The sequence below is a fragment of the Pinus tabuliformis genome, chromosome 7 (genome assembly GCF_031772625.1).
Source record: "Pinus tabuliformis cultivar Carrire ecotype Pingquan chromosome 7, CPIR1, whole genome shotgun sequence".
Lineage (NCBI taxonomy): Eukaryota > Viridiplantae > Streptophyta > Pinopsida > Pinales > Pinaceae > Pinus > Pinus tabuliformis.
In genome coordinates, this window is record NC_142293.1 from 1,233,793,730 (window position 1) to 1,233,865,818 (window position 72,089).

At 36.7% G+C, this 72,089-nt stretch overlaps 3 pseudogenes; 2 read left to right on the plus strand and 1 right to left on the minus strand.

Annotated features, from left to right (window-relative positions):
- Nucleotides 1-13,366: 13,366 nt before the first annotated feature.
- On the plus strand, nt 13,367-29,042 carry LOC149251839 (pre-mRNA-splicing factor ATP-dependent RNA helicase DEAH1 pseudogene; annotated as a pseudogene).
- Nucleotides 29,043-54,177: 25,135 nt separating this feature from the next.
- Nucleotides 54,178-55,834, minus strand: LOC149251840 (uncharacterized; annotated as a pseudogene).
- On the plus strand, nt 55,821-57,486 carry LOC149251841 (uncharacterized; annotated as a pseudogene).
- The last annotated feature ends 14,603 nt before the right edge of the window (nt 57,487-72,089 follow it).

The window sequence follows — 72,089 nt, forward strand, 5'->3', positions numbered from 1 at the left end:
TACTATTGCGGAATACATACACAATACATAAGCTCCTCTACGTTGATCATCAATATAGCAGCATCAATAACAATAAAACATCAAGAGCATTCACACATTAACACAGTATGTATCCTGGGGAAAGCATCTCGCTAAAAACCCCAACTATCTGTATATTAATGACTGAGTCATGTAACATTACACAGCATAATACTTCTCACAAGTATCTCCACCTCTGTTACACACAATACAGCTCAGATCTGATCTCCAAATCTCTTCCACTGCTTGCCTGCCTCCACTGCTCAATACCTGCTCAAGAACTGATGAGAATGGCTCACCAAACTCGTTTTTCACCTGCAAAATAGTCACTCACTCTTTTTTGGACATGAGCACAAGCTATAATGTGGGCAAATACGTGAGCAAACTCATTGGCATACTCAATCCCTTGATTGTGCAAGATCTGGTGCACAACTATAGTCACAACTGATAGCAATCTGATTCTCTACCACCTGTCCCTGTTGAACTGAACATGCACTGACATGCAACTGAGTTAACTGATGTATTCATTAGTTGTATTATGAGTTAATAACTTGTGAATTAATTAATAACTAATTCACCCAACTCATCTCTAGTCTATTTGCCAGTTAGACTAAATACAACCAGTTTAACAAAGCTAAACTGAACACAACTCCATCAACTCCACAATCAACTCCACCAAACTCAACTGATTGAGTTCTAACTGAAGTCATGCATGCAACAACTCAACTGACTCATAAGAAAAGCGTATTTTCTTCTGACAGCTGCATGTGCCACCTCTGTAGCTCAAACTGAAGTGCTCCAAGAGAATAAGATTAAGTTTATAGTCCAAATATTATTGTGAGATAATAATATTTGACTTTTCTATTTTTGACAGCCAGTCTAAAAATAGACTTTGATCACTCACACTTTCATCAAAAATAGAAGTCCATCTATTTTTTCCCAACTTGATCAATCATCCATAAACAGCAACCTGCAATCCATAGACATGATCCATATGTCTAAAAATAGACTTGCGCCAAAAATAGCCTGCGGGCCCACTTAGTGAAGGCGACTCTTTTCACTAAGCTCCATCATCTTGTTGCAATCTCAACAGCATCGATCACTGGTTCGATGAGCGCGCTCCAAGATATCTTCCCTGCTTCTTGTTAAAGGAGGGGAAGAATGATGATTATTATTTAACACATCTCGGGTACACACAATATTATATACCCTTAATTTTAGTTTTATTTTCAAATAAATTGGGTATATCTAGAAGCTTCAATCGCATAATTACACCTTCAAGATCCTCAGTCATATAGGTACATATATATGTCAAACAAACAATATCATACAAAAAATAGTCCTCATAAATTTTGGCTTGGAAACATTTACTTACCCGTGAGACTAAAATGTAGAAACAAATATTTCTCTTCCCTACATGTGAAACATTCATATATGCACATATTGTTGGGTGATTCCCTAACACAAGCTAGCTTTATTTTCATAGATGTAAAAAAAATCCACAAGAACCATTATTATATATGTGCCACTTATAAGGAGACTCCATGAATTCCATATCACAATCCAGCGCAATTTCATTCCAATCTCTTTTTTCAAATCTCTCTCTTAAATTTCTCCAATTCTTTTACAATGATCAAGGGGAAAACATAAGTTGTGGTAGAATTCTCCCTATGTTGGCACCTCTTCTTGTTGTAAATTTTGGTGATACAATGCAATGTACAACTTATAGTAGAACAAGTTCGATTTGTGTACATGGAACTTGTTTGTTGACCCTGGATTAAGAAGACTAGAATTAGTTACATGAAAAGGGATTAGGTTCACTTTGCAAGATGTTTTATATCATATAATGGTGTAATTACTAGGTTGTACAATTTTTTTTGGGTGTGTGCCTAGAGGAATCAACAAATAGCGCAATCTTGTACTCACATGAAACAGGGTCAATTCCAATTGTTACCACTATAACCTTTAGTTGTAGCCACCCCTCCCTCGAGGATAACACACAAGATTCATAGTGCAAGATTAAATCTTATATCTCATAGCTTATCTAACACTTCATGGCATGTTTTTCCATGTGAGTTACACCTAGGGGGTTACTAGGTTGTAAAATGACTTTAAAGTGTTAACCATACATTTAGATGTACAAAATGATTTACAATATAAATGAACTTTTTCCATTTTTTAAAATAAAGTTACTTTAACACAAGTTGGGTTTAACGACGTTGTACTACCTAATTATTTTATTAAAATAGATGTTAAACATAAAGAAAATATAAGACTTTGAAATAAATGTTTCATAAGTTTCCAAGACATTGAATCGTGGATGAAGGAGACCAAGTATTAACTACAGTTGGATATCGATAGAGAACTGTTGGCCATTTTCGAGCATGGAACTATAGTTTAATTGTATTAATTGTTATCTAAGATTATTTTCACAATAAATTTTTTCAATCATGTTCTTAACCACATTGGGGGATACATAGAGCAACCATTTTGTGTTTTGTGGTGCAAATATGATAAATTTATTTTGTGGTGCAAATATGATAAATTTGAACAACTTTGTAAAAGTGCGTCACTAGTTGAGTATCTAGTGTGATTTGTTATAGTCACAGTCTAATCACAAATCGATCAAAGAATAAATAATTTTCTTTACACATGTGAGAAGTTCATATGTAGGGTGATGTAATATATCAATGTTTATAGGTTGATTGAAATTTTATATGCCATGGAAAAATTAGGGTGGCATAATAGGGGATTGATGTGTCCATAACCCATAGGTTGTAGAATAAAAAACTAATCTAGTGCATTTTAGTTGTTTTGTATACTTTATCAAAGTGATTTAGAATTTGACCTATAAAATGTTGCATGATTATATGGAAATTTCAACCTAATATGTTGAACCAATTCCAATACACAATGAATTTATGTTGAAAGAAGTTTATATATCATTGAATCACATATATTTAAAACATATTGCAAAACTGCACAATGAACTTTAACTCTATTTCAAAGTAACTTTTCACATGAAAGGAAATTTTGCATCATTAAATATTGATATGGCCTGAAGGGGGGCATATATTGGGTTAAATATATATGATATGCATAAAAGGAGGCTATAAATGGGGTTAAATGTAAATTAAACATGTAAATATATATGTAAAATGGTGGGCCTAATAAGTTAGGGGCCACATATGCAATGTGTGAATAAGTGTTTATAGAAATCATAAAGTCATTATCGAGGATAAGTGATTTGGACGTATGAATGTATTTGGGTATTTGGAGGAGGTTATCCTATTCTTTGAGGAGTTATTGTGTAACTTGTATCTCCAATCTATATTGGACTTGTGCTCCGCACTCACATTGTTTAAATAGTATGTACGTCTAGTTTTTTATGCATTTGGATCATAACATTTGGTATCAAACATAAGATTATAGGGCTTTGCTACTTCAAACAAGCCATATTGGAATTTGCACTATAAATTTCTTGATGAGAAGTTTCAAACAATGAAATTTTAAGGATATTGTGTTCTAATATCACATTACACGTGGTGAAATTTTAAAGTTTTATTTCTTTGTAATTAAGAAGATATATCATGTGGAATATAGAGTTTGTGACTAATCTTGAAATTAGTCTCAAACAAGTTGTATGAGAATTTTTACTATATATTTATTTCTAGAAAGGTTCATACTATAAAATTTTGGAGTGCTTGAAGATAAATATTAAAGTACAAGTGATCAAAATTTTATATTATATTTCACTATAATTTTGACAATATACCTTGTGGGAGCCAAGGTTTCTGACTAATTCTAAAATCAATTCCAAACAAGTCATCTTGGTATTTTAACCATAACATTTTTTTTCTATGGCTTCAAGTCGCAAGATTTCTAGGATGTTAAGGCAATATATTAGGGTAAAAGTGATCAAAATTTTAGATTTTCATTGACTATAGTTTCAAAGATATACCCTATGGAAGTTAGGGTTTGTGACTATTTCTAAAATCATCTTTTAAATAAGTCATGTGGATAAGTTCACTGTAACTTTTTCCCAAAAAAAGTTCCAAACAATGAAATTTTAGGGTTTTGACGAAACATAATGAGCTACCATAGGTATAAATTTCCTCATTATATTTGGAAAATTCGATACAGGGCGTGCTATACAAGTGTGTTCTTGGGAAGGGCCAAAAATCAACAAGTTTTGGGAAAGTTGTCATAACTTTCACTTGGCACATCAAATTTTGGTGAGGCCTATGGGATTGCAAAGAAGATATATTAGGGTACAATTGAAAACAAGAACTAAAAGAAAGGCTAGCCAAGAGGATAGACTCTGTAGAAAGGTTTTAAAAGGTATGTTAACTTCAAACTATCACAAAGTTTGGTTGGAATTACCAATTAGAGTTATTCAAAGGATTCTAGAGAGAGAAAATATAGGCGAATATACTTGGAAAAGGATAATATATATTTGATATAAGTCTAGTCAAGTCAATATGTTGAATGATCTGAATTGGATCATTGTATTTCTTTCATCCATCTCGATACATTTGGAGTGAAAAAAGTGGAGTAATCAACTCACGGAATTGTTTTTACCAGCGGGACCCAGTTTGGTGAAACGGGGTTTGAAACTTTCCGGGAGCGTTTTGAGGCATCAAATGATGTTTTTGGGGGTAAAACTTTATCACTTTAGCGCGTCCCCTTTTCATGTTATTCTATGCACAGATACCATTCCAACGGTGCAAGAAGTGTGTCAATCGGAGTCTGTATGCAAAATTTATGCCACTCAGAATTTGACCTTCCTATTTTCACACCTATAATTCGAGAGGATGTCATGCCAACCCCCATTATTCATCAAAAAGGGGCTAGCCACATGTTTTTGATGTAAAATACTCTAGAAGATTCTATTTTTTAACTCCAGTTAAGAGTTGATGTAGTCAAACTTAACCACTAGTAAGCTATCGGGCTATGTTATAACGGGGCCACTAGGAGGAAGTGGCATTCCATTCTTTCGATAGAATTTTGTTCCATAGCTGAGCAAAGATAGCCAGGAGGTAGGAGGTAGAGCACACACAGAGGATCTGTGCACTGTAGCAGCCCACGAGTTGTTGAGAAATCTAAGGCATTAGCAATAGGTGATTTCTCTTCGATTAGTAACACTTGTGAATTATTTTTACTTCTTTAGATTAGAATCTTCTTCTTAGATTATTAGTGTTCTTCTTCATCAAATAGTAACCAGTGCATGAACATAAATAGACAAGAGACACGGAATGTAGGACAAAACCTCTCACTCTTTGAGAGGAAAACGTGCACAAATTATTTTTATAGATATTCCAATTGACGAATACCAAGACCAAGACCCTTGACCTATTTTCCATTCCAATACCAAGACACAAGTCCTCTTCCTCCTTCTCATTTACTCTTTCTCGGTTCTTTCTACTTTTAGATTTCACACCATATGTGATGACACCAAACTGTGGTCACTGTGTTTGTCAAAGATATTGAATCTCTTCTTCAGTAGTAACATCGAATCCTAAAGAGATACCAATGAACTATAGGCTTTGCCCTTTGAGATGCCACCGAGATCTTCTTCCTTGTAACAACATTGAAAACATGTCACATACTTGTAACCTTATTTCTTTTTGACATTGAATTCCTTTGACTATAACTATCAACCCAAATACAGAGAGATACAAATTATTGTTCTTAACTGTGATTAGTCCTAACAAAACTCGTTGTCCTTCCCTCTTCTTTCTGAGCTCCTTCCTTGACTTCTGAACTTTGATCTGAACTCATCACTGAACTGTTCACTGAATTTTAGAGAGAGATCCAAATTCTTGAACTGTGGAAATGAAAAGTACATTCATGCCTATATATAGTGGTTTCCCTCCATAAATAAGTCTACCTGACTATATGAAGGGTTGTGTCTCTAAATAGGTAAGTTAGCACATGCCATTTACTTTATTTGGAGTTCGACTTGAAGAGGAGGATTGTGCTTGTCTTTAGAGGGCTTCTAGACACTTTCATAGACTCATATACATTTGACACATGCTCAAGAAGAGATCTTCATACATGACATTGATTCTTTTGACAATTTCTAAAGGCTCACAACGGGAGCCATCTAAAAATAAAATCTCTTGCTCATGAAATCCATGAAGCAAGTATTACAAAATAATTTTATTTTTTTCTTTACATCATTTTACAAAAGTCACAATTACATGTCATTATGAAGACCGAACCTAGTTACACTTTTAACCATGGGCCACAAGCATTACTTCTTTGTACCTGCAGCCCTATTTTCAGACAGAGAAAGAGAATGAAGTGGCCTCACCTTCCGGCTGGGTTTTCTCCTGAAAGGGTTTCCCAGATAGCATATATTGTGTCTTATGTGTGTGTGAGCTTATTTTTTCGTTCTCTACTTTTCTGCATAATTATACTCGCATGCATGCACTAATTACAAAAAAATATACAGATCTAAAATTTAAATAAAAACTGTAAAAATGTAGAATTTTCAGAGTTTTAATATAATATTGTTAGATCTATTGTGATGAACTATCGAGTGGAATATCCATGGTAGTTTAAGGATCATTTGGTATCAGAACAAGTTTCTTCGGGTATTTGTGGATATTTGCAAGGGATTTAGGTCGGCAAGGCCGAAAATCATAAAACCCTAATCATGGTCATCGAATTTGTAAACGAACCTCGTGATCCTGTAGAGATGAGGTTTTTGCAGCTTGAACAACAAGCCACGGATATAAACCGCAATAGCCTCCTCATGGAAGCCCTAAGAAATAAGCTGGGAATATTTGGTTTTAGAATCTTTATACTATTAACCTCTTATTTTTGTAATTTTTTATATCTGCAAAAATTAAAATAAAATGTTAAAAAATATACAAATTAAAATTAAAATATTAATATGTACCTCACAAACGATGGGTTCTTTTATTTGCTTTTTGTTTTTTGTTTTTATGCAAAATTAAAGTAAAGTGTTATTTTAATATACAAAGGTAAGATTCAAATATAATGAAGACACTTAAAAACAATTATCAAAAGAAAAGAAACAACGTAACTACAAATGTTATTTTAATATACAAAGGTAAGATTCAAATATAATGAACACACTTTAAAACAATTATCAAAAGAAAAGAAACAGCATAACTTGATGGGGACGAGATTTTGGGGTGAACCAAAATCCATTTCCCCAATAAATCGTCCTTGAGGCCTATGGGTTATGGGCCCACGAAGCCTTTCAAAATTGCTTCTCACAGTCTCACTTGCCTTATGGGCCAATGAGTCATTCATCTTTTCAAGAAGCTATGGCAAATTCTTGGGAAGCTCCATACCCTCCTTCGCACAAACCAGGTAGCCTCTCCTCGTCCTCAGTCCACACACGCTTCCTCTGCGGATCTTGCTCCACTACGTAGCAAACTCCCACATATTGGTCCATAACCATCCTTGTACGTGACAGATCTGGTCTCCGCAGTCCGACTAGCGAAGTCTCTGCCTCATCTTGTAGGAATAGTAGGTTTGCTATAAAATGCATTCCTTTGCCCTCATTCTTTCGTGGCCCAGGTCGTCTTTCATCAAAGACAAGTTGCTCATGAAAAACATGAAACATGTATCCACATCAGCATCACCCCTGGATAAAAATCTTCCACCACAACCAGCAAATCCTTGGCCACGCCATTGGCGCTTCGACCTTTGGACATTCGTCATCCTCTTCCGGTTCTAATTCAGACACGTTATGCTTGAGTCTCCCCCCCCCCCCCCCGTCATCCTCATCGAAGGGAGGCTTAGATTCCTCGGCAGCATCTTTCTTTGGCACAGATTTATTCACAATGACTGGCTCCTCATCAGCGTCGCAGCTACTCAATCTCTTCCACTGGTTGCCACTACCACATGGACCCTCGGAACCATGTGACCGCTTTCCCTCACAACTCAGATGAAACCCTTACCCACAAACTTAAGTGACTCATAATTCTCCCTCTTGGAACCGCAACCCACCGAAAAGCTGCTCGATCTACGAACCCTCTCAGCCGAATGTAATCTCCAGGGAGACAGCTTTGAAAAATCACTCCCATCTCGACTGCTCACCTTTACTCTTGCGTAGAATCTCTGCTCTGCTAGATTGGAGTCGTTGTTTCTGCTGTCACCTACGTGAGATGATTCTCTCTGGCCATTTGATAAGGAAACCATGGCTCCAGAAAATAAAACAAAATGTTGGCAAACAATTCAAACAAAAGATACACAGACATAATTTCACAAAGTCACATTTTCATTATTTACAAACTCGGTTACAACTTAAGGTATCTCAGCCTTAATCAAGAATTCTCCAGCAACTACATTTTACCCTCTCTCACACGCATAGGTTTTTCTGTCTTCTTGATGCACTAATGAATTCTTAATATCTTGTTATACATACATTCAGTTTTAACTGATTTTTTTTTGAACTGAAATTCAGTTCATGGTTGGCTTGGTTGTCCATGTGGTTGTCCACGTGTCTTCTTTCTCTAATTTTTTTCCACTAAGGTGTTCGGATGCTCCTGCATCAGACTCCCGAGGTACAAAAAATTATGACCTCCTAGTCATATGCGTTTCCTTGTCCTTAGCAATTCTACCCACTGTTTCACTTCTTCAGTGGAACTGCCTTCATGGTCTTCTGTGAGCTGCAACCAAACCTCTGCAATAGCAAGTCCTCCCTACTACCAGATACCTTGCCAAGCTTCTCTCCCGAGCTTAATCTTTCGGAATCTCTCTGGTTCTCTCCTCTCGAACCAATTGAGCACTCCTACTCCAGGTTTGTTGCAATCTTCTCACCTTCAAAAAATAAAAATAAAAATTACAAGCTTACAAATCTTCAGCAAAATTGTGCCTCTTCTTTCTTCGCATGCAAAATCTCCTTTCCGTAGGAAATCTTTTCCCACTGTGATACCACTTGATGGGGACGAGATTTTGGGGTGAACCAAAATCCCATTTCCCCAATAAATCGTCCTTAAGGCTTGTGGGTTATGGGCCCATGAAACCTTTCATAAATGCTTCTCACGGTCTCCCTTGCCTTATGGGCCAATGAGTCATTCATCTTTTCAAGAAGCTGTGGCAGATTCTTGGGAAGCTCCAGACCCTCCTTCATGCAAACCAGGTAGCCTCTCCTTGTCCTCGGTCCACACACGCTTCCGTTGCGGATTCTTGCTCCACCACGTAGCAAACTCCCACGCATTGGTCCATAACCATCCTTGTATGTGACAGGTCTAGTCTCCACAGTCTGGCTAGCAAAGTCTTTGCCTCGTCTTGTAGGAGCAGCAAGTCTGCTATAAAATGCAATCCTTTGCCCTCATTCTTCCGTGGCCCAAGTCATCATTCATCACAGACAAGTTGCTCACAAAAAACATGAAACAATGTATCCACATCAGCATCACCCCTGGATAAAAATATTCCACCACGACCAGCAAATCCTCAACCATGCCATTGGTGCTTCGACTTTTGGACCTTCGTCGTCCTCTTCTGGTTCTGATTCAGACATGTTATGCTCGAGTCTCCCCCCCTGTCATCCTCATCGGAGGGAGGCTTAGATTCCTCAGCAGCATCTTTCTTTGGCACAGATTTATTCACAACGACTGGCTCCTCATCAGCATCTCGGCTACTCGATCTCTTCCACCAGTTGCCACTACCACATGGGCCCTCGGAACCATGTGACTGCTCTCCCTCACAACTCAGATGAAACCCTTACCCACAAACTTAAGTGACTCATAATTCTCCCTCTTAGAACCGCAACCCACCGAAAAGCTGCTCGATTTACGAACCCTCTCAGCCGAATGTAATATTTGGGGAGACGGCTTTGCAGAATCACTCCCATCTCGACTGCTCACCTTTACTCTTGCGTAGAATCTCTACTCCGCTAGATTGGAGTCGATGTTGCTGCTATCACCTACGTGAGATGATTCTCTCTAGCCATTTGATAAGGAAACCATGGCTCCAGAAAATAAAACAAAACGCTGGCAAACAATTCAAACAAAAGATACACAGACATAATTTCACAAAGTCGCATTTTCATTATTTACAAACTCGGTTACAATTTAAGGCATCTCAGCCTTAATCAAGAATTCTCCAGCAACTACATTTTACCCTCTCTCGCACGCGTAGGTTTTTCTGTCTTCTTGATGCACTAATGAATTCTTAAATTCTTGTTATACATACATTCAATTTTAACTGATTTTTTTTTAACTGAAATTTGGTTCATGGTTGGCCTGGTTGTCCATGTGGTTGTCCACGTGTCTTCTTTCTCTAATTTTTTTCCACTAAGGTGTTTGGATGTTCCTGCATCATAACTACAAACAAGAAAAGAAACAGCGTAACTACAAACAAGTGGATTAAAGGGGTAATGTCTTCAGAAATAAAATAAAGTGGGAGAGTGAATCAAAGTCACGTTTAAAGACCCTACCTCTTTCAACTCGGCTTGGCTGCTTAAGACTTTCTAGAGGGTTGTGCGATTTGAGGGAATTTGGCAATGCATCATTATTGTAAAATACTTATAAAATTTGTGCTTCTACGACTAGCTTCGAAATGGTGCTTCGATTCCCTCACAAATCTTTGTTTCTTGGCACAGCCTGTTCACTTCTAAACATTATTATTTTTCTTACCTTCATTAGTCCATTGGCTCGGGATCTTCCCCCAAGATCGGACTAGACTAACTAGTTGGGATCACTGGAACACATCTTCTATCCCTGGACCTAATCACATTTTTACATTATTTTGGTTATCATGTACTCAAAGATATCTCAGTTGGTAAACTCTTCTCACCTTACTACACTCACTGGAAAGACGTTGTAGAATCTCTCTACCTAACCATCTTTGTTTGGAATGGACAAATTACATTACTAATTTGAAACTTTACGGGATCATTCTTTCTAATGCTAAAGATAGACTTGTTTGGGCCGGTGGAACTCAATTAGACAAGATCATTGTAAAAGAAGCCTACAACCTCATCACTATGCCTCCATGCTTGAATCTGATTCACCCTTGGCTCGCTAGGGTCTGGAAATGGAATTTCCCCCTCAAGTTGAATTGTTTTTCTTAGTTGGTAGTTCACAATTGTATCCTTACTTGGGGTTTCCGGGGTCTAGGACGTTGTTGCGTTTGCAACTCATATGGAGAGGACATTAACCACCTTTTCATCCACTGCTCATTTGCTTCTTCAGTTTGGATCGAGATTCTACACTCGTTAGAAGATCCACCTCCTTGGGAACGCTTCGACATAGTCTCTTGTCTCCACAGTTGGACAGTGGACTCATTTTCCCACAAAACACTGGTCTTCTTCATCATCTAGGGCATTTGGCGGTCTCGGAACGCTCTTATCTTCGAGAATGAGCAGCCTAATATCTAGCAGACTTGCTGCAAGATTATTAACTACCACCATGACTTTTGTGCTTCCCCCACTCACAACACCCCGCTTATCCCTCCACCTTGTAAATTTGGGGCATCTACGTCAATGCTAAACACTCATACCAATTTCACTGGCATGGCAAGTCTGGTACCAATACATGAGATGAACTCCTTGCTCTATGGGGCGTCCTACTCGGACTTCAGGAGATCACTATCTTTGGAGATTCCAAAGCTGTCACTGATTAATTGGAAAGCCAACATTAAAGCATTGATACTAGGTTTTCGTTCAATATCCATTGCCCACATAATGGGGTTGCTAATTGAATTTCTAAGACCGGTCGTTCATCGGATCCCAATAGAATATTCTACCAATCTTTCCTAAATAACTGTTTGCAATATTCGGGACATATCACCATCTAATCTGCTCCTCAGATGATCTGGAAGACTCTTTGGCTTCATTAAAACATAGACTCTCTGTTTTGCTTTTAAGGATGCAGACTTTACCAGGCTAGTGGCCAAATCTTTCACCTGTAAGAGGAGGGTGGATGTATTGACTCATCGGATTACACAAACAATATCCCACAGTTCTAGAACACCAAGGGATGACAAATGATGCTACAAAAAGATACAAAACCTTCAGTTCACAGGCACAAAGATACCCGGTTTAGTTACAAGCTGAAACAGAGAACTTCAAGTCATGGGGATAGTCTAGATTATGAATCTCCCTTCAAAAGGAGGTACCTGGGCACTGCAGGTTTCCAACTTTATTACTTCATGTAGTGTGTTTTTTAAAAATTGTATGCCACAATGGACTAATTGGATCCCCTGATCCAATGGCAGTGATTCACCGACAATGTATTTCTTTTACATATGTAATAGAAAAGTTTTTTTCTGTTTAAAAAAAAAACAAATCATCCGTTGTAAATGTGATTACATCCTAGAAAACCATCACTTAGTCATCACCAATAAAAGGAGAATAAGTTGTGGAAATTATGTAGGAAACCCAAACAATTACCTTCACAGATCCATTGATTTGTGGAGCTTTGCTTTCACCTTCTAAGACTCGTTTGTGAGCATCCTACAAACCAACAATCATCATCAGGCTTCGCAAAGATTTATGCAAGAAATGAGTTAAGAAATAGATAAGAAAACCTCACAACTGAGTTCTAAGGATATGGTCCAATAATTAAGTAAGAGGTTTGGTTCCCACAAGCCCTGTGATCCAATCCTAAACAAGATCATATATATCTAAAAGTAGCTTCAAGCACTATTTCTTTCGGTGAAAAAAACCTCACAACTAGCTAAAAACCCCACTCGAAAATTGGATAGCATTAAAGTGCCAGGAATGGGAATCCCTTTGAATTAGATATTTGCCTCCCTTTATAGAGTTGTTGAGATGAATGAATGGCTTGGATTGCTCTTGAGGAAGTTTGGATTGATGTTTGGATAATCTTGTCAACCGCTTGGCAACTGTTTTGATTTTCTTTAAATATTTGTTCAATTTTAGACAACGGATTTCGAATATGTGAATAGCCAGAACGATGCAGAAGACTGCGACGTTGTTATAACCATATGCCACGTAGACTATAAGTAATGATCCACTTTGATCACTTCCACAAAATGACTGAGGGTGAAACTTGTATTTCTCTGTTATGGACAACAAATCATTTTCCAGTTACTCTGTACATTTAAACTTTCGACCAGAAAAGGTTGAACACTGGTGTTGTTTTACCTGCGTATTACTTGGGCACGCTCACCACACATTTATATCATGAGCAGTGACGAGCAACCCCACCTTCACCTCGTGTCCAGTATTCAAATCCTTTTGGCGAAAAATTTGTTGAAGCTCAATTTCACCTATCACATTATCGATGTAAATCAATGTTGGCACCATCTTTAACATCTCTCGCAATTTTCGCTGACCATCTCCATACTGGAACCATGTACTGAGATCGCAATATGTATTTTTACAATTGAGTTTACCATGCTTCAAAGGTTAGTTTAATTGGTAGAGTCTTATTGTATAATCATTTTGTTAGTGGCAGGTCACAAGGTATTTTGTTAATAGTAGGTAGCATCCTGTTAGTGAGAGGTCACAGGGTCTTTTATTAATAATTAGTCTCCAAATCAATTGATCAAATTTTGTTATATAAACACTTTATTAGTGAGAAGCCACAAAGTCAATTTTCCTGGAGCACTCTTAAAATTAAACTAATCAAATAAACCCATAAATAAAATTTAAAGTAATCCCTAAAATTGCATCTTTGTATCGCTCCTAAACAATATCCATTAGCATGTTCTTCACTAAACTAAGTCCCTCAGCTATTAGATGTGTCCCTTCAATAGTATTGTTCAAAGAAAGATCATAACTGGACTCTCTACTATTTCCTATGCTTTTATAGTGACAGGTCGGTGCATATTTAGTCCCACAACAACTCGCATTACTGGTTCAAACTCCTCGGAAATTCCAAACGACCATAGTCTGATTGTTGAATGTTAAAAATAATTGATTATCATACAAGAAAATTAAGGCTAACGCGTCATAAACTTTGTAGTACTCATTTTATCTTCATTTTTTTGGCTCCACGCATGTTGGAAATCCAAGCAGAAACATGGGCATCAACAGCAATTAACGTGTGGTCACAATCATGATATAAAGTCCTTGCAAGAACCACTCAAGTTCTCTGCCAACCTGACAAGTTGAATCATTTTTCTCTGATAATTGCTACATCACCTCCTCTCATATAACAGATATCCATATCTAAAGCATATGCAGCAAGCACTTCCATATACTTCTCTCCATTATACTCCTTTCCAAAAAGAATGTTATCACTGATGTTCTTGATTGTATCCATGGGGCCCGTGGGACATAAGCTACAGAACCGTGTTTAGAAATTTCTACTTTGATCATGCGCATTTCTCCAATAATAGCACTCAAACGTGATGAATTCCCAGCTCCACATTCTTTGTTCAGGGTATATTGCTCATGATATATGATTGAATAATGTGAGCGAGACTCAAAAGTGATTAAATCCCCGCTCCAACATTCTTTGATCATGGTATATTGCTCATGATATATGATTGAATAATGTGATCATTTGGATGTGCCATATCATAATAATAATTAATAAACATAATATATCCCACATGGATCATTTCAATGTGTCACATAATAATAATAGAATAATGTGATCATTTGGATGTGCCATATCATAATAATAATTAATAAACATAATATATCCCACATGGATCATTTCAATGTGTCACATAATAATAATAATAAACATGATATATCCCATATGGATCATTTCGATGTGTCACATAATAATAATAATAAACCTGATATATCCCACATGGATAGTGGGGAGGAGGTATAATAGATTATTGATATATAATTGTTTTCTTTCTTTCATGTTATTAGATGATGGCGACTTTCTCAGCGATCTATGGGTTTTGGAACAAGTGGAGCAGGCCTCCAACAGTTATGAATCTGCATTGAACTTCTATAATTATAAAGAGGGTGGCTTTCTTGGCGGTCTATGGGTCTTGGAACAAGTGGAACTTCTATAGATATAAAGAGGGGGCCTTCTTGGCAGTCTATGGGTCTTCGAACAAGTGGAGCGGGCCTCCAACAATTAAGAATGAACAAGTGGAACTTCTATAATTATAAAGAGGGCGGCCTTCTTGGCAGTCTATAGGTCTTGGAACAAGTGGAGCGGACCTCCAACAATTATGAATATGCATTGAACTTCTATAATTATAAAGAGGGCTGCACATTTCATTTGGACTCTCCGAGGCATTCTTTTGTAACCAACCCACTTGTTATTTTATTTTTATAAAATGGCATTAAATGTATTTTTCAATTGGAATAGGAAGACCTTTTCCCCTTTTATTTTTAAGAACTCAATAGACCTTTTTTTTCTTGAAGAAATGGGAAGGAGTGGCTTTTTTTTTTTCAAACACATGAAAATCTATAGAACGAGCCAGGGCATTCTTATACAAATGGAGTTGGGGAATATAAGCATAAAAGTGTTGGAGGTGTCAATTACGAGATCAAGGTGCAAAATTTGGATGCAATGAGACAAGAGATTTAGTCGAGCCTAAATAGATAACGTTAACGAAAATGTCGTCAATGCCATGGTATTCTAATGATAAAAAGGAGAATTGGAGCTCATTTTGAGGATGTATTGCTTATTTTCTTAAGTCAATTTTAGAGAGCTCTTTGAGCTTTTGAGTAAAGGGTGTGAAACCCTCTTGATGATTAATTTCAATGGTGAAACACATCCACCCTAGCTTATCAAGATTGGTTAAGTGGTGAGACACATCCACCCTAGCTAGTCAAAAAGGAGGAATCATCTAGATTCTTCATAGGTGATAATATTGAAGGAGAAGCTACATTTTACCAGAGATAGTGGGAGCTTGAAGGAGAATTGATTCATCTAGTTGCAACAACTCCTATTTTTGTGGAGGTTGAAATTCTTTAACGAGGCTGAATTCTTCATGGAAGTTGAATTTCTTTGAAGAGATCGAGTGTATTATATTGGAGGCCAAGTTTACTAAGGAAGCCGCATTTGATTGAGGAGATCAAAATTCTTTGTGAAGCTTGAGTTTATTGTGGAATTGATTTTCCTTGAGGAGACTGAATTATTTGGATGGGGCCGCATTCTTCATAGGCAGGTCACAATCTCTCACGAGATAGCATCATTTTATTTATGGAGCTATCTTTGTTAATAAATTTCTCCATCCAAATTAGTGTCATTTATCGGAGCAACTCCCAGGTTTCAAAAATCATTTTTTTTGCATATTTAAATGGTCATCGAGCATGTAAATTCATGTTGAAGATTAATGAAAAATTGGGTTGAATTATCACTAATAATTTGGGGAGTTTTATTGAGTCACGGTTTCATCATTAGTTACATGCAAAATGTTTGAAGAAATGCCTGTACAAAAATAGTTCTTTTTGTTTGCATACAAAGTGTTTGAAGAAATATTTGCATGCAAACCATTTGGAAAAATACCTGAAAGAGAAAATTAAAAATATTTTAGCAAGTTGATTAGACTATTTTAGTAAGGGACATTATAGTGGTATAGAGTTGTGCATCTTTCTAGCCCGAGGGGTTTTCAGTTTGAGAAGTGTTCCTAGTCACTTTGATCCGGATTTAAACAGGAACGCAACAAATTACAGAGGTAACCATATACACAAAGATGCAGCGGAAATAATACTTCATTTCATTAATGGAAAATACTGAAATATGCTTACAACCAGAAATGGAAATAAACCAGCTAAGGCGATGGTAGCTTATCTCTGAGAAGAGATGTGATGGCTACATGCCTCTGAACTGTGTTACAATGAGGCTCGAAGGCCTATTTATTGTTGAGAAACAATGGAAAAACCCTTAACATTCCAAAACCTAACCCTAGGAGATGAAAAGCCAAACTGTGGGCCCCGTTTGGGGTAAATTGGTACATCAACTTCCCGGGGTCGTAACTTTGGCATATGATCTCCGTTTGACGCGTACAATAGCTCATTAGAAAGATCTATCCGAGCACTATCATTGTTGGAATGGGAAACATCGGTCCATTCCATGGACCCATGTTGCCCCCGGATTCCCCAAAAAACGTCGTTTAGGGCCTCAAAACGGCTCCGGAAGTTCAGGACCCGAAAAACTGCTAAAAATAGTAAGTTGTGCTACAATGCTGAGAAAGACAATGGTGGGGGTTCAGGTGGACTTGGCAGGGGGCCACCAATATCCACCTGGATCATTCCTCCCCCCTTAGGAAGCAATGGTCCCCATTGCGTTGAGCTCCTCCATGAGATGAGGAAACTTCTGCTGAACTTGTTCCCTGGTGAGCCACTTGCCCTGCTGAAGGAGTTGGCCTGCTTTGACAACTCGATACAGTTGGATATTCTGTTGGCGCGTGTTCTTGATCTGTGTGTCCATGATTCGATCAGTTGCAGCTTGTTCCATGCAATCTGGATTTAATTCTGTGGGTTTGAGTTGTTCTGCAATGTCGGATGTGTCTAGCAATGGTGGAAAGTATGGCCGAAGGCGGTCCACATTGAACACTGGGTGCAGGCCAAGGAATGGGGGAATACTGAGCTCAAATGCATTGTCTCCCATAGTCTTAGTAATGGTGTAAGGACCATATCAGAGTGGTCTCAATTTCCGATAGGCTCCAGTAAGGCGTTCCTTTTGCAAATGCAACCAGACTTTGTCGCCCACCTGAAACTTGTGTGGCACCCGATGTTGATCATGTCGCTGCTTGTACTTGGAATTTGATTTCTCAAGAATGTCATGGACCTGTTGGCGAATATGTTGGATGTGCTCAATGAAGCTGGTGGCCTTATCTGTTTCGGACTGGACATGAGCTGAATTCATGTGAGTAGCTGCAAGTGGCATGGCCACATCAATGGGGCATAGTGGCTGGAATCCCAAACCCACCTGAAAAGGGCTATGGCCAGTGGAGCTGTGAAGAGCTCGGTTGTAGCTGTGTTGAACATAGGGGAGGCTCTCGTCCCATGTGCGTGGATGCTTTGAGTTATACATGCGCAGAATGTGCACAATCATCCTATTGACAACCTCTGTCTGGCCATCAGTTTGAGGATGGAAGGTTGTGGACTTCGTGAGTTTGGTGTCCAGCATTGACCAGAGACTGGACCAAAATGTGCTGAGAAACTGACTGTCCCGATCTGAGATGATAGACTGTGGGATCCCAAAGTGCACCCACACTCGTTCAAAGAAGAGTTTAGCAGTGGCTTCTGCTGTGATATTCTTCTTGCAGGCCACCATAATGGCCATCTTCGAGAACCTGTCGACGACCACAAAAACACAGTCATTTCCATGCTTAGTGGAAGGAAGGCCTGACATGTAATCCATGGAGATGGATTCCCAAGGTCGACTAGGGGTAGGCAACGAGGTATAGAGGCCTTGCTTCTTAATGGTCGGTTTGGCAATGGCACAGGCAGTACATGATCGGATGTACTTCCCAACATCCTGTCGAAGATTCGGCCAATAGAAATAATTTTGCAGTACTGCCACTGTTTTCTCGACCCCGAAATGCCCAGCAGCCCGACTGTAGTGTGCTTCCCAAATCATCTTGGCACGCTCGCTTGAAGGAACACAAAGGTGACCGAGGTGGCATAATAGGGCCTCCTGGAGGTGAAAATCTGCAACATGCCGACCCTCCAAGAGTGTCTCGTATGTGTGGCCGAATTATGGGTCGCTTTTGTAGAGAAGTGGCCAATCAGAAGTCTCGTGCCCACAAGAGTTGAGCACGGTGGTCAGCGCCATGATCGGTGGTCGACTGAGGCAATCTGCAACATTATTGGTGCTGCCCTTTTTATACTTGATATTCAAGTGAAACTGTTGCAGGTATGTAGACCACTTCTGATGGCGATCATTCTGCAATTTCCCTTGGGTCTGTATGAACTGCAGGGGTCGGTGATCTGTGTGGATGACCGTTTCCTTCCCCAAAATGTAATGCTTCCATTGTCGGCAGGCCTGTACAATGGAATACATCTCTTTATCATAAGTGGGGTACTTCCGGACTGTGTCTGAAAGCGTTTCACTGTGATATGCCACTGGATGTCCATGTTGAGTAAGGACTGCCCCAATAGCATAGTCAGAGGCATCTGTCTCGACCTCAAATGGTTGTTGTAAATCTGGTAACGCGAGCACTGGTGCCGTGCAGAGGCGATCCTTCAACTCCCTGAATGCCTTCTGTTGAGATTCAGACCAAAAGAATTTTGCTTTCGCCCCTCCCTTGGTGACTTGACTCAAGGGCCAAGAAATATGAGAGAACCCCAGCACAAACCTGCGGTAGAAGTTGGCAAGGCCTAGAAAGCTGCGGAGCTTTATTAGAGTGGTTGGAGAGGGCCAATCCCGAATGACTTGGACCTTGGCTGGATCGACATGCACCCCCTGTTCATCAATGATGTATCCCAGATACTGAACCTCGGTCATGCCAAAAGTGCATTTCTCCAAATTGGCACATAGCTTGTGTTGCCGCAGTGTTTGGAGAACCTGTCGGATGTGGTGGAGGTGCTCTTCCCAACTCTGGCTGAAGATCAGAATGTCATCCAAGTATACTACTACAAAGGAGTTGGTGAATGGCCGCAAGATGTCATCCATTAGCCTCATAAAGGTTGCAGGAGCATTCGTCAATCTGAAAGGCATGACCAACCATTCGAAGAGGCCCTCCTTGGATTTGAAGGCAGTCTTCCACACATCTGAGGGTTCGATTGGTACCTGGTGATATCCTGACTTCAGATCGATCTTGCTAAAATATTTCGCCCCCTTTAGTTGGTCTAGGAGGTCATCAATCCGCGGGATCGGGTACCTATTACGGACAGTGATCTTGTTCAGCGCCCGATAGTCAATACAAAGTCTCCACGTCCCATCCTTCTTCTGTACCAACACGATCGGGCTCCCACAGGGCGATGAACTCGGACGGATGTGACCTTTCTGCAGGAGCTCCTGAATCTGCCTCTTGATTTCATTGTTCTCCAGAACGAAGCGCGGATAAATTGGTCCATTGGGTAGCGGCGCACCTGGGGTCAGATCGATGGAGTGCTTGACTTGACAGTGCAGAGGAACCCCTGCCGGGGAGGTGAAGATGTCTTCGTACTCCTCCACGATCTTGTCCATCTGTAGCTGTCGTGCAGAGGGACCCCGTTTGGAGGCCGCGGCCACTGTCTTCTTCTTCCCTTGAGGGCGTATCATCAGGAAAACAAATTTCCTGGTTTTGGAAATGATCTTACTGCATTGTTTTGCAGTAATCAAAGAGATGGCGGCGGGTGGTGCTACCTCTGGTATCCTGAACAACTTATTTCCCAATGTAATAATAACAGCACAGGGCCTTGATTCATACACAGCATGTCGCTTCCACAAGTATGGTTGTCCTAGTAATACATCACAAACTTCAAGGGGAGCAATGTCACACAATACCTCATCCGTGAAGGGCTTGATGTTGTATGGAAGGCGACACTGCTGGCTCACGCGAAGATCTCGCCCTTGGTGAAGCCACCCAATGGTGTATGGTTGTGGATGTGCTGTGGTCGGTAAGCCCAACCGCTTCACGACCTCTGCCGAAATGAGGTTCTTTTGACTCCCGCTATCAACAATGAACTGTATCGGGGAGCCCTTTACCCACATCTGGGAGTGGAAGAGACGCTCCTCCTCCTCTGGATCTTCGGGTTCATTTTTCTGGATCTTTGCGGTAGCAACAGTGGCGCTGGGATCCGCATCAATGATCTGCTTCCCTTTTTCATACCCCTTATCGGGTTCTGACTCAGAGTCGGAACATGCATCTGATTCTCAAACCTTTAGCTCAGCCACAAGTGACTGCTTGGCCCGACACTCACTTGTGTTGTGAGTGGAGCTCTTATGGAACTCGCACCATTTTCCGGTGTCCTTTCTCGGCTTCGCGGCGTTGTTCTTTGCTTGCAGCTTCGGCTGGTTGTCTTGGGCTGTCCCACCTTGGCTCTGTCCTTTGTTCTGTGGTTTAGGGGCACCTTTCCCCTGCTTTGGATTCGTAGATCCAAAGTCTCGCTTCTTTTGTTTAAACTTCTGCTCGACCTTGACGGCATATCGGTATGCTGCGCCAAGCGAGGGGATGTTTAGGAATTGTATTTCTTCCTGGATGTACTTGTGCAGGCAGCCACGGTATTTGAGTATCAAATGTTGCTCCGAATCCTTGATACCCAACTTTGTGCGAAGGGTATGGAAAAGATTGGTGAACTCCGGCACGTCTTGGTCCCTTCCCTGCCGCAGCATGGTCCACTTTATGTATTCATCCTCATAGCTTCTGACAGGGTAGTACTGCTCCTTGATGGCATCCCGAAACGAATCCCAGGTGGGTGCAGCTGAAAATAGTGAGCCAGTACTTTCATCCTTCTGCTCGCAGTAGGTTTCCCACCAGTCCTTGACGTGGGGGGCTGCTTTGAGAAGAGCAAAAACAATCTTTTCCCGACTCGAAAATTCATGAACAGAAAAATAACCCTCTAGCAGATTTAACCATTTATCTATGGCATCGGCGTCTATCTGACCCTCGAATATGGGGATTTCAAAATTAACCTATACCTTAAAAGGTGTGGTGTTTCCAAAGGAGCTGATGGAAGCCGATGCGCCGCTTCTGGGTAGCCGCTGAAGGATCTGGGCAAAGCTGTCCATCATCGCGTTCCGTTGTCGCTCGAGGGCTTCTTCGAGCAAGATTTTGATGGGATCTCCTGCCCCCTCGTCTTTCTTCTCGTCTGCCATGGGAGGCCGTCGGGATTTGCGAGGCTAGTCTTGCAAAGGTTCAACCAGTTCAAGCCCTAACTCCTTATATCCCGACCTTGTTGGGGACATGCAAAGAAAAACAGAGAAAAAGCAGACCGCTCTAATACCACTGATCCGGATTTAAATAGGAACACAACAAATTACAGAGGTAACCATATACACAAAGATGCAGCGGAAATAATACTTCATTTCATTAATGGAAAATACTGAAATATGCTTACAACCAGAAATGGAAATAAACCAGCTAGGGCGATGGTAGCTTATCTCTGAGAAGAGATGTGATGGCTACATGCCTCTGAACTGTGTTACAATGAGGCTCGAAGGCCTATTTATTGTTGAGAAACAATGGAAAAACCCTTAACATTCCAAAACCTAACCCTAGGAGATGAAAAGCCAAACTGTGGGCCCCGTTTGGGGTAAATTGGTACATCAACTTCCCGGGGTCGTAACTTTGGCATATGATCTCCGTTTGACGCGTACAATAGCTCATTAGAAAGATCTATCCGAGCACTATCATTGTTGGAATGGGCAACACCAGTCCATTCCATGGACCCATGTTGCCCCTAGATTCCCCAAAAAACGTCGTTTAGGGCCTCAAAACGGCTCCGGAAGTTCAGGACCCGAAAAACTGCTAAAAATAGTAAGTTGTGCTACAATGCTGAGAAAGACAATGGTGGGGGTCCAGGTGGACTTGGCAGGGGGCCACCAATATCCACCTGGATCACACTTGCAGCGGGAATTAGTTCTCTCAATGAAAAAGATGAACATAGTTATCATGCAGAAGTGCTTGCTAGAATTCTTGCAAATCTTTGAAGACTATAAAAAGAACTTTAAAAAATTGCTAGAGCATGTTGGAGCATTGGCATTCCAATTATGGGTTGATACAAACAAATATAATTATTACAGTGCAAGAAATCATGAAGGTCATAAAATAGTGAAGGGAAAAGAAGAATGAAGATTTGGAGATGATAGAGTAGCAGTTGAAGACCAAGAAATTGACCTTACCAGCGCAATTGTTGAAAATAATCCTGGCAATAAAGAATTTATCCCATGCAAAACAAGTATCAGTGAAGGTTCAAGTGATGGTGAAGTTCTGTAGTTACGGGAGGATGGATATCATGTCATGTAGAATGACCTTGAGGCTAAGTTTGAGGATGACCTAGATCTATCTTCTCAGTGAGAGCATCGTGCATTCCAAAGAGAACAAGATCAGCGAGAGAGGGAAGAATTAGAAAGGAGAGTTTGAGAAAAGGATGAAGCTAGCATGATGAAGCTAATGGAGCCAAAGTTGACCCGGAAACAAGAAGAGGATGCAATTCGGCATTTTGAAGCTGAGAATGAGAAATATTGTTTTGATGGAGTGAAGTTGACAGCAAAAGAAGAGCGGGAAATGAGCTACAAGAAAACAATTGATGAGCTAGCATCACAGCACGTTAAGGTACTAAAAATATTGTTGAGTATCACATGCTAAAAGCATATGACGAAGAGGACAAGGTCAAGTAGGAGAAACGATTTTTATAACCATGCAACAATACAGAGAGCTAGGTTATGAAGATAAAATTAATCCATTTGTAGAGCAAGAGGCTTGGGATCTACATCAAATTGGAGAGATGATGTTAAAATTTGGATCACTAGATAAGAGAAATCCTCAAGAGTATGGTGTTTAAAGATCATATTGTTAAGAGAGTCAACAATTATTGTTAAAAATGTAATTATCTTAGTAAATTTGGGTTTATCATTCAGACAGTTGCGTAATGATAGCAAGTTATGTAATGAAGTTTTTTTGTATTAAAATGATAATTACACGAGTGGCTTGATGTAATGGTTCGAGAGTCATTTTTTTGGACCTTGAGCAATAAGAATTCCAATCCCTTGCCCCGTGGAGGTTTCCTTGACACATTATGAAGGTTTTACCATGTAAATTCCTTGTGTTTTTCTTGTGTGATTCCATTTCAAATTTATGTGAATTTCTTTCTTTTTTTATATAATTTAATGGGCTCAAATACCAGCAAGTGGTATCATAGATTAAGGTTATGAGGGTCGTGAGGCAATTGTAAGGCAAAAGTCGAAACCTGGAGCAAGAGTTGAAGCCGGAAGCCTGCATTGTGAAGTGTGAAGGTGAGTCTGAAGAAGGAGTTGTATGTACATAGTGTCGTTTTTTGAAGAGTCATTGATGTTTGGTGTGTTAAGAAAATTCATCATTCCTTTTTTTGTTTTGCAGTGCACACCCACGTTACATCAAATATGAAGGAGAGGTTTACCCAGAAACCCTGAATCATTGTCGGTTACAGGAAACCGTCAATTTCACCACAAGTAGTGATATTTTTTTCTTTGGTTAAGAGAAATAAGCAAGGAGAAATAAAATCCATGATCAGGTCTAGAAATTAAAGTCAAGGATGACATGATCACATGAAATAAAGGCAGTTTTTGGGTCAACATGAAGAAAAGGTAGTTCCTAGTGAAAGAAAGGGAATATTTGTGTATTTGCTTGTGTGGATACCTGCATAGTCTACCTAGAAACCCTATCCAGAAAGAGATGCTTCTAGAAAAATCCAACACAGAAACAGCAATTGAGGATTCCAAGAGACTGTAGCTAGATTAGACAGAGAAAGTGTTGGTTGTCGGGTAATTACAGAGGTTCCATATTTAATTTGGTGAATATTTTTTTTGAAGAGTAGACTCAAATCATTCGACCAGGCCATAGGAGGAGTGCAGCGAACTAGAGCGGAGGTGGAAACTTGAACCGATGGAACCATGAACAAGAATCTTAAGATGTCGAGAAAGATTCCCTTAAGGGCCAGAGATGCTAGCGACAGAATTTGACGAGTGGATAGTAATTTTTGCATGTTTTCTCACCAAGATTCCAACCGTGTAGTCAGAATCTCCATCTGAGCAACAAAAATGTAGGTCTCCAACAGCAAGGAATCTTTGGAGAATCTTGTGGAATCTTAAAGATTCCCTTGGAGGTTGATTTTTGACCGAGGCAAAATGTTGTCAACTTTATAGTCATTTTTCACAGAATTTCACAAGGAGCGCAGTGGTGTGCTCAAAATATTCATTCGAGCAATGGATTTTCTAGTCATCTTCAGGAATGAATCTTTGGGGGAATCTTCGAGATTCCCGAGGGTCCAAAATTTGATAGTGTTAGAATTGGACAAGTTTACAGACGACTTTGCACCATTCATTGCTAGGAATTAGTGGCATGGTCCATTTTAGTAGCTGAACTTTGCATTTTTCAGCCATCACCGAAAGTGGAGGTATATGATGTAGTTATGCCATGTCTTTCTTCTTAATTTGCTAAGATGATGTCTTTATTGTTGAGATCCTTGATTAGCACTATGTTGAGGGATACTTGTTGCCACATTATGTGAGATTTTATTAGCTTGTCATGCTAAAGGAAATCCCATTTGAGTGAGAGTTCTTGTAGGGAGAATGTTTCGTGGAGAGACACACCACTCATGTTGAGGGTATTTGTCCAAAGAACATGCCATGTACATCATCATCATTTTGCAAGATTCAATGAAGCGACCTCCCTTCTCCTGACACCATGGCCTGGAGACGTAACCCACACTGGGTGAACTCCGTTATCAATGTGTTTTGTATCCTCTGAATTGTTGATCATCATTATGTTTCCTCTTATTTCAATATGCACATGTGGTTGTTTTATACTCTTTTATATGAAATTATGCTAACATCATAGAAGTAAAAGATCTTGGTTAATTCTGGTAGCTGAAGAAATCCGGATCATTGAGTCGCAAAATTTGGATGTGAGACAAGAGATTTAGTTGAGACTGAATAGATAAGTGTTGGAGGTGTCGATTATGAGATTAAGGCGCAAAATTTGGATGTGAGGCAAGATATTTTGGCGAGCCTGAATAGATAACATTGATGAAAAAGTCGTCAACACCATGGTATTCTAATGATAAAAAAATAATTGGAGCTCAATTTTTAGGATGCATTGCTTATTTTTCTTAAGTCAATTTTGGAGAGCTCTTGGAGATTTTGAGTAAAGGTTGTGAACCCTCTTTAAGACTACTTTCAATTGTGAAACACATCCACCTTGGTTGATCAAGATTGGTTTCAGTGGTGAGATACATCCACCCTAGCTAGTCAAAAAGGAGGAATTGTCTAGATTCTTCACAGGTGATCATATTGAAGGAGAAGCTACATTTTACCAGAGATCATGGGAGCTTGAAGGAGAATTGATTCATCTAGTTGCAACAAATCTTATTTTTATGGAGGCTGAAATTATTTAAGGAGGCCAAATTCTTTATGGAAGTTGAATTTCTTTGAAGAAACCAAGTTTACTAAGGAAGCCACATTTGATTGAGAATATCGAAATTCTTTGTGAAGCTCATGTTTATTTTGGAGCTGATTTTCCTTGAGGAGATTATGTTATTTGGATGGGACCATATTCTTCCTATGGAGATCATATTCTCTCATGAGACAGCATCATTTTATTTCTTGATTTATCTTTGTCAATAAATTTCTCGAGCCAATTAGTTCCATTTTTCGGAGCAACTCCTAGGTTTTATAAATCATTTTTTTGGCATCTTTAACTAGTCATCTAGCATGTAATTTCATGTTGAAGGTTAATGAAAAATTGGGTTGAATTATCACTGCTAATTTGGAGAATTCTATTGATTTAGGGTTTCATCTTTAATTGCATGCAAATTTTTTGAAGAAATAACTCTACACAAAAATAGTTCTTCGGTTTGCATATAAAGTTTTTGAAGAAATATTTAGATGCAAAGTATTTGAAAAAATGCTTGAAAGAGAAATTTAAAATATTTTTGCAAGTCGATTAGATTATTTTAGTAAGGGACTTTAAAGTGGTATCAGAGTTGTGCATTATACTGGCCCAAGAGGTTTTCAGTTTGAGAAGTGCTCCAAGTCAGTTGCAGTGGGAATTAGTTCTCTTAGTGAAAAATATGAATACAATTATCATGCAGGTTCACTTGTTAGAGTTCTTGCAAATAAAAAGAACCTAAAAAAAATTAGTAGATCATGTTGAAGCATTGGCATTCCAATTATTAGTTGATAGCAACAAAAATAATTATTACACTACAAGAAATCATGAAGACCATAAAAAAAATGAAGGGAAAAGAAGATTGCAGATTTGGAGATGATAGAGTAGCAGTTGAAGACCAAGAAATCGACCTTACCAGCACAATTGTTAAACATAATCCTAACAATAAAGAAGTTATCCCATGAAAAACAAGTGGAACTGAAGGTTCAAGTGATGGTGAAGTTCTATAGTTACGGGAGGATGGATATCATGTCATGTAGAATCACCTTGAGTCTAAGTTCGAGGATGACCCAGATCTACCTTCTCGGTGAGAGAATCATGCATTCCTAAGAGAACAAGATCAGATAGAAAGAGAAGAATTGGAATGGAGACTTCAAGAAAAGGATGAAGCTATTACAAGGAAGCTAATGGAACCAAAGTTGACCTGGAAACAAGAAGAGGATGCAATTTGGCATTTTGAAACTGAGAATGAGAAATATTTATTTGATGGAGTGAAGTTGACAGCAAAAGAAGAGCAAGAAATGAGGTACAATAAAACAATTGATGAGCTAGCATCACAACATTTTAAGGATACAAATTTTGTTGAGTATCACATGCTAGAAGCCTATGATGAAGAAGACAATGTCAAGTAGGAGAAATGATTTTTTATAGCCATGCAACAATAGAGAGATCTAGGTTTTGATGATAAAGTTAATCCATTTGTAGAGCAAGAGGCTTGGGAACTACATCAAATTGGAGAGGTTACCTTAAAATTTGGATCACTGGATAAGAGAAATACTCAAGAGTATGGTTTTTGAATATCATATTGAGTTTGTCAAGGCTTAAGTACTTGAGGGAGACAAGGATCAAGCTAAGGAAATTAGTCTATACACTCGGGAATTTATTGCAAAAATATGTTGAAGAACCTTTAGGATGATAGGAGGTCACTTCCAATTTATGCCTACAGAGAGGAGTTGCTTCATGTTGTGAATGATCGTCATATTTTTTGTCATTGTTTGAGAGACTGGCTTAGGGAAGACAACACAGATACCTTAATATCTTCGTGAAGTCAGTTATACAAAAAGAGGGAAAATTGGGTGCACACAGCCATGGCGGGTCGCAATAATGAGTGTAGTTTCTCAAGTTACCCAGGAAATGGTTTTTAAACTTGGTCATGAGGTATCTTATTCTATTCATTTTTAAGATTGTACATATGAGAAAACTATTCTAAAATATTTGACCGATGGAATACTACTACGAGAATTCTTAGGTGAACCTTATCTAGCAGGATATAATGTTATGATGGCCGATGAGGCCCATGAGAGAGCCCTTTCCATAGATGTTCTATGTGGTTTAGTGAAGGATATTGCTAGGTTTTGTATAGACATAAAACGACTTATATACAGTACAATATTAGATGAAGAGAAGTTCAGTGATTTCTTTGTTGTAGCACCAATTTTCAAAATACCGGGAAGGAGATATACTATTGAAATTAATTATACAAAATCTCCTAAAGCGGACTACTTAGAAGTTGCAATTGTTATTGTTATGCATATTCATGTGACACAACCAGCAGGAGATGTTCTTTTCTTTTACAGGACAAGAAGAGATTGAAGCAACAAAAGAGATTCTGGAAAACATTATGAGTGGTCTAGGAAAAAATATTGTTTAGATGGTTATATGCCCAATATTTGCCAATCTCCCATCAAATATGTAAGCTCCCTAGAAGGGGAACATAAGGTCATTCTAGCAACAAACATAGCAGAAACTTATTTGACAATTGATGGGATAAAATTGTTATTGATCCAAGATTTTGCAAGAAGAAATCATATAATCCACAAAGGCATGGAGTCATTAATTGTGCCTTAAATATCCAAGGTCTCTGCTCTGTAGAGATATGGCAGAGCAGGAAGAACAAGACCTTGTAAATGCTTTCATTGGTACACTACAAATACAATTCCAGAAATACAACGATCAAATCTATGAAATGTTGTACTCATGCTCAAGAGTTTGGACATTAACAATCTTATTAATTTTGATTGATGGATCCTCATCTAGCAGAAAAATTAATGAGAGCATTGGAGTAGATTTGTGCTCCTCGTGCCTTGAATGACCATTCTGAGTTAACAAAATTAGCAAGCCATATGGCAGAGTTTCCACTAAATCCAATGCTTTCCAAAATGAGAGTTTGATCAAACATACATAAATGTTTAGAAGAAATCATCACAATTTCTGCTATGTTATCAGTTGGGAGTGCCCAAAAGGCATGGACTAAGGAAAATGAATTAATGAGTAACAATGTTGAAGGCTTTATTGTTAATGTTGCTAGAGAACAAAATGAACCAGAAGTCAAAGTATCTCCATCTATCTAATGTATCTTGAAACCTCACTAGATTGTTGGCATAAGCTTCATATGGGAGAATTGTCACTTAGGAGGAAAAAAACATTATAAAGATGAATTAAATAAATAAATTAAAAAGTAGTTATTAAGTGACTATGGGAGAAAAAAGAATAAATTTATAAAGTCACTTTATATTATTTAATTAAGCGGGAAAAGATAAAAAGGTTAAAGAAAGGGTCAAAGGAAAAAAAAAAAAAAAAGTTATAAAAGAGAGATCCATGGTATTTTGATGACCCATGGTACTCTAATTATAAAGAGAATTGGAGTTCACTTTTGGGGATGCATCAGTCATTTTTCTCAAGTCAATTTAGGAAAGCTATTGGAGCTTCTGAGTAAAGGGTGTGAAACCCTTGTGAGGATTAGTATCAGTGGTGAAACATATCCACCCTAGGTAATCAAGATTGGTTTTAGGCATGAGATACATCAACCATAGTTAGTCAAAAATAAGGAATCATCCATATTCTTCATAGATGTTCATATTGAAGGAGAAGCTACATTTTGCAAGAGATCGTGGGAGTTGAAGGAGAATTGATTCATATAGTTGTAGCAATTCTTTTTTTGTGGAGTCTGAAATTCTTTGAGGAGGTCGAGGATATCTTTGGGGGGTGAATTATTTATGGTAATTGAAATTCTTTGAAGAGAATGATCTTATTATTGTTCATTTTATTAAGGAAACCACATTAATTAAGGAAATCAAAATCATTTGTGAAGGTCGAGTTTATTATGGAGTTGATTTTCCTTGAGGAGATCGTGTTATTTGGATGGGGGCACATTCTTCATTGGGGGGCCACGTTTTCTCTTGAGATGGCATCATTTTGTTTATGGAGCTATATTTGTCAACAAATTTCTTCAGCCAATTAGTGTCATTTGTCGGAGCAATTCCCGGGTTTCAAAATCATTTTTTTTGGCATCTTTAAATGCCCATCTAGCATGTAATTTCATGTTGAATATTAATAAAAATTGGGTTGAATTGTTACTGCTAATTTGGGGATTTTTGTTGAGTGAGGGTTTCATCTTTAATTGCATGCAAAATGTTTGAAGAGATGTCTCTACAAAAATAGCTCTTCCTTTTTGTATGCAAAGTGTTTAAAGAAATATCTACATGCACAGTATTTGTTAAAATGCCTAAAAGGGAAATTTAAAAATATTTTGCAATTTAATTAGACTATTTTAATAAGGGACATTACAGACGAGCTAGCTAAGATACAAAACATTAACAAACCTCATTAAGAAGATAGAACAATTAAGATGGGAGAAGTGTAGTAAGGGGAATGGGAAAAGCGATGATTCAAGGGGAGAATTGAAAAGGAAAGATGAAGAAATATGTAGATTATGGAACCACAATAGAAAACTACTATATTATTTCAATAAATTTAAAGAAGAAAATAATTTTTTTCAAAGTCAAGAAGGAACAAGGATCTTAGATGAAGAGATTAACAAAAGACTTGAAGAGGAAATTCACAATTAAATTGAAGAAGCTTTAGACATAGATGAGGTAAAATAAATAAAAAATGCATTCTAGATTGAAGAAGGACATCATAATTTTATAGATGGGGTCACATTACAGCTTCAAAAGGAGAAGAATACAAGACTCACAGAGATCACAAAAAGATCATTGAAAAAGTTGAACTCCATCTAGAGGATGTGCATGTCAGATGTGATGGTATTATCTCCAAGGTTATAATAATCAAAGCTAATCAAATAGGAGAGGAGAGGAAATTGTCTTTAAAAAGAAGACAAATGAAATGGGTATGCAAAGTGAAGTAAAGCTTTTGAATGTGAAAAAGTATCGACATTCTCATTACTAGGAAAGATTTCAAGCAAGATAAAAATTTTGATATTAACATTATCAAAGACAAAAAGAACATCGAAATCAACAATATTAAGGAAGAAGATGGAATATTCATCAATATCCAAGGAATAGGAATCACCAAATCATTATTCAATAGGATGTTATCAAAGACCAATAACTACTACAAATTGGAGAAGTCACAACAACTACACATGGAATCAAAGGAGAATGTATGTGTGTGTGTGTGTACCACAACCAATAATCAAAGATTAAGACCAAAAGAATTAAGTTTCCATGGACATATCATCATCAATGGAAAGAAGAATGTAGCAATATAAGGAAATCATGTTATTTTGTTTCATCACATGTATCACTCTTGACAGTAGAACTTTGAGCACAAATATTTTTGAAGGAGGGTTAAATGTATATGGTATGACCTTAAGGGGGGGAATATATAGGGTTAAATGTACATGCAATGTGTACATATATAAGCAACATGGTTGGCATCATAAGTAAAGGGGCACATGTGAAATGTGTGACTAGGTATATATAAAAATTATATAGTCATGATTGAGGACATGCGATTTGGATGTATGAATGTGTTTGGGTATTTGGAGGATTCTCCCCTTCTTTGAGGAGTTATTGTGTAACTTATCTCTCCTATATATATTGGAGTTGTGTTCCATGTTCACATTGTGTACATGTTGTGTACTTCTTTTTCTTTTTCTTTTTTAATCATAGCTAATGCCATCTATAGAGAACTCTCCATGATTATTATTTCTCATAATGGGTGACTATTTTCATGAATAATAAATATCTTTGAAAAATAAAAGTGATTTCCATTTCTAATTTAGTGTTATAATGAGTGCTTTTAATGACAAGACAATGCAATCAATTCATAATTATATGTATCAATCAATAATTTCTTTGACACTAATAAAAGAAAATTGATCATGATAGGTGTCATGATTTTCATCTAAAGCCACTAATAGTATATTCTTTTATCATGAGGTTCCATGTGTTACCATCTGAAATATCACTTAAGAATGTTCAATAATTATTTTAATTGTTTTTAGTGATTCTGTGTTTAAGATACTAATATTCATCTCTAAAATTATTTAAATTTTAATTAAATTACATACTAATCATAATATTTAGTAATGGTTGATCAAAGTGGTGCAATAGATAATCAAAAATATTTTTTGTTTCCAAGGAAAAAAAATTGTAGCTTTATATTCAAGATGAAAAAACTTACATTCAGCCCCACGGGGGTAGGCGAGTTGGTAATCACAATGTGGTGAAGTTCGTTAGAAAGGCAGGCTCCGCTGAAGGTCACGAGTTCAAATCCCCTGGACTTACCCTAGAGTTGTCTAGAGGGGCGGGTGCAGCTCCCAGTGGTTATAGAGGTAGCAGTCAGAATCAACCCCGTGTAACGTGAGTCGCAAGGCTGCCCCTGTTGCCTATTCCACTGTAATCAAAAAACAAAAAACAAAAAAAGAAAAAGAAAAACAACAACTTACATTCAATATGTGTATAGAGTGCTAACAAAATAGAAACCATGATATAATGTCTATTAGAAAGAAACTCTAAGCATTATTCTTCTAACTTATCAACTATATTAACTATAAATAGCACAATGTCCTACATAAAAGAAGATAACACTTCCATAATGATGGAAACAAAATCTAAGTAAAATTATCTTCTCAAAAGTCCAATATTTCAACTAGCCTCATTAAAAAAAGAGACATATAATATAAATAACTAGTAAAAACAAGAGACTAGAATTATAGGGAGAAAGTTGATACAATATCCCTATCTTCTCTCTACTCTTCCCAAATTAGCATCCTACAAAATTTAATGTACAATTAATCCAATCCAGATACAAAGTAGCATAAATTGAAATAGATAGATTTAAAAAAAAAAACATGATTTTCTACACACAACTAAAGAGCTCTTGGTGAACTTGGAACTTGGTGTAGCATAAATAAGCATTTGTTTATGTTGGGATACTAACTGCAAGTGAGATGCTTATGAGGGATAAGAAAAAATGTGGAAATTGTGTACATTTCAATATATTTCAAGTTGTGTTAGCGTGTCATATGATCTATATCAAATGAACAAACCTAAAATGCATTTTAATTAATTATACATTACCTCAATCGACCATGAGACATAGACTATGCATCTTCCAAAGGATGGGGAGAGGATGCATAAGTCAATAATTGGAAGGGAATGGTTGATTTCTGAGTTGTCTTTAGTGAGACTTTTTGGAAGCTTTTCCGGTGGCTTTTTCCAATCTAATTTCTCTAAAATCTAGCAAGAGTTTATTGAAATCACAAGCTTGATGGGTAATCCCTACACAATCAAAGTGCCCTAGGGGTCTTTCAGGGTGTTGAATCCATATATACAGTCAAAAACTAGTTTAAATAACACAAATCGAGATTTTACCTTAAATTTTCCTGTGAGATTCCAGCACCAGAAAATCTAAAAAACCACACTAAAAACAACTTCGTTGATTTCAAGTGATAATATAAATATATAATATTATTAAACAATTATATGTTATGAAGTTGAAAATTTTTCTATTATATTAAGAGGGACAATAATCTTAACCAGGAACAATGTCCCATTTCAAGAGATGTAAATTAAAATAATCATTGTGTACCCTATATAATATTGTAATTCACATGTATGCATTCTTGCATTCTTAAAAAAAAGTAGTTTGGGAAGTGTGTAATGTTCTAACTTCAGGAAGGTTTTCAAAAATAATGGACCTCGTTGAATTTGGTATGTCGATGTATTTGTATATAACATACACACTACGACACTGCAATGTTATGCACATCGAATGAGATACCTACTCTAAAACATATGCAAATGAAAAGTTTCATAAAATAATCATCATGGAGGTTTACTTTTATATTTTTGTTGAAAACTAATTTCAATGTGACTAAGGTAGTTTCATTTTTTTAAATGACTTAAAGAAACCCTAAAACATAATCAATTGTCATGTCAAAAGTTAAGGGGAGACTTATTAAACAAATATTTCCTAGGTAAAATATTGGAGTGGATAGAATTTGTAAAGCAGTTGTCTATAACGCGACTTTTTGAAAGTTTTTTTGGCGGGTTTTTCCGGTTGAAATCCGGCAAAAATTTATTGGAATCGCAAGTTTGATAGCTAGTTTCTGCACAATGAAAGCGTCCCAGGGGTTTTCCAGGGTGCTGAATCCAAATATGCAGTTAAAAAACCATTTTAACTGCAACAAATCAAGATTTAACCTCAATTTCTTCCTCCGGATTCCGTCACTGGAATCTCCAAAAAGTCGCATTATAGACAACTCCATTTGTAAAGGGTCACCGTGGGTTATATGGAAAATTTCAAAAGATAAATTTTAAGTACGCAACTCCATTCTTTTTATCTTAACAAAATAGAAGGGTTTTAGAGTCATCTTCAATGTTGTAAACCTAGTTTTGTTGGTGGTTCTAATTTATTCAATATTATTATAGATGTTAGTTATAAGGGTTTTATTTCTGTTGGTTTGTAATGTTCTTTGTACAGATAATATATATCAATTTAATGTATTGTTTGCTACATGGTGCACTACTTGAACATTATTTTCAAAAAATTATAAGGTTTTATGCAGCTTAATACATAGAAAATATAGCCAATGTGTTATATATTATAAATCACATTGTTGAGTCTTTTAAAAAAAAATTGGGTTTAATGATGCATATTATACGATAAATATGGTAATAGAATATACTTTGTTGTGCAGGTTTTTTATGGATATGAGATGGGGACTTTTAGACAAAGAAATTAGGTGGATCAAAGAGTGATTAACATCAAGTTTGTTTGTTTTTTTTTTTTTTTTTAATAATGTTCTTTTTAACCATATTAGCTAACATGTTTAAAACATTTGATTTCACATATGTTGAATTTTGTGCACATATTGATAATGAGGAAAGAAAATGCACTCATAAGGAGAAAAAATTATGAAGGATGTAAATGATTGTGAGTTGTTGTTTACTTTATCTAGAGAGGTGTTAGCAACAAGGGGCACTTTAATCAAATTATGATGGATATAGTGGAAATAACTCTTATCAAATGTTATTTTCATTTACACTATAAAAATAAACGCAATCAATCCAAGAATCAAGGACCTATGTAGCACTTGCTACTATAGTCTGTTTTTTTAATTTATATAGTCATTACATTTTATTTCTATGTTTGTAAATGAAATATGAAGAAGTGGAACAAAATGGAGCTAATCAACATGACCTTCCAACTAACTTGAGCTAATATTATGATGAGTGATGAAGAAATGAGGTATCCAGGTAGTTTGAGCAATGGAAATAGTTTAAGTTATGAATGATGATCAACACAATTGAATTTTTTGATTTCATAGTCCATAGCGCTTATATGTAAAACGTTTTGTTTATTTTTGGCACATTATCCCAATTGGTATGACAACAAGTCACCAATAACCATAACAATTATTTATTGACATTTTAATTATCATAGGCCTTTATTATTAATACTTTAATACTTATTTTCCCGGATGTGGGTGTCATTGAGGTCCATTTAAGACGGAGTTACTCCCCGCCAGCAGTTGTCCCTGCACCTGGCACTCTGGCGCAGATCCCATAAACCCACCGCAATTGAAATGAATGTCAAGGGGTACAGAATAATGGTCAGGCATTCGACATTGAATGCGCGCTCAGCTCGAGAGCCCGCGCAGGTTGATTTATCCATGGCTCGGCTTCTGGTTTATGATATCGCCCTCCTCGGCTCCTTCTATGTCCGTCTGCTTTTTTTCCCGCACCCCTGCTTCGTTCTAGCCACTTGGGAGCTCATCTGGTATATGGTTTCGGCCTGGTCCGCCTACTCTCGGCCCTATCCCATCTGGTCCTGCTTAATTCCCTTCCCAGGTCTCTCTGTTAGTTCGAAAATGGTCCGACGTCGTGGAGTTTCTCGCCGTGGAGGCACCACTGGCAATCGTGGCCGCGCTTCTCAATCTGCCCCCCAGAATATAGTTCCACTGGCCTCAGCCTCCCCGTCCTCTCCGCCTTCTGATCATGGCAAGCCCTTCCCGCATAATTCCTTCCAAACCACCCGTTTCAAATTCCACAGTAGGCTCAATAAACCCGTTCTGTCAGCGAGTATTACAGTGATCCTAGCTGAGGAGGAGGATAAGCCTAGCAGCTCTGTCCATACCACTACGTCTCAGTCTCAGGGCAATAGCGTTCTTCAGGGAGATGTGGCCGGCGTCGTGTTCAATGGTGACAATATGCAGGAAGAGGGGAATGCTCCTGAAGCTCCTCAGCCTCCAGTGGACTCTACACAGCGCAATTTGCCTGCAGTTGAGCCGGAGCATCCTCCCGGTGGCATTCTGAACTTGGAAACTCCTCCAGGTGGCGGCGACATGGGAGATGAAGACAACGCGGTCGTCATGTGGATGGGCTCTCCTAGCCAGGTGGAAAGGGATGCTCTTGACTCTCAGAAACATGTTTGATGAATTTGGTACAATGCCCACTGATGGCAGTCTCTCTTCTAGTCTTTTTCATCTTTCTGTTATGCTTCTCTGGATAATGGTAATTCTGTTTTGTTTCAGCTCCTGGTTTAGTAATGATACTCGTCATTATAGTCCTATGAATTGTATCAGGTCATGGTTCAGCAAGCTATTGTTTTTGTCAAATTTTGTATATGGACATCAAGGCAGAATGATTATCAGTAAAGCCATAGTTGTCGATAGTACTGCAGTGATAATCACAGCTTTGGTTCACACTTTTGTCTGTAAGGGATTTGAAAAATATGTCTTAAGTTTTCTCAATCCCGGGATGGTTGTCAAAGGGGTTTATGTGTATCAGGATATCTGGTTGAGGGATGGCTTCAGCCCCCTCTAAGGTCTTGACCTCTTTGTACATATATTTTTCTCTTTTTTAATACAAGTAGCCTTTACGCAAAAAAAAAAAAAAAAAAAAGTACTTTAATACTTATTTTATTTTTATAATGTTTCACCTTTTTTTTAATCCTTTTTCTTGTTTCCTTCTTGTGTCTTTTTGTTTTAGGTTCCATACTCTACTTTCTCTTTCTCTTTCTCTTTCCCCTCCTCCTGTCCTACATCTATAAATAAGAATCAACTCTTTTTCTTTATTCAAATTTTAGTCCTAAAAATGAACCCAACTGAGGATTTAAAATATTAACCATTTTGAAGATGGATATTATGGTTAATTCATTGAGAAAGATACAATCAAACAATCATTCTCATAAAAATCTTAATCTATTATAAAAATTCTATTAATCATTAAACATTATTTTTTAAATAATATTTATTTTTATATTTTGATCTATGTTTTTGGATATGGTCATTATGTTAATATGTTGTATCATCAAAACAAATATGTTAATATGTTGTATCATCAAAACAATTATACCATAGGATTATAACTTTGCCCCTTATAGAAATGTAAAACATCCATATATGTGATCAACAACATAGGATTTTATAACATTGAGTATTGTGATAAAGAAAAAAATCTTTCTTTTATTGTGTACGAATAAGGGACCCTTTTGTTGTATAAAATGGGACAATATAAAGCCCTATATAGTACTAATAATTTGATATAAGTATGATAATAATAATGATATTAAAAAGTATTATTAAAATCATAAATGTTATTAATATTAAAGTACTATATAGTTAATTATTAATTTGATAGTACACATGTTAAAAATTTAAATACTTATTAATAATAATACTATAAATAAGGGATATTAAAATCATAGTTTTATTTATTATTTTTTTCATGGGTATAACAATGTATATTCCATATGAAGAATATGCATATATTGTCAATATTGTTAACGTCCATCATTTCACTTATAGGAATTGATCTTGGGTGGGGGAGGATTCTATTCCTTCCTCCCAACCACCAAGGATAACCCCAAAGGAACCCTTTTGTTGCTTTCCTAATTCTTTTCATAAGACTTTCTAATGTTTTGTCCCTCGGAGAGGAGCCCTTCACCAAATTTTAAATAAGGAGGGAGTCTTCCAAAACAGTGAGAGAGGCTACCTGATTTTCTTTGGCTAACTATCAAATCCCCTAGCAGAGGGCATAAGCTTTACCATGGTTGTTTGTTATGCATCCTAATCTCCGTGAATACTTTGAAACATTAAATTCCTCTGTGAATACTCTGAAACATTAAATTCCTCATGGGAATAGAGCACCCCTCCTCCTCTTGCCACCCCTACTGATATTGTAATAATATTATTATAATTAAAACTACTATGTTGATATTATTAATCCTATGGTACTAATATTATTAATAATTAATATAATAGTACTAATAGATAATTATTAATAATAATAGTGTCTTTTCTTATTCGACTTTTAGTCTTGAAGATGAATCTAGTTGAGAATTAAAAATGTCGACCATTCTGAAGATGGATATTGTGGTTAATTTTTCAAAAAACCTACAATCAAAAAAATATTGTAATGATCGAAATGAAGTTTCGTATATATACACATAATCCAAAATAATTCACATGAAATACACTGGTCCATTATATTCATTTGAAATCAACAATGCATTTGATACCTCTTTAAACATCATTACATTTAAATTGTTTTTTTTTCAAAGAAAAAAAATCATATATATATATATATATACATGGTCTGACTATCTTCTAACTTATTTAGCATCAACAAACCATTGTTAACATAAAACACACAACATCCCCTCCTATGAATATATCCCATCCATCCTATGTACTACAAAAACTCAAGGGCAAGGGTCCCCTATATTCACAGATTATCTCCCAATAACTAACAAAAATGATAACAAAATTAGAGAAAAGAAAAAGCTAGAAAGAGAGATTGGTCTACATAGACTCAATCTCCACACCATCAGAGTATTCATCTATCCCAATAGACCCAATAGGAGGGTAAATTCTTCCTTTGATAGACTATTTTCTTCCATATTGAGCTCACAAAGTATATGAAAAAAAGTGATATGTTCAGAAGAGCCAATAATAGCCCATATATGAGAAAGAAGGGAATCACCGGTATATTTAAATTATTATTTTGCATAATTGTACAATAATAGATAATTTGCACCGATGTCTAATAGAAAATAATTTCCCCAAGGCTTTTAAAATATATGATAAGCATCAGTGCTTTTATAAGATATTATCGCATTGGTGCATTTAAAATATATGATTTAAACCTACGTTTTTATAATAGCTTAAACCTACCAATGTCATGTATGTATAAAAAAATATATCAATGCTCTCAATGAATTAAAAAATCACTAATGCACACTAAACATGTTTGCACAAGTGCACATTTGTATTTTAAATGTACAAAAAAAAACCTTACAGTATGACCTATGACCATCCAAAATTTTCAATTATATTGAACATCCACTAAAACATTTGACATCATTGACATCAATTATAGTGGAGTTTTTTTCTCTTTTTTTACTCAATCTTGTAACACTAAAAACCTATGCTAAAACATCTACTACGTAATGTTTTCCTTGCAGTGTCACCAAGGACCCTTCTTTATCTTCCTAAATTTCCACCATGTTAAAATATCCATAGATCAACCATTGAGCCTCAAACATCTCATCATCTATCCACCACTAAAATGTTTCTCTCTCATCAACATCATTAGAAGCATATATGTTATCCAAATCTAACAATTAACAGTCAACCCTCAAAAGAATTTGCGCCAACATTTGTGTAGGGTTAATGGCCCAACCAAATACAAAACAAAAAAAGGAGGGGAGACTAGGGTGATGACTTCTCCTTTCCCATTGAGTGATCATAGTAAAGACACTTAGCACCTAGCCAAATAAAAGATAAAGTTTTATTTAACACAAAAAAATATTTGACTTCTTGCATACATAAAATGTCCATTGTGCCAATCAAAGTTATGATATGGAAAGATATGTGTTTTGTACTAGTGTCACTTAAACCTTATACATTCCATAAGGAAACTTTCATTTGGAACCTGCTATCTTGTGTATACCCTCCTCATTGCCCCAAGGGCCATTGAAAGCATTATAAGGATTTGAAACTTTTAACATATTTGCATAGGAACAACCATTAATAAAAACTAATAGGCATTGGAATTTTGAGCATGCCATTTTCCCACAAACTTAGAAATGGAGGTAGAGATAAAGACCTCATTCCCCTCTACCTTTTCAAAGTAGACCTAGATAATTGACGAAGTACTAGCCTATTATCTAAAGTATGATGAGGCTTATCAAGACCAACTACCATTGTAATGCTATAAGTTGGGTCCTTTTGTAGCCCATTACTATTGTCATGATGCACAACCTAAGTCCAATTCCCCCACTATCATTATTAGCTTGAGCACAAATTTGGGATTAACGGCTTTGAGTGGGTGAGGCTATTTGGGGGTCAACTTGGTCCATATTTGAAGAAGCATGGATGTGTCGGTCCAAGATTTGACACTAAATTTAATGCACCTCACATGTTTCCTTATCATTTTGTCACCTATTCTAATGAGTGGTGTATTTTACATCCACATGATACGAATATTTTCACTTAAAGAATTTATGCTACTAATAAAACAAAAGACAAACATTGATTAAAGTCTCAAATATACATAAATAAAAGTGCTAAATGGAAATATTAGAAGTGTAACACCACATATCAAGAGATGAGATCAACCTTACAAAATATGAAATATGATATACACAAACAATAACATGAATGTAGATGATAACAAGATGAAATTTTGTAACAATAATCACTATCTTCTCATTAACACATAAGAATATACAATACTATCCTCAAGATACTACAAGGGTTTCTCTCAAGCCTCGACACTCACATTATATATTCTCACTTCTCATATGTATGATTATGAACATGTAACCCTAACTAGTGCATCCTCCTTCTTATTGTCATACTTGACAAGTGGATAAAACAATTACAAATTACTTAACTGTTAATAATAGACCTTGAAGAAAAAACCCCACTTACAAAGGAATCTCTCCCAAGGAATGCACCTGTTTGTGCCTATAATAGCTCTTACATGTTCTTCCATGAAAATGATTTGTCATAATCACATAAGAAAACTCTCGTAAAGCTATCATAATGGTGTAAGACGAATATGGCATACCTATTATATAACTTATCATAACCTTACATTGATAACAAATATAAGATCCCAAGCATCATAACTGTGAGGATTCTATCAAAGGATACAAGGATATCTCCCACATGGCACACCCATCCAAAGTAAAATCCCCTCCAACACCCATGCACCCTCTCCCTAGGTGAAAAACTCGAAGTAACCAAAAACTAACACTTACTATTTGCAAGGAAGGTGTTCTTGACCAATCCAATATTCTATTTTTAATTCTCAAAGCCCCCTTTTGTAGCAAGTTTTATTACAATGTTAACAACTTGCAAATAAATTAGAAGATAATAAAGTGTAATAACTCCCTTCTATAATTTATCTCTTGAGAAATGGTACAATATATTAATGTTGTAACACACTCCCATCCACCCATAGCCCATACTAGGGGTAGAAAAAGGAATTACTATCATTGACCTAACCTCCAACGTCTTGTTATGGAAATGGGGTCATAAAATTTTGTCATTTTTCAAACTCCTAAGAACCCAAAACAAATATCTTCATTGTGTTTGTCTCATTGAGATCTTTCCGATGACATAAAATTTTCCCAAATCTGACTCCCGGATCAAAAGATATGGCTATTTAAAAATGTTACCAGTGACCCGTTGCCACATCACCATGTATTGCCACATGACACCCACGTGGAACTGTATCTCGTTGCTATGTCACACCCCCTGACCGGTCCATGTGGTATTGTGGAATTTATCGAGTTGTCGTCGCACTTCCTTGTGGCTTGCCACCTCACCTCGTCCCTTTTCCCCAGCCGAAACTCAATGGATGCACACACAAAACCTCTAGGGTGACATCATCATGGGATGGCATCACTCTTCTAGATCCCCGGGACAGAACCCTCTTCTCTGTTACCTACTGGGAAATTTTTCATTCCTCGAGACATAAATTCCCCAAAGTTTCCCCATTGTGCTCCTTCGAAAACCACCAAGGTGATGTCATACTTATGTTACCCAATCCACATGGGCTCCTCTGAGAGTGCCACATGTCATCCATTTATGGGCCACTCGGCCCCACCAAAGGCTAGTTATGAGTTCCACGTGGCAAGCCACCATGGTGCCACGTCACCTTAATCCATGACATCATGCTTATCTACGTGGCATGGCCACATCTCTGTCATGCGGTCCCAATCGTCCACCACCGTAGCCTGCAAATTAATATGTATTACGTTATAACATAAGATTTTAGGCCCACTAATTACATATATATATATATATATATATATATTTCTCCTTCGGCACTTGGGCATATTTATCCACGCAAATCCCTCCTTGGCTCCCTGCGACATCATCTTATCCCTCCTGAGCTTTAGTGTTGCGCTCTGCAATATATATGTGTGTGTACATGTGTGTGTTTACACACACACGCACTCATATATATAAACATACTTATAGCCTGTGACTTGATTCTATAGAGTTATCCTTCTAGAGCTTGTTTTACTCAGCCTGGATTGCTTATGTATATCTATATACGTATATAGAGGGTTATCCCTCCCAGGCATATAAATAAATACCAAGCTTGATATTCAAATCTTTTTAAAACATACATTTAATTATTTAACAGAGATTTACCTATCTCCTTCATACTCAGGCCATTTAAATTGATTCCAAGCTCAAAATTAAACACAGAGATTAATTATCTCCCATCATTCATATAGAAATTAAAACCATCCCTCCTTACTTACACATGATATGCATTTTTCCTCATTAATCCCTCAAGAAGTGGCATTACTTATTGTTACCATAGGTAATAAACTTTCTTCATGAATCATATACAGGAAATAGATATCATTCAGCATTAGCATATGTATTTTAACAGCACAAAAAACATGTACATAATATTAAAATTCACAAGTACATAAGTAATAACTTATCTTATGAGATAAGTTTGGAAACTAATATTGGGACTTTGACTCTCCACCCAACCTTAGATTTGCCTGCACTGCAACATTTCTTACATCCGATCACCCCCGAGCCAAATTTCAGATCTTAAGGAGGTGGTTTAGAAAGGAGCTTTCAACCATTACTCACATATAGTGAATAAGCTTGTTTTTCCCAAGTGTTCACAGTAGCTCTCAATTGTTACACCATAGAGACCTTTCATTTCTTCAAAAACTATAAAGGGGATTCATGAAAACATAGAGAATCACAGTTCAGTTATAGGAGGAGAGTTTTTATTTTAACATGGGAAGGTCCATCACTTGGATAAGCTACCATGGGAGTACAAAGATCACCTTTCCAGGTAGTTCATTAGTGAGTGCAAGCACCAATGTTCCCAGCCCAGGGCCACACCTCATGTTTCATCAGCCCCACAAGTAAGTGAGTTTCTTTGTCTCTTGGCCAGTAGGTTCATCAATCCACAAGTTTTCGAGTGGGTTCATTACTCCTAAGGCAAGCCACTTATGGTGGGTTCATCAGTACTTAGACAAGCCACTGCTTAGTAATTCTCAACCAACAAGCCTTTTTGGGTTCATAAACTGGATCCCATATGGGAAATCTCTCCCTCCTAATGGGTTCATCAATCCTAAGTGTTGAAAAATGCAGCAAGAAATTCTCAATTTTATTTTGCCTTGATTAAATTGAGAAAATTTGAATTTCCACAATCACAGGAAACTTGGATGATGTTAACTTTTGTGACATGGCTTGTGTCACCTAGTTTACTTAGTAAATTCGAATTGGAGGGGTTAGAATTCATTTCAGCATGTATGGTTGCTAATTTGTAGCAATCAAGGTCAATTATCTCAAGTTGTTTTCAGTCAAACTAGTTCCAACTTTTGGAGGAACTAGTGGAAGGTCAGTTAAGTAGTGGGACTTCAGTCAAACTCATTGATAATCTAATTAACTAATCAATCAACCCAAAATAGCTAGTGCATGCAAAGAATTTGAGTTACCCAGTTGAGGTGGAGATTCCAAGGCAACGTAGCATCAGTTGTAGACTAGTCTTGAGTGTACAAGTGTTGCATGCAGTCAAATGATCAGCCTAAGGAATTGTGCATTCAATTTGAGGGATTTCCTAAATAATAGGGGGCTAATTCCTCAAGGAAAAACACAAGGAAATAGGAGCTCAAGAAGAGGAAAAATTTCACTGAATCTCAGTTTGAGGCCTTCAGTGAGTAGTGATATAGGTTATGCACTCGCAGGGTGTGCTTAGTTGAGCAAAGCAATTGTAATACATCTTTATTCATTTGATTAATGCAAGCAAGCATTGCGGTTTTTAGCATATTTATTTCCCCAGATGAAAATACTTATTGCATGTGTGTTCTTTCTTCTTGCATGTCTGAGATTTTTGTTATAAATTGTGAACTAATGTCCTTAGAGCAATAGATTAGGTTTGTGTCATATGATTTTGATTAAAAATTCATGAACAGTTGCAAATCTACAACCTAATTTCTACACTAAGACAAGCCACTCCTGGTGGGTTCATCAGTCCTTAAGGAAAGCCACTACCCAGTGATCCTCAGCTAGCAAGCCTTCTCGAGTTCATCAGTTGGATACCATACGAGTGAACTCTCTTTGTGCACTTTTCTTTTTCTTTTCTCATTCCTCTCATGAGGAATTTTTCCCCTCTCTCATGCTCCTCTCGAGCTTGGTTCTCCCTTGAATGAATCACACTGTGTATCTCAACCTATGCCTGCATGAATCCTCTTTCCCTTCCATGAATGAGCCTCTATTTGATTGTTTGGCCTCGAGATCTATTGGCTCAATCTGTTATTGTCACTTTGTGGATTTGTCATGCATCCTACTTAAGCCCATCCCTGCGTCACACCCTCTTTTCCATGCACCATGTCTAGCTTCAACCGGTGGTTCTATTGTGGAGCGTGGTTGCAGGGATGCCATTATGCCAACTCCCTACGCCACTCCTATAGGTTTCTCTCAACCTTCTCTCTCTTCCAACACAACTCTTCTTCAATAATATGTCCCTTTTTCTTGTCAACTTCCCCAAGAGGGGCATGGGCTCATCCTTATTTTCCAGTTGAATTAAAAACACAATCAACCCATTAAAAGCACACCAAGTAGCATCCACGACTGGCATTTAAAACAACCAAGCTTCCTTAAGAAACCTCCCTCCCAAATCTCTAAACTTTTTGTCCCAATTTCTCAACTAGTTTTAATATAGCAAAAAATATTTTAAATATTTATAAATGGGGAAATTAGCTAGGGGTTGTCACAAACCCCACCCCTTGGAAGAACATTTTCCTTTGTGTTTTATAACTGAACAGAAAGAGAAACATTCTTTAAACCAAGCACAAAACCATTTGGTGCTTTATATACACAGTTCTATATAATCAGTGTTCACACACATAGTTTCTCGTCTAGCAACTCAATGGGTATAATCATCCCATTAAATCAACTATTTGGATTTTACAAATTACATTTCTCTTGCCACATCTTGTCCTCATCTTCATCATGTTGTTGTGCACTCTAATATCTTCAAGTTGTTGTTGTTTATCATTTCATCCAGCTTCATTCATCCAAAATTGGGTAATCCAATGCCCTTCCTACATCATAGCTCACAATCTCTCATGTGATTCATCGTAAAGAAATTGAAATAAATTCAAGTTATACCTCATTAGCAGATTTATCCATGATTTGAACCATACAATTTTTTTTCATTATCTTTCTATCGCAGTAGAATTGATTAGTCCATAATCCATATCATTATAAATCACAATTTTAATTAGAACTAAATCAATTCATTAATTCAATTAGAATAATCGATACTCATCTTTGGTTTTTTTTTTTTTGCTTCTTTGATCCACACACACTGAGTGATTTGCCAAGCCCATAGCAGTGCTCACACAACTCCATGTCTCCTTCAACTCACACGCAATGAGATGGTTGTCAAACCCAGAAACATCCAATGGTAGACACACTCTATGTAATATTCAATCTTATCCTCTCTTCTCAGCCTTACGAGCCTCTTTCTGGCCTTGTCAACGTGACTTTTGTCCTCATCTTGAGAGGTTGTTGCATGTTGCAACAACCTTCATATGCATGACAAGTTTTGTATGAGCATTATGTTCAGTATTGAGGGATTGCTTCCACTATGAAGGTGGTTCGTCTACCAATTAGAAAGCACCTAGCAAAAACTAGGTGGTTCATCAGTCTAACTGCAAGAACCCATTGATTTATGTGATTGTTCGGTGAACACTAAATGGTTTAACAGACAAGGCAAGCACTTAGTGATCATGGAGTTTTATAGTCAAGGTATCGATTATGACTTGCTCCCTACATGTTGAGATCACACTTCTCTTTATATGCTGACATAACCTTCAACATCCCTTGTTTATAAGCATGACATAGCATGAGTGTCATAATTTTATGAGAATAAAATCGCAATTCATCTAGGGATTTCTCTTTCCCAATTGATTCCTCACACTACCGAGAATCTTATTTGGATAACTTCATTATGTTATCCCAACAAGCCATTCACATGTGCATCAAATAAATTTAAACAAACATTCTTCGCCAAGAATGGATTTACATACACTTAAATAATCATCATCATATTCATGATTATAACACACATCCACATATGTTAAGTAAGATTAAGTTTGGGAGACACTACTTTTTGTGCCATTTTCATGGCTTCCATATCTTTGTCCATTACTCCCATGGACCCAACCAGCCCACTTGGATATCATATCATTGTCCACTTATTCATGGACATAACACACATTAACATGTGTCAAATAGAGTCATGGTTTTGAGAAACCCCTTTATTTATATAAAGCATGTATAGAATTTGAACAACAATTTCCAAAGGAATTATTTATCCAATTCCTTGCTTTTTTTTTCTATCCTTTTTCCACCTTCTTATTATTATCAGTGCTTTCAACTACCATTTTTCTATTGTTGTTATTCACGTAGCCCATTCTCAGCCCGCTTATAATCCTTATTCATAATTGTTATCACACTCATGAGCACCGCTCCAACATATTCAAATGATGGCCTTTTTCGGCCCATCTGCCCCCAACTCTAATCCTTCTCATCTTTCACTGCTCTCTGTTTATATGCAAGGCCTTACCTCAGTCGCATAACTATGTTGGGTTCCCCTCAACACTTTCCCGGAGCTCCATGGCTTCCTACCACACCCAACAAGTTCTCCCAAGGCCCCAAAACATGAAAATATGTAAGGTAAGATCAAAACGGAAAGAAGGCAACAACAAAAACCATGACAATAACATAAATCACAATGAAAAGGTAGCATGGTCATGTATTCATTCAACAATAAAAAAGATCGAAAAGAAAAAAATAGAGATAAGTAGCCAATAACAAGGCGCTAGAACATATAAAACATCCACTGCTCCTATGTCAACCCAATTCCATGAGTTTTGGTATTTTCAATGTGTCATGTGTAAAGGTTCAGCTCGAGCCCTCTCCAAAGTTTTGTGGCAGCATTTTAAAGTTGAAAATCCCCTCCAATTTCTCCGAGGAGGGATACTTCAATGTTTATCAAAGGCCCTTGAGGGAATACCCCCTCCTCCTCCCTTCTCTTCCAAAATTACACGTTGTTGGTTTAAATGCTCGAGAGCTCTCATGAGCTAATTTTCTCTTGTTCTACTGATCTTTCCATGCATTGCCATACATATTCCAAAAATGTAAACTTTGAAACGAAAATTGTAAACTAAAAACAAGAACTGTAGTCAAAAAACCCAAAACAAACATGAAAAACAGCCCAAAAAAGAAAAGTGTTGATGTTGGAATAACGTTTTTTTTTTCAAGGTAAATTTTCAACATTTTTTAAAAATGGTAGTAAAGCCAATAAAAAAAAAATGTGCAAAAAATACCCTGAAAACAAAAAGTGTTAATGTTGGAATTACTTCATTTTTTAGGTAAATTTTCAATATTTTTTAGCAATGGCATTAAGGATAAAATATCATGGCTTTGAAAAACCTTAAAATTCCAATCATTTTTAGGCATGACATTAAAGATAAAATATCACGTCTCTCAAAAGCCTTAAAATTCCAACAATTTTCAGTCATGACGTTAAAAATAAAATACCTATAATTGTTTTCAACCATAACATTAAAAATAAAATATCATGACTCAGAAAAACCTTAAAATTTTGACAATTTTTCAACCATGTAATTAAAACCACAAAAAACCTTAAGTTTTCAACATATTTCAACCACGACATTATGGAAAAAATTTATGACTAAAAAACTTAAAAACTTTAAAAATGAACACCTGAATCAAAGAGTCATTATACCAACAGTGAATTAGTTTTTAAATGTTAGAAGTAAAATGACTTTAAAATTTTAGCATAAGATAACTTGACACATTGCAACAAAAAAATTAAAACTCAACCATCAAATTGACATATAGTGTAGGCGAATTCGACCCATTATAATGAAAACTTAAAAATCGACCATCAAATTGACATATTTTGGAGGCAGACTCAATCCATTATCATGAAAACTTTAAAATCAACTATCAAATTGAGACATGATAGAAATGGGTTGCTAGTCACACAAGCCCTACAGCAAAAAAATAAATAAATAATAAAACAAAATAATAAATAAATACAAAAATACAAAAGAAAACAAAAATTTAAATATTGAAAAAAAACAAGGGCTACGTAATAGCTAGTATGTGTAGTTTAGCTTAAATATAGCTTATTGAAACAAAAAAATAACAAAAACAAAGATTTCATCACAAAAATAAAATAAAACTAATAAAATATTGTATTATTGAATGTTATCCCCAAAAATTAAGAAATATGATTAACTAATATTGTTTATATTAAAATAGATATATCTATATGTGTGTGTGTTTTATATATATATAATTGTCTTAATTAAATTTATTAAATGTGTTTCTAATGTAATAACAAGTCACCTTAAATTGAAAATATTGTGAAAAAAAATTATAATTCATGAAAATAATAATAATAATAATAAATGGTAACTAATATAAATGGAAGTCACTAAACAACTCATAATAAGACCTCAACCAATCATTTTACAAATAAATAAATATTAACAATAATAAAAATTGAATTCTTAATGTTAAACTATGGATAAGCTCATAATTTTTTGTCAAAGACAAACTAATACCCAACAAAACTGAATGTGTAATACCATGTTGGGGCAAGTAAATAAAAATATATATTAAAAAAAATTGCTACTTAACAAAAGAATATATCAAAAAAAAGATACAAAATATGTCCAACCAAAACAAATAATAAAAAAATCAAAAAAAAAAGGAAGAAGAAGAAAGAAGAAGAAGAAGAAGAAGTAACCTATAAAAAAAACTAAAACATTAAAAATAAATAAAAATTAAAACAAAAAAACAAAGTTTAAAATAAAAATCAAAAAACAAAAAAAATATATCCAAAAAATACACTTAATTTAAGAAAAAAAAATTAAAAAATTAATCCATATATATATATAATAATATAAGATAAAGAAAAAAAACAAACATACATTAAAATTTAAAAAATCCAAATCAAAAACTAAAATTAAATAACTAAAAAATATAAAAATATAAAATATAAAATATAAATATAAAAAAAGACATTAAACAATTTTTTTTAACTAAAAAAACACACATTAACCTTATCCTAAGGATGGACCACATTAGTGTAAGAACCTTAATCCTATTATTAGAGCCTCTATTTTGTTATACACTAACAGATCTATTTTCCTGTTAATTTATAAATAATAAAAGGAGCTTGCTGGCCTTTTCACATAGCTTTAAACATTTAACATCTTATCATTTTATCATAAGCAACATAAATTAAGGTGAGCATTCCATTGATATCAACTTAACAAGAGTAGTCCATGGAAAAAAACCTGTTCCGGCGGTTGATGATGATACATTTGTCTTATAGCTCCAGCTGAACGCTCCCTCTGGCCGACCCAACCGGATTTACCTCCCAGCCAACTAGGAAGTAAATTCCTAGCCCAGGAAACCTCCACAGGTTCCCTAGCCCTCCGTGCCCAAGTCCAACCAGATATAGTGTGTCCTTAAGAAGAATGTGCAAAACTAGATAATGATACTTTCCTCCTCTCAAACCCAAGAAACCTCCACAGGTTTCCAAGGTCTCCCAAAAATCATAACAAGGCCAAACAATCACAACCAACCCCCACAATCTTAAGCAAGACTCCCACTCCCCCCTTTTCTTCCTTCCCCCTTCCCTTTTTATACCCTCTTTCCTCAACCACCTCTCATTAATGTCATTAACTCTCACCCATCCTTGGTTGACTTCTCTTCTAAGCTAGGAGTACATTTGGAATTGTGACATGAATATAAAATTGAGAATTTAATGGGAAAGGATCATGTCTTCTCCCAAGTAAATCTGAAAAGTACATTTTGGAATGTGAAGTGTAATTACATGGAGAGGACCATGTCTTCTCCTTAGTAAATGTGAGGGTACATTCGAGAATGTGAAATGAATAAATATATATTGTTGATAAGATGGAGAGGACTATGTATTCTCCCAAGTAAATGTGAGGGTACATTGGGGAATGTGAAATGAATAAATATATATTGATGATAAGATGGAGAGGACTATGTCTTCTCCCAAGTAAATGTGAGGGTACATTGGGGTATGTGAAATGAATAAATATATTTTGAATTAATGGAAGGAGACCATATCCTACATAATATTCAAATTGAGAAGGTAAGTGGGAAATTTGAATAATGGAAATCATAAATTTATTTTATGACCAATATTTCTCAATATTTTCAGATAATGTAAATATTAACACAATTTGTAGGATAAGATTTAAGTGGGGCATTACATACACCCCTCCTTCAGAAAACTTCGTCCCGAAGTTAGAATGAAAAGATACAAGGAGTTTGAAAGCATAGCAAACCAGAGAGAGTTATAGCATTAAAATTTGATAAGTCAGACAATGACATTACTTCCCATCAAGAGTCTCCAACTGATCTATTTCCTCCTATCCATCTTGACCTACTTCCGTTCCCACCCTATCCATCCTCTGCTGCTCTATCAGTGGCAACGGCCATACTAACCACTGATAAAACCGACATGGTGGAAGCGTCGAATACCTCGACCGAACTTTCCCCAGCAGGCATCTGGCAATCGTCATCACACGTCTAGGGGGAGCGTTCAGCTGTCCTCCCCACGATTCCAGGTTTCGGAGGATACACGGTGGGAAACACCTCCACCCCTCCTTCAGAGCACGGACCACACTACAGAGCTAGTTGGACTTGTCATCGAATAATCCAGTCAGGTCATCTTGCCACCTGTCATTTGCATTTTACTCATGTCATAAGAGTGCATATCAAGTAGATACCAAATGTAATAGAACAATGTACATCGTACCTTTCCTCATTGGTCGTCTCAACCTTCCCCAATGGAATAGTAGATCTTGGTCATCATACGGTTCTTTCCAACTTGTAGTTTAGTTCTCATCCATGCATATATACAACCACAAAATAGATATAGATACATGATATTAAACATCATGTTTATTAAGCCCAGTGTCCACATGTCAATTTTTGTTGTTCATACTGGAAATAAATCTTACATCAAATAAATCATAATTCCACTAAGTCATTGATTAGATAAATCATATCTATATAAGCCTATACGATGCAACAATAACTCTGACAAGTTATGCACTAGATAAATTGTAACCAAGTAAGTCACACATTTGGTCATACATCCAACATTTCCATCATCAATACCAAATCCATCAATTGATTTTCACGTGTCCAACCAAATGTGTATAATGTTCATAAATAACAACATGGAAGAACCTTAACATAGGTGGCTATCTACGTTAAAAAGGGGCATCATAAATGCTCATGTGACATCCTTGTGGAACCCTTCAATAACAATTAGAGTTGAAATAGATTCAACTGTCCATCCTGGAAAATAGCATTTGAACCCATATATGCTATAAGGTGGTACCAAAACCAAAATAATAGCAAGCAACAAATTAGTGCACTATCAATTCCACTAGGAGGTGCTAGTATAAGTTTTATGCATATAATTCCTTTAAAACCTTAGTGAATGTAAAAGTCCAAGTTGATGGTTTTTTTTTTTCATCTTCCAACCCATTTAGTTAATCTTGAAAATAAAAGACTCCAAACTTCAGACACTGTTTCCAACATGATTTTCATACTTTATTTCTTTTGTAAATTGAGAGGAATGTCCTCTAAATGTCAAAAGGTTCATATTTATTATATATTTAATCATTGTTTACTAGTACTAAAACAATCTCATGATATATATTGCAGCTCACAATATGACCAGACAAATGAGAAATAATTAAATGAACGGAATAATTGCCTTTGCCCTGTTGCTATTAGTATTTCCCCTCTAAATGGCACCGCATTTCTAAAAATGCCTACTACTTTCATAAGTGGCCAGTGACCACAAAAGTTGCGAAGAAAGTTGAGGGTCCTTTTATCCAAAACTAGAGACACATTATTTTTCACGACATTTTTATTCAACACTAGAATAAGGGTAAAAGTGTATCCTAATATTTTCACTAGTCTTTTATTGACTAAATAAGCTTCCATTCTAAAACCCCAAATTCTCTACGAATTGAGACCATCTTTGTCAGGCCTCCATCTGTTATGCACCATGCAATAATTGTTGGCGTCCTCTTTTCCTCAACCTTAGATTACATCATGTCAGCCCATTTTTCTTTGGGTTGTTTGCTTGCTGGTTTTATTGTTTTTCTCTGTTACCTGTACCTATTCATTATTAACTAATTTCTTGATTACTTTCTAGATTTCTTCGTCTTAGTAAACAACAACATGACAAAGCATACTTAGTTACAAGACTAGGCTTAATATGTATGGATTAGAAGCAACCATTACATTGAATCTCACCATGCTAGATTGATGCATTCTAGTGAAAATCGATTTTTGGAGAAGTTCAATTCAATTAAGAACACTTTAACCAATTAACCATGCCTAAAAAAAAACTATCAAAGGGTAAGGATAGTACTGGATCACTTAGGGAAAACTCTTGGCATGTTTTGGGCTTCGTAGTAACTCAAACCACTCTATACTATATCCCTATGTTTAAAGTAGAGGGTATTTAAATGACACATGCTAGTCAACAGAAGTCATGAGCATTACAACCATAAACTAAATTTCTATAATTAGGTCTTCGTTGTGACATCCTCACTATATTGCAGATCTGGTGTCTCCATTTATAGGTTCCAAGAAGCTTAACAACCTCATCTGCTTATTTCTATAATCATTTATCTACAGAAAGCATGCAATGTTTAAAATTTGTACAAAGATAAAGCTTATAATGGCCTTGGTGGGCTTAATGGTTAAGAACATGTATTTCCTTGTAAGAGGTCATAGATTCAAATCTAGAGGGAAGTAGAAAAGGTAAACCTCCACAGACTTTAGTAGTCAAATCACTGCAGGGAGGCGGATCCCTTGTCCCATAAACAAGGGGTCTCATAAACCAATTTCGTGTCTGTCTTGGCCATGACCTATTATTATTATTATTATCATAATTCAAAGGGAGACTCTAGCTCTATTTGTAAAATGTATTTGACGCATGCATAACATCAACATAGAACCAACTTGTAGTAGAAGTATGTTGAAGATCTGTTTTAATATAAAGCCTCTTTCTCACTTTTGAAGCCATGAAGGTACGAGGGAAACAATCTTCAAATGTAATGACGCTGGGATAATCACAAAGGACTCCTAGCTTCTTTGGAGATGACCTTAAGCACGTTGGGTCAAAAAGTCATGCTATATATGGAAACCTTTAAATGTAAAGAAGCTAGAAAAACTACGAAATACTCCCTAACTTCTTTGAAGATCGGCCTTAGACGATTGGGTCAATATAACATACCATATACAGGAGACTTCTCAGATCCGAAGATGTGTCCAAGCCTAGGTGATATCCCTTAACTGTAGTCGTCTTAGTCTAGCCAACAAAAGACCAAATTATTTTCATGACAGGAAGACAGTTATTCACTTGAAGATGGTTGTTTGGAGAACAACTTGAAGATAAATATAATCTTGTAAGGGTATTGTCACCGTGCAAGAACTGTCAAATGATGAGATTAATTAACTAGAAGACAACTGCTCCCATGGTGATGGAGGTTTGAGCTAGAATTTGTCAAAAACAATCAATAAAAATCAATAATATTCAAAATTGCAAGAATGCGAGCTAGCTCCTATAGATAACAACACTTAACAGAGTCCAATAGAAATTTAACTACTTTTAGCTCCAGTTTCCTTAGACCTAGAAAATCATAACTAGCTACTAGATTCTTAAGTGATAATATATGACTGGAAATGCTAGAAAGTCTTCTTCCCTAAACATCAAATCCAAGTTGTTTAATGGCTGCAAACCCCTGAACCCTTCCTAATATACCAACTCTGCCAGCTGCCCATTGACTTCCTTTTTTAATCTTAAAAATTTATTTCAGGACTGAATTTATTCTTATCTAAAGATGTTTGAGAGGTCTTTTGTTTTTCAAATCATTTTTTTTTTTTTTTTTAAGAGGGAATGCCCATGTCTTCTCTAGGATTCCATTAGTGCCTTCTAATGTTTGACTACTAATAATCGTGGTTCTTTATTAGTGGAATCTTCAACTTTACTAGATAAAACATTTACTGATGATAGTCATCTGAGCTTGAAACATAGGTTTCTGGATAGACCTAAGTCAGTGACAATCATTAATAGGGTTAAACCCTTTAGATATCCATGGCTCCAACATTCTCCAAATTTATCTACATATCCTATCTTTTCTAGAGGATTTGCAGGTTTTCATGGAAATACATCCTCTGTGTTATCAGTGCTTCAGTATATTAGACGTGATCAAGAATATTCAAAATTGTTATCCCTTGAACCATGTGACATTAAAGATCCGGATGAAACTAGATCCTCTCCATTGACCCAATCATGATGAAGAACATCTAATGATTTGATTGAAATTGTACAAGATTTCTCTTCCACATATGAAGAAAAATCTGTTTGCGTCAACTTCCAATGTCACTCTTTCAAAGCAATCATGCATGGCTACACATTCAACTCAAGTGCATGGCTACACATTCAACTCAAGTAAAAGGCATTATGTCTGACTTCTTGTCAACATAGTTGTGAGACCTTGGGTATTCCATCAAAGAACCCTAAGAAGAGATACTAAAGAGGTGATCGCTATAATTCCACCATCAAGTTTCACTTGTTTTGTAAGTGGAATTGTTATGCCCATAGAAAGAGTGGTCATCATCTATTGCTACCCTTGCTTTCCAATCAAGTACCAAATCAAGGATTTCTTTATCAATGTAATTTGTAATGTTTGTAACGTCTTAATCAACAAGGTCAAGTTCAGCAACAATTTTGCAAGCAAAACTCATGGTTGTATCCTCTTCCACATAAAAAAAGAAATATATATATATATATATATACGCATATGCTAGTTGATAGAAGTAGAAAAGATAAATAGTCTTAAAATGCAATGTGCTAGTCGGGTTAGGATTTAAGATCTGCTGGCAGGTCCATGGTTTACCAGTGCAATATAAAATTCATCACCTTCTGTGCCCATAATTCATATTTTAAGAACATTGTGTTATGTTCTCCCTTCTTGCCTTTGATAGTGGAATTTATGTTGTGAGACATATTATCCCATCTAAAGCATGAGAGCACATGTACAACATTTTGGTGTTTCTAATTTTCATGGGGGCAGAAATCCCATTCTTGTTATACACTTGCACAAAACATTAGATTTGGCGTGCTTTATGATGAACATTTTGAAAAGCTTCAATGTTAGGCTCTCTTAATAATGGGCCGAGTTCCCCCACATCATGAGACAGATTGAATCTATCCATTTCAATTTGCTGCGTAGTACCATGGGAAGCACAATGCAGCTCCATGGCTCAATCCATTCCTCTACCTTCACGTTCTGCAATTCCATCTGCGTCCCACACCTCGCTCCCACCAAATTCAGCCACAATGAGGCAAATGCCACTTTGGCGCAGCTTCGGGCGACCGAATTCGTACTGCCTACGGAGGAGAACACGTATAAATTTCCAAAACGAGGTCAAGAGATCGAATCCTCCCACTCTTCTCAACGGCATAACGGGACAATCCCTAAATTCGGCAACAGGAGAGAAGTTTATGTCCGTCGGAACCTCAAGGAAGCGACAGAGGACTCGTCTGAACAGGAGCTGCACAAGCATTTCTGGCCGAACGAAGAAGGCGAAGTAGATTTATTGGGCAGCCTGCCTTGGCCTCAAAGAAGGGCTGCCATTACTTCGATTCAGATGACGGAGAACTTGTCCGATACTCTCGAAAGGGTTGGTGAAAAATTGCAAACACAAGATCTAAACTTGGTTCTACGTTATTTTGGGAGAATGCAAAAATGGCAAGAAGTTTCTCAGCTTTTTGATTGGATGAAGCAACATGGCAAGGTTAGTGTTGCCTCTTATACAAGTTTTATCACATTGATGGGCAAAGGACGCCAAACCAGAATTGCATTGGAGTTGTACTACAATTTGGAAGATGAAGATATCAAGTCAAATGTCTTTGTCTGTAATTCAATGTTAAAATGTCTTATTTCCAATGGAAGGGTTGAAACTGCTTTCAAGCTGTTTGAGCAGATGAAGGAAGGGGGCCTAAATCCAGATATTGTTACATACAGTACGTTACTTGCAGGCTGTGTTAAAGCTCGACATGGGTATTCCAAAGCTTGCAAGTTGATAGAGGATTTCAAAGGGACGGGTTTGAAGTTTGATTCAGTCATGTATGGATCTCTTTTAGCTCTCTGTGCTTCACATAATCTTGATGAAGAAGCTGAGACTTATTTTCAGCAGATGAAGAACGAAGGTCTTCCTGCCAATGAATTTCACTATAGCTCACTCCTAAATGCATATGCAGCAAAAGGAAAGCATGAAAAGGCTGAGAAATTAATAGATGATATGAAGTCTGCAGGCTTAGTTCCAAACAAGGTGGTATTGAACTCGTTGCTAAAGGTATATGCCAGAAGTGGTCTTTTGAAAAAGTAAGGGAGTTGCTTGCTGAACTGGATGCTTCAGGCCAGGATTTAGATGAGATGCCATACTGCTTGATGATGGATGGGCTTGCCAAGGCAGGCAAAATACATGATGCCCAAAAGATATTTGACGAAATGAAGGCGAAGGGTATAAGATCAGATGGCTATTCATATAGTACCATGATCTCTACTTATTCTAAGATTGGAAATATTGAAGAGGTAAAAAGGTTAGAAGAGGAGTTAGAGAATATAAAAGGAAAATATGACTTAGTGGTTATGAATACATTGTTGAATGCTTATTCTAGAGGACGTGATATGGAGTATGTCATGCGAACACTCAAGAAAATGGACAAGTTTAAAATTTGTCCGGACCGACAAACATTCAGTATTCTTATTTCATATTTTTGCAAGGAGAAACTATATGATCTTGCGCAACGTACTCTCGAAGACATGCAAGTTAGAGGGCATCGACTAACTGAGGAACTCTGATTATCTGAAGATATGCTTAACTTTGGAATGGTGATCTTTTAGAATCCATCAAAGATCAAATACATGAAGCACAGGGTAAATAGTTCAGGAAATAAAGGACCTGAATCTCGTAGGCGTTCACCTTTTATGTGCATATGCAGTTCTGGTTTGTTAGAATTAAAATGATAAAGGGAAAGGAATGGACAAAACTAGTGTCGAAACCGGCTCAGACAACCACAACCAGAGTAGTAATTATTACCAACAAAGCCACAAAATTGAACCCTATTTCTAAAACAGAGATCACAACTGATGATAAATACTACGATATGAATTTTCAATTAAAAATAAACAAGGAAAGGTCAAGCCATTGTTCCCCTGCTGCAACACTTTATTATGCAGATCAGTTAAAGACAGAGTCCACTATCATGGAGCTTCTTGTTGGTTTGAATTACATCTATGTACTCTGTTCTTGGATTTTACAGCACAGCATGTTTTAAATTACTGAAGACATTGATTTTTAATATCCATCATCAACAACAGGACTGCATTCTCAAAGGCATAACTCGAAGCAATGTGTTATGTGAAGACATTGGTTTTTAATATCCACCATCAACAACAGGACTGCATTCTCAAAGGCATAACTCGAAGCAATGTGTTATGTAATCCTTGAGCTAGATGGTACCCGAGCAATTGAAACACACGTTGACTGGAAAGCATTAGTAATAACTTCTTACTAGAACTAATATTGATGAAGAGTTCATTATTGTCTTCAGATTGTTAGTGCTAGCGACTTATTCTTGTCAACTAACCTTAGCTAAAAATATAAAGGTTGGAATACATGACATTGCTAGAAATTTAAAAGATTGGAGTACCTGACTTTAATACTCCATGTAAACCAGAGGTTCTAAAGACACAGTTACATATTCAAGCTAGTGGGCTCGCTGATGGTGGAAATCAACCTGTTTCTTTGGACTAGGTTGAAATGCAGAGGATGTAGAACATGAGAGGACACTAATCAAGCCAGGAATCATATCAAATTTAAACATTAGAATGTAACTAGGAAACAAAAGAAAAAAGAATAGGCTGCCTTAAGTGTCTTTGCTCTTATGGCAGAGACACTTAAAGATCTCCTGTGTCTTTGCTGTCATGGAAGAGGCCCTTAAAGGTCCCTTACAAATTTATTTTAGGAATAATTTTAGAGAGGTTTATCGGCAAATTAAAGACGACTACTTACATCCAGAATATATTTCTCTACACCCAAGCGAGGGATCCTTCGTTACCAATGAATGCAAGAAAGTGGTAAGCAGAAATCATCTTCAAATTCAAGACAAACGGATTCATTATAAATATAAATTGAAAACCAAATCATATTGCAGAGAATTGTATTTTAATTTGAATTGCTATCGTATCAGTGCTTATAGATTATTTTTTTTTGGGGAGTCAACTGTCTTTGTTTGTTTGCAGATGAAATGCTCAAGTGCACCTCCATAGATCAATTAAAAGCCCAAGAGTAAGAGATGACCTTTACAGTGAATAACTAAATTTCTGTTGATTTGCCAGCATTCCGTCTAATTATCGTTGTTTCAGTGAATGCATCTATTCATGGACCAAATCCAAGTTAAGAATCTCGCATTCCATTTTAATGTTGTAGTGAGAAATATAATAGTGCGATGAAAATCAGATTGATCATTCTGAACTAAATAATAGTTGCTGACTAATACAAGGTTGCAGAATTCATCAGCAATCAGCTATAGAGGACCCCCAATGCAAAAAATTTAAAAATCAGTCATTTTAAAGTTAAAAGTTGAATTACAATGCTAATTCCATGAAACAAAAGGGACTGAATGCTTACCCTGAGTCCAGCCATGACTGTCCCATAAGTCTCATACAGCTCTCTCAAGTCGGGGGCTCTGCTATTTCCAATTACGAGCTTTTGATTCACATAATCTCTGATGCTATTGGGGCATGCTTCATTAAGTCCGAGACTTAATGGATATAATGTCTCATCCAAATCAAACAGAAGGCAGTCATATCGAGGCCTTTGGTCTGTCACGCGTCGATTCTCATCCAACACCATTATCGATCAGTCTGGGTGCAAGCAATAAGGAAGTAGGCAATTTTGGTCGAAAGGAACAGGGACTCTAAGAATAATATGTAAGACAAAAGGGCAAAAGCAAAGCTAACGAGGGTGGGATGGACTGGAGAGAGGAATTCCACAAGAACATTAGGTGGTTTAAATAGATCCCTGAAGGGCTGCGATGAATTGTTGCGCATCTTCCATATTGTAGTCGCGGCCCCATCGTTGAAATTCATTTGTTGTCACTTTATCAGAGTGCAATTACCTGAGGATTCCTGGCGGACTTTTCTGTAAAGGAAAAAAAAACTAAGAACTTGGGTACCTTGTGGATGATATCCTTCTGTTTTGAAACGTGTTCAAAACATTTCCTCGTGTGGACGATGTCCATGTGTTCTGGCAAATGTTTCCAGATTGTTGAATTGTTGAAAGTCTATATCCATGGCCAAGAGATTGTGGAAAGTCTATATGGATGGCCTAACAGATTAGAAGACTGGTGCTTGGCTGGCAATGAGAACCTGCCACAGAGTTCCCGTTTCCTTTGACCTCCTTTTGAAATGGAGCATACTCTTCTGACCAAAATTTTAGAGTACTGAACTTTTGTAGCCCATAAATTATGAACAGTTCCAAAATAGGGGACATTATTTACAATTTCCTGGCTTGTGTGCCGCATTCTAGGAGGGTTTAGACAGGGTCTACCGTTACAGTTGATCCAAAATCGGGCAATGCAGTCATATTGACGACATAACTTCAATGGTTGATTTACCCTAAAGACATTTCGATCGATTTAATGAAAGAAATCTAACACACTTTAACATACCTGGGGTTGAAGAGGAGCTCTGTTTGGGAGGCCTAGCAACATCCCTGGTACCAAAAAATTCAGCGGCGAATTACAGGGACAAAACAGACACAAGAAGTCCTAAATGAAATATTTGAGGAAAAAAAGATTAAAACGTTTTCATGATAATATAAAATGGGTTAGTCCATTGAACTTGATTGTTTGAGGAATTTTAGTTTCCTTAGCAGGGTGTGATGACTGAGGACCATTTTACAATTACTTCGCCAATTCCAGGAAGCTACTGATAAATTATATCTCTCCGCCATTTTAAAGTTATCCCCCTTCCCTCATTTTTTATTGATCCACCACTGATTACTTCCTGTGCATGTGTTTTTGCTCGAATTTTAGCCCGATGCAAATACTTCGTGTGGAGATTGGGAAACCATTTTAAGTAGTCACTCAATATTACTACTAGGTCCCTGAAATTAATGAGATCCAGGTAATTCGCCTTAATTCGCTTGTACTTCCGTTATGAAGTTTACCTGGCCCAAGTTATGAATATGCCTGTGTTCTTCAGGTCTCAAATCCTCAATATAACATCGCTAGGTGGTTTCCCTTAAAAGATGAATATAGCATGCCCTAATGCTGCTAAATTGCAAGTAGAATGTCATCCATTTTGCATTCAGAACCAAACGAAGAAAGGGAATTTAATATGTGGAATTACCCGAAAGTGGAAGAGAAATTCTCCTCGCCAGACCTGCCAACCGGAGGCGCAGTATTCCGGATGCCATTGTTGTTCTTTCTTGCAATAAAATAGGCGTACAAATAAGCCTAAATCTCAGTTAAAAAGGCAATTTCTCCAACGAGATATCAGGCACTGATACTATAGATTGAGCAGCCCTTTGAGTGGATGGATACCGTGTTTGCTGAGAGCCCGCAGCTAATTTTGTGTTTTGTCCTCCGTTGTGCCCACAGAAGCGAACTCTTTTAGTGGGAAAATTCTGGTTATTGGGACATCAAGCTTCTTCATCTAGGAGCTCGGTCCAGATTTTTTTTTTTTTCTATAATATTATTTATTCTGTCAGGAATTTTACAGGCGCATTTAAGTTGAAGCAAAACACTAGCTCTGTCATATCCCTAGGCACTAAGCCATTGGACTGCTGTTGAAACATTTTGACATTCTAATTTTCTAGATTTTTAACTATTTAATAAGAAATTTGATTATGGAATAGCTATTTAGTGGGCTTTGGGTCCAGATTTTGAACCAAAGCTCTGATACCATGTGTAAGAACCTTAATCCTATTATTAGAGCCTCTATTTTGTTATACACTAACAGATCTATTTTCCTATTAATTTATAAATAATAAAAGGAGCTTGCTGACCTTTTCACATAGCTTTAAACATTTAACATCTTATCATTTTATCATAAGCAACATAAATTAAGGTGAGCATTCCATTGATATCAACTTAACAAGAGTAGTCCATGGAAAAATACATGCTCCGGCGGTTGATGATGATACCTTTGTCTTATAGCTCCAGCTGAACGCTCCCTCTGGCCGACCCAACCGGATTTACCTCCCAGCCAACTAGGAAGTAAATTCCTAGCCCAGGAAACCTCCACAGGTTCCCTAGCCCTCCGTGCCCAAGTCCAACCAGATATAGTGTGTCCTTAAGAAGAATGTGCAAAACTAGATAATGATACTTTCCTCCTCTCAAACCCAAGAAACCTCCACAGGTTTCCAAGGTCTCCCAAAAATCATAACAAGGCCAAACAATCACAACCAACCCCCACAATCTTAAGCAAGACTCCCACTCCCCCCCTTTTCTTCCTTCCCCCTTCCCTTTTTATACCCTCTTTCCTCAACCACCTCTCATTAATGTCATTAACTCTCACCCATCCTTGGTTGACTTCTCTTCTAAGCTAGGAGTACATTTGGAATTGTGACATGAATATAAAATTGAGAATTTAATGGGAAAGGATCATGTCTTCTCCCAAGTAAATCTGAAAAGTACATTTTGGAATGTGAAGTGTAATTACATGGAGAGGACCATGTCTTCTCCTTAGTAAATGTGATGGTACATTGGGGAATGTGAAATGAATAAATATATATTGTTGATAAGATGGAGAGGACTATGTATTCTCCCAAGTAAATGTGAGGGTACATTGGGGAATGTGAAATGAATAAATATATATTGATGATAAGATGGAGAGGACTATGTCTTCTCCCAAGTAAATGTGAGGGTACATTGGGGAATGTGAAATGAATAAATATATATTGATGATAAGATGGAGAGGACTATGTCTTCTCCCAAGTAAATGTGAGGGTACATTGGGGTATGTGAAATGAATAAATATATTTTGAATTAATGGAAGGAGACCATATCCTACATAATATTCAAATTGAGAAGGTAAGTGGGAAATTTGAATAATGGAAATCATAAATTTATTTTATGACCAATATTTCTCAATATTTTAAGATAATGTAAATATTAACACAATTTGTAGGATAAGATTTAAGTGGGGCATTACAATTAGTTGGTTCGAAACGTCGACCAAATCCTAACAATGTGATTAATCCGAAAGACATCTATCTACATTATGGATCACAAAAGTCTTAGATCTAACAATTTAATATATATATATATATATATATATATATATATATATAATAAAAAATGATGGCCCCATGGGCCCTGGGCGGAGGGCGGATCTCCCAACCCCCCCCCCCCACGAGTGGGTGGGCGCGGCCCAACGGGGTCGGGGAGGGGTTTCTTGTTGGGCTGTGGGTAGTGGCTGGAGGCGGAGTTGCAGCGCCCCGGGGGGTTAGTAGGGGATAGAGCTGCAGCACTGCAACTCCACTCCCCGCGACGCAACAAGCTTCTCCCCCCACCTGGGCACGTTGGGTCGTCGAGGGTGGGTCGAGCGCAGAGCTACCGTGTGGGGGCTTTTCCCAGCCAAACAGGCCCAGGGCAGGGGGAGATATGATTCTCAAAATCGAAGCACCCCTTCATTGAGCCCGTAAGGCCATAGTTTTTAATTTTTAATTTTATTTTTTTATTTCAATGTGTTTTAAATGATTTTTTATTTTTTTTAATTGTTTTTTTTTAATGAATTTTCATTTTTTTTTTTTTTTTAATTTTAATCTTTTTAAATGTTTTATAAAAAATTTTGTTTTATTATTGATTTTTATTTGTTTCTTTTAATGTTTTTTTTTTAATTATAAAAACTATGTTTAATATTTTTTAATGTTTTTATTATATTTAATTTCAATGTTTTTTCTAATAGTATTTTTTTTTTTTTTTTATGTTTTTAAGGATTTTTTATTTTTTATTTTTACTTGAAATTTGATCGGAATGAGTTTTTTATTGAAAAAAAACTTCAAATGTTATAAAATTCATAAAAAAAAATTATAAAATTAGTTTTTTTTTCCAATCTTTTCAAAAAAAAAAATTATTTAACATGTCATTTTTAGTGAAAATGCCTTCAAATACACATTTTTTAAATATATCTATATGCAAAATGTATATATTTTTGTTTTAAAATTATTATTTTCTAGTGACAATTATTGTATGTATATTGAAATATAAATTAATGACATATAAATATATAAAAATTCTCAACCTCAAAATACTAATGTTATTTTTTTATTTTTTTTGCAAAAAAAAAAACACTTTATAAAAAAACATTGCAAAGAAAAAAAACACATGTCTGGAAAACCCTTAGAAAACATATATCTTAGGACAAAAAACAAGAAAATGAATAAGATAACTTAAAAAGTGGTTAAATAATCAACATTTATAAAAAAAATTGTGCATACTTAGGACATAAGAAAACTTAAAGTGTCAAAAATATGCTTTAAAAAAAAAAAATTGTTGATGTTTTTCAAAATCCGCATAAAAATCGCCAACATTTAAAAAAAATATCCACACTTAATACATTAGAAAATTTAAAATGTCAAAAATAAGCCCTCTAAAAGAAGGGGTTGATGTTGCATCAACACTTTTCTAAATGAGCATGAAAATCACTAACATTTTAAAAAAATTGTTCATACTTGATATATAAGAAAATTTAAAGTGTCAAAATATGCTCAAAAAAAGAGAAGGTGTATTCTGAAACAACACTTTTCAAAATCGGATGATTTTTTGCTACCTCAAAAAAACGAGTACTCGGTACAGTTCCAGTTTCAAAGTTTACATCATTTTCCATTATTAGTGAATTAATAGCAAATGTGTGTGTGCACCAACTACCACCTTGTCATGCTATGTCTCGCATGTTACCCTACAATAGCGTGCACACCTTCGAAATTCTTATCAGTCACATGTCTCAAGCTAGGACACAATTTAGACATATACATCAACATGATTTCAAAAATTATATATATATAGCAGCATGTGTACCATCATGCCATTGCCAATTTTAGAAATCAATCCTTTTACCAAGACCATCAGCATTAATTTAAAATCAACTTCTTTACTGGGACGGCCATTACAAAATTTGAAGAAAACCAACCCTTTTAAAGATTTAAAAGTTTGCCTTCTTTATCAACCAACATTATCAGTTTCAAAGACCAACCCTCTTGCTAAGGCCAACAATAACCATTAAGTTCAACCTCTCTACCAAGGCCAGCTACAATCATTAAATATGGCTTCTTTGCCAAGGAAACAAATCATGGCATATGCAATCTCAAAAGGGTTAATTAGAAAGCCATCTAATTCTTTAGCATCTATCACTTTTTTATATTTTCACAATTATGAGATTATCATGTACATGCATGCAATACATTTTGCAATCAATATATAGCCATCACACATGATACTACACCAAGCACCCACTTGCAGAAGCAAACAATCAGCATATAGCTAACAATCACAGTGCTACAACCAATACCCACTTGCACCAGCAAGAAATTATCGAAACATGCCACTCTCTAATAGAGTCACAAAATATCATGCCTTTGGTCCACTAAGGATCTTTGCCACATAACATATAGACCATGGGATTCTCACATCCCAATCAACTTCTATATATAAACACCTAGTATTTAACAAAATCAAGCAATGCTATGCAGATATAAGCAACACAAGGATTTCCCCAAATCCCTCATAGCACATGAACGTTCACAGGTACAATTATTTTGAGTCTATAAAGGAACAGTATTTAACAAATGGTGTTGTTATTCTACAAACAACCATACACAAAGCCATGCAGGTAGTTCCAAACATCCAAAGTCATAATAATAGGTTGTCCAAACCTTCAAGATACCTTATAGAAAACACATGCAATGCCATTACATTTATCAAAACAATTCAAACATCATTGCAATCAGTATGCAATCCACAATCAATGTTACAAGTGTTACACAATCATATTCACATTCAGTTATTATTTCTTTGAGCTTGAGCTCCCCTCATCTCAAGAGGTCTAAGCCTTGAACCTTCTACTTTGGCATTATTCTGCAATAGACCTTAACACATGACATTACAATGTCAAAGATCCCACACTTTATCTCTAGAGATCCAAGTGTTGAACATGTTGCTCTAATACCACTTTGTATCATACCCCCATTGACCCATAGCCTATACTATAGGTAGAAAGAGGCATTAATATCATTGACCTGACCTCCAATGTCTTGTTATGTAAATGGGGTCATAAAATTTCATCATTTTTCAAACTCCTCAAAACCCAAAATAAATATTGTCATTGTGTTCATCTCGTTGAGAGGTTTCCAACAATATAAAATTTTCCCAAATCTAACGCCTGGATCAAAAGATATGGCTATTTAAAAGTTCTATCAATGACTTCCTATAATATCATCATGTACTGCCACGTGGAGCTTTATCTTATCACCATGTCACACCCCCTGACCAGTCCATGTGGTATTATGCCCTTTATCATGTTGTCGCAGTGTGCCCCTGTGGCTTGCCACCTCGCCTCGACCCTTTTTCCCTAGCTGAAACTCAATGGGAACACACAAAACCTCTGGGGTGATGTCATCCCAAAGTGGAGTCACTCGGATGTCACCTTTCTAGATCCCCGAGACATAAATTCTCGAAAGTTTTCCCACTATGCTCCTTCAAAAACCACCTAGGGTGATGTCATACTTATATCACTTAGTCCATGTGGCTTCCTTTGATAGCACCACGTGTCATCCATTTATGGGCCACTCAACCCCAAAAAAAGGCCAGTTATGGGTGCCACATGGCACCCTACCATGGTGCCATGTCAACTTAATCCATGAGATCATGCTTATCTACGTGGTATTGCCACATCACTATCATGTGGTCCCTATCAGTCCACTCTCGTAGCCTGCAAATGAATATGTATTACATTATAACATAAGATTTTGATCCCAATATATATATATATATAAACATTCTACCTAGATCAATGACATGAGGGGAGTTAACCCCCATGAGGTACGAAGAAAGGGGGGGGGGGGTGCCCTCATCAATGTTTTTCCCTTCCAAAACCATGCCACTGATGGAAATTTTCTCCATTCTATGACTTGAATACCCTGGGATGTAAACTCCTCGAGGGTTTGTTCTAGGCATCGGTGGTCTCCATTTTAAAGTGTCGAGGACTAGGATTTAATGTGATGGTTATGCCTCCAATCACATGGACCCTATCCGCCAACTCTAGCACTAACAAACCATTTGGGACTAGGCTCGATTTTGACATATGCTACTTAGTCATTTTGTCATCCCTCCTAAGCTATATTTACATACATATATAAATAATATATGTATGTATGGTCTCCACAATAGCTCCCAACTCACATCCACAGTGCCAATGCTAAGGGGTTTGATTAGTTGGGATTTTCGTGGCCCCTTCTATATATATGACTCTTGCACATATAAAACGAAACATCATGTGGCCCATATATGTATATGTATATGTGTACACACACACAGAGATATATATATATTGATGCATTGTTATTATTGATGGCAAAGGAGCAGCAACAAGGCAAAGAAACAATAGGAACAACAAAGGAAAAGTAGCAGCAAGGCAAGGAGCAACAATAATCATATATGGTTATGATCAAGGAAAAGAAGCAGGAAAAGGCATATGTTGTTATAGTTGCAAAGCAACAAGTTATGTTTGGTATGCATGATGATAGCAGAACAAAGGAGCAGCAAATACCTTGATGGCTTGGCAGAACATTGATGCTTGCATGTGTTGTGTGTAAGGCTGATTTGAAGATTGGTTTGTTGGAGAAAATTATTGTGAAGAAATGCAAGACTCCTTGACAGCAAAGGCAAGGCAAAGCTCCACGAAAACAAATGCAAGGCAAGATTCCATGACAACAAAAGCAAGGAAAAATTCCATGAGAGTAAAGGCAAGGCAAGACTCCATAAAAACAAAGGAAAGGATGCTGAGACACTGACATGAAGATGTTGTGATGCAAGTCCAAGGCAAAGGAGCAACAACAAGCATATATGGTTATGATCAAGGCAAAGAAGCAGCAAAGAAGAGGTGATGGTAAAGGAGAAACAACAAGGAAAAGAAGCAGGAAAAGGCATATGTTGTTATAGTTGCAAAGCAACAAGTTATGTTTGGTATGCATGATGACAACAGAACAAAGGAGCAACAAATACCTTAATGGCTTGGCGAAACATTGATGCTTGTATGTGTTATGTGTAAGGCTGATTTGAAGACTGGTTTGTTGCAGAAAATTATTGTGAAGAAAGGCAAGACTCCTTGACAGCAAAGGCAAGGCAAAACTCCATGAAAACAAATGCAAGGCAAGACTCCATGACAACAAAGGCAAGGAAAATTCCATGAGAGTAAAGGCAAGGCAAGACTCCATAACAAAAAAGGCAAGGCTATTGAGATAATGACATGAATATGTTGTGATGCAAGTCTAAGGCAAAGGAAAATATGTCAAAGAGATTATTGTGATGCATTAATGGAAAATGTTGTTATTGATCATGAGGAATGAATGCTCAATTATATAGTCATATGTTATTCCTATAATGTTACATGATGTTGGCATTATGTTGATGAATTTAATCATTACATGTGGATGAAAATAATATTGGGTGGAGCATTTATTTTTGTGTTCTAATATTCAAAATATGAAGAGTTTGGAAATGAATGAGTGGAAGGCAAAGAGTCAAGCCTGTTCACTTCATATTCTTATGTGGGATACAAACATCTAGAAAACTATCTCTATAAAAGATGTGATTTTGGAAGGAAAGAAGGTGTTAGAGAGTTGGAGAATGTGTGATATTTGATTGAAGTGTTATGCATTAGTTACCTAACACATATGAAACTTATGTGAATCAGATTTGAAGGGAAGAAGAGGCATAAATGAAGATGAAGGTATGCTGAATTTATGATCAGGTAAACCAGCACATTGTTGTTTCTTATTTACATCAGGTGATTGTAGTCTCCTTTCAGGTAGTGGCTTGATAAATATCAACTTGGAGCTTGTTGAGGTAGGAGCCTCCTGTGGGTTGTAGCCTACGTAAAACATATGGGAGTTGGAGCTTCCTTGCATGTTGCATCTTGCTGAAAATTGAGGTAGCAATCTCCTATATGTTGGAACCTACAAAAAGTCATATGTAATAAGGTAGTAGGAGCTTGAATTTGCATCGCAACAATAACAAAACTGTGGTTTTCTCCCTTTATGGGTTTCCATTTATATCTGGTGTCCATATGTGTTTATTTTATGTGTTGATGTGATGTTCTTGGTTTAATTATTACGTGTTGTTTGCGTATTAAATTTGTTGGTCATTATATATCAATCTTCTCATTTAATGGTCTAGTTAATGAGTTTAAAGAAAATCAAATTAATGTCCATGAATATACTAAATTGATTCACCCCCCCCCCCAGTTTAAGTCAAATTTTCATCATATATATATATATAGACACACATACATATGTGTGTGTGTATTGTGCTCTTTCGGCACTTGGGCATATTTATACATGCGACTCCCTCCTGAGCTTTACGTGTGATTATATGTGTGTGTGTGTGTGTGTATAGTGCTCTTTTGGCACTTGGGCATATTTATACACGCGAATTCCTCTGAGCTTTACGTGTGATTATATGTGTGTGTGTGTGTGTGTGTGTGTGTGTGTGTGTGTGTGTGTGTGTGTGTGTGTGTGTGTGATTTTATAAACATACTTATAGCTTGTGACTTAAGTCTACAGAGCTATCCTTCCTGAGCTTGTTTCGCTCAGTCTGGCCTGCTTATGTATATTTATATATGTATATACACGGTTGTCCCTCCTAGGCTTATAAATAAATACTAGGCTCGATATTCAAATCCTTTTAAAATAGACATTTAATTATTTAACAAAGATTTACATATTTCCTTCATACTCAAGTCATTTAATCTGATTCCAAGCTCAAAATTAAACACAAATATTAATTATCTCCCATCATTCATACAAGAATTAAAATCATCCCTCCTTACTTACACATGAGATGCATTTTTCCTCATTAATCCCTCGGGAAGTAATATTCCTTATTGTTACCACAGGTAATAAACATTCTTCATGAATCATACACAAAAAATAGACATTCCTCGACATTAGCATAGGTATTTTAATAACACAGCAAACATGTACATAATATTCAAATGCACAAGAACATAAGTAAACACTTATCTTATGAGATACATTTGGCAATTGAGATTGGAACTTCGACACTACACCCAACCTTAGATTGGCATGCACTGCAACCTTTCTTGCATCCAATCACCCCTGAGCCATATTTAAAATCTTGAGGAGGTGGTTTAGACAGGATATTTCGACCATTAGTCACATATAGTGAACATAGCCCATTCTTCCTAGGTGTTCTCAATAGCTCCTAGTTATTACACCATAGAGACCTTTCATTTCTTCAACGATTATACAGGGATTCATGCAAACAAAAAGAGTCACAACTAAGTTACAGGAGGAGAGTTTTTATGTTAACATGGGAAGGTTCATCAGCTGGATAAGCTACCATGGGAGTACAGAGATCAATTTTTTAGGTAGTTCACCAGTGAAGGCAAGCACCAGTGTTCCCATCCTAGGGCCACACCTCATGTTTAATCAACCCCACAAGTACCTAAGTGTCTTGGTCTCATGGCCAGTAGGTTCATCAATCCACAATCTTCCAAGTGGGTTCATTAGTCCTAAGGAAATCCACCCCTTGTGAGTTCATCAGTCCTTAGACAAGAAATTTCTCAATGATTCTCAACCAACAAGCCTTTTCAAGTTCATCATCTAGATGCCATCTGAGCAATATCTCCCTCCTAGTGGGCTCATTAGTCCTAAGGCAAAGCCACTCCTGATGGGTTCATCAGTTCTTAGGCAAGCCACTGCTCAGTGATCCTCAACCATCAATCTTTCTCAGGTTCATTAACTAGCTACCATGCGAGTCAACTCTCTATGCATGCTTTTTTTTTTCTCGTTCCTCTCCTGAGGAATTCCCCCCCTCGCCCATGTTCCTCTCGAGTTTGGTTCTCCCTTGCATGAATCACACCATTTGTCTTAACCTATGCCTCCATGAATCCTCTCTCCCCTCATCAATGAGTCTTTATTTAACTATTCATCCTCGTGATTTCTTTTCCCAGTCTACTACTGCCACATCATGGCTTTGTTTTGCTTCTTACCTATGTCCATATCTACATCACGCTCTTTTCCATGCATCATGTCTAGTCTTCGGCCAGTGTTTCTGTTGTGGAGTGTGGTTGTGAGGATGTTGTTATGCCAGCTCCCCTTCGCCACTCCAATTGGTTGTTCTTAGCCTTCTCCCTCTAATAGGACAACTCCTCTTCAATAATTTGTTCTTATTGTTTGTCAACTTCCTCAAGAGGGGCATGGGATCATCCTTATTTTCTAGCTAAATTAGAAACATAGTCATCCCATTAAAATCACACCAGTCAACCTCTGTGACTAGAATTAAAACAATCAAGCTTCCTTAAGCAACCTCCCTCCCCAATCTTTGAATTTTGTGTTCCAATTTCTCATCCAGTTTTAATTACAGCAAAATGATTTTAAATATTTATAATAAGGGGAAGTTGGCGAGGGGTTGTCATAAATGTACTTGGAACAATCATGAAAGACTATAATTTTTAAAAAGTTTGGTGCAATGTTAGCTATCAGAATACCCAATAATGGGCTCCAACATCTTATTGATTAACCTTCAACTAGCTTTCAAAGCCAAATGGCCTCACAACATGCTAATGATGTTTCCATGTGATTTGCTTTAGCCAAATTGAGTGTGATTTCCCCATGCTTCTGGTTAAACTAGGAAATCAGATTTAATCACAAGTTAAAGTAGTAATTCAAAGTAATATTCTTTGTTCTTACATCTCCTATCCAATATAAATTTGCAAAATCAATATGATGATCCTTTTATTCCCCCACATACATAATGTCGTAAATGAGATATGCCCTTCAAATATTTGAGCACACATTTGGCAGTGCATATGTTTGGGTTTAACGTGAATTAACTCAAATTATTCATTACAAAACAAGTATTAGCCTTGGTATTCACAATATACATAAGGAAACCAATCAAGTACCTCTATAAAGATGGATCTATCAAATCGAAATCTAAATAAATGTATAACTTCCAAATTAGCATTGTAGGAGTGACCAAGGGTTTGCAATTCAGTATCCAAAATCTATTCAAAATTCCCCCTTCCTCAAGGAAGACTTCACCTACACCTTAGCAAACCTCTAGACCCAAAAATTAATGCATAAGGTCAATGACCTTCATTTCATATTTGCTTGTAATTTCTTCTTTGAACCATGCAATGAAATTCTCAAA